The 61,363-nt window shown below is 49.6% G+C and overlaps 4 protein-coding genes across 7 annotated transcripts in view; 2 read left to right on the forward strand and 2 right to left on the reverse strand.

The window, feature by feature from the left end:
- LOC143693291 (uncharacterized) overlaps positions 1–6,081 on the forward strand; it is a 6,496-nt gene extending 415 nt beyond the window's left edge. Inside the window, exons 1-4 of one of the 2 annotated variants that reach the window (XM_077173285.1) lie at positions 272–425; positions 1,971–2,087; positions 3,166–3,240; positions 4,159–6,081. In XM_077173285.1, coding sequence (XP_077029400.1) covers positions 2,054–2,087; positions 3,166–3,240; positions 4,159–6,053 — 2,004 coding nt within the window. In that variant the 5' untranslated portion in view covers positions 272–425; positions 1,971–2,053 and the 3' untranslated portion in view covers positions 6,054–6,081. Of the gene's footprint in view, positions 1–271; positions 426–1,970; positions 2,088–3,165; positions 3,241–4,158 lie in introns of those variants that run through there. The other variant, XM_077173284.1, reaches the window with a different exon arrangement.
- A 4,365-nt stretch (positions 6,082–10,446) lies between these two features.
- On the reverse strand, positions 10,447–14,057 carry LOC143693289 (uncharacterized). The gene is made up of 2 exons (XM_077173280.1): positions 13,508–14,057; positions 10,447–13,002 (listed from the first exon to the last, which is right to left on the reverse strand). The coding sequence occupies exons 1-2, from the start codon at positions 14,055–14,057 to the stop codon at positions 12,110–12,112; spliced, it is 1,443 nt and encodes a 480-aa protein (XP_077029395.1). The 3' UTR covers positions 10,447–12,109.
- Positions 14,058–14,728: 671 nt separating this feature from the next.
- SH3BP5L (SH3 binding domain protein 5 like) lies at positions 14,729–34,803 on the reverse strand. 3 transcript variants are annotated; one of them, XM_077173283.1, is made up of 7 exons: positions 33,333–33,536; positions 32,165–32,227; positions 23,221–23,349; positions 19,947–20,108; positions 18,560–18,733; positions 15,796–15,983; positions 14,729–14,939 (listed from the first exon to the last, which is right to left on the reverse strand). In XM_077173283.1, the coding sequence occupies exons 1-7, from the start codon at positions 33,441–33,443 to the stop codon at positions 14,735–14,737; spliced, it is 1,032 nt and encodes a 343-aa protein (XP_077029398.1). In that variant the 5' UTR covers positions 33,444–33,536; the 3' UTR covers positions 14,729–14,734. The 3 variants fall into 3 exon arrangements, with proteins under 3 accessions (XP_077029398.1, XP_077029396.1, XP_077029397.1); XM_077173281.1 differs by adding an exon at positions 34,787–34,803 and having other exon boundaries at positions 14,930–15,983; XM_077173282.1 differs by having other exon boundaries at positions 14,930–15,983; positions 33,333–33,531.
- A 3,760-nt stretch (positions 34,804–38,563) lies between these two features.
- LOC143693292 (uncharacterized) lies at positions 38,564–60,533 on the forward strand (the record flags this gene model as incomplete). Its single annotated transcript, XM_077173287.1, has 5 exons — positions 38,564–38,628; positions 43,490–43,595; positions 47,298–47,501; positions 56,364–56,551; positions 60,398–60,533. Coding segments are annotated over exons 2-5 (634 nt in total), but the record flags the coding sequence as incomplete, so codon positions are not given.
- Between the last annotated feature and the right edge of the window lie 830 nt (positions 60,534–61,363).

The following is a 61,363-nucleotide window of genomic DNA, read 5'->3' on the forward strand; positions in this document are numbered from 1 at the left end:
CCTCCTCGCATCCCGGCCGAGCCCCTCCTCCATTTTTCTTCTTTTTTTTCCCGTTTTTTCCCCTTTTTTCCCCATTTTTTGCCGCGGTTTTCCGGGATTTTCCTCCCGTTATTTTCCTTTGTTTTTATCCCCTCATTTTCCCGAGGTTTTTTCCCGTTTTTTTCCCGTTTTTATCCCGATTTTTCCCCATTTTCCCCCCTTTTTATCCCATTTTTTATCCCATTTTCTCCCCCCCCCCCATTTTCCCCCTTTTTTTCCCCATTTTTATTTTAAATTTCCCGAAATTCCAGCGCCCCCCCCCTTTTAAATTCCCATTTTTAACCCCTTCATTCCCTGCTTTTTATTTTTTCCCCATGAAAATCCCAAATCTTTCTTAAAAACCTTTCCCAAAATTTAAAAAAATCTGGATTTGGCTGGGAATTAAGGTGGGAATTTAAGGGGGGATCCATTCCCTAAAATTCCTTTTTTTTCCCCCAGCCCCAAACCCCAAAAATTCCCCAAAAATTCCCTAAAAAATCCCTAAAAAATCCCTTAAAATTCCCTAAAAATTCTCCAAAAAATCCCCAAAAATTCACCCCAAAATTAAGAAAAAATCCCCCCCAATTTCCCAAAAAAATCCCCAATAATCCCCATGAAATTTCCCCCAAAATTAAGAAAAAAATCCCCAAAAATTCCCTTTAAAACCCCTAAAAAATCCCCCAAAAATCCCCCAAAATTCCCTAAAAAATCCCTAAAAATTCCCACAAATTCCCCAAAAAATTCCCTAAAAATTCCCTAAAAATTCCCCCCAAAATTCTCCAAAAAATCCCCCAAAAATTCACCCTAAAATTAAGAAAAAATCCCCCCCAATTTCCCAAAAAATCCCCAATAATCCCCTGGAAATTTCCCCCAAAATTAAAAAAAATCCCCAAAAATTCCCTTTAAAACCCCTAAAAAATCCCCCAAAAATCCCCCAAAATTCCCTAAAAAAATCCCTAAAATTTCCCACAAATTCCCCCCAAAAATTCCCTAAAAATTCCCTAAAAAATCCCTAAAAATTCCCCCCAAAATTCTCCAAAAAATCCCCAAAAATTCACCCCAAAATTAAAAAAAAATCCCCCCCAATTTCCCAAAAAAATTCCCAATAATCCCCTGGAAATTTCCCCCCAAATCAAGAAAAAAATCCCCAAAAATTCCCTTTAAAACCCCTAAAAAATCCCCAAAAAATGCCCCAAAATTCCCTAAAAAAATCCCTAAAAATTCCCACAAATTCCCCCTAAAAATCCCCCAAAATTTCCCCCCCAAAAATTAAGAAAAAATCCCCAAAAATTCCCTTTAAAACCCCTAAAAAATCCCCCAAAAATCCCCCAAAATTCCCTAAAAAATCCCTAAAAATTCCCACAAATTCCCCAAAAAATTCCCTAAAAACTGCCCCAAAATTCTCCCAAATTTCTCCAAAAATCCCCCAAAATTTCCCCCCAAAAATTAAGAAAAAATCCCCCCAAAATTCCCTTTAAATTCCCCAAGCATGCCCTAAAAAATCCCTAAAAATTCCCACAAATCCCCAAAAAAATCCCCTAAAAACTCCCCCAAAATTTCCTAAAAATCCCCAAAAATTTCCCCCCCAAAAATTAAGAAAAAATCCCCCCAAAATTCCCTGAAAATTCCCCAAAAATTCCTTTAAAATTCCCCAAACGTGCCCTAAAAAATCCCTAAAAATCCCCAAAAAATCCCCCAAAAATCCCCAAATATTCCCCTAAAAATTATAAAAAAATCCCCAAAAAATCCTAAAAAAATTCCCTAAAGGAGCCCTAAAAATTCCCCCAAAATTTCCTTAAAAATCCTAAAAAATCCCCCCAAAATTCCCAAAAAAATCCCCTAAAAATTCCCCAAAATTCCCCAAAAATTCCCTAAAAAATTCCCTTTAAAATCCCTTTAAAACCCCCAAAATTCCCTAAAAAAACCCAAAATTTTTGGTTTTTTCTCCCCAGGATCCCAAAATCTGACCCGGAGCTGTTGGAATTTCGGGAATTTGGGATTTTTCCCCCAAAAAAATTCCCAAAAAAAATCCGGGATGCAGGAGAGCTACGAGAGCGTCATTTCCTTGGGTAAGAGCCCAAATTTCCTTAATTAACAATAAAATTCTTTAATTAATGACCCCCCAAATTAAAAATTAATTGGGTTTAATTAAAAAAATCAGAATTAAAACCCCAATTTTGGATGGATTTTCCTTGGGTAAAACCCCAATTATTTTTTTAATTTGGGATCAAATTAATTAATAATCCCAAAATTGAAATTAATTTGGTTTAATTTAAAAAATTCCTTAATTATTTACCCCCAAAATTGAAATTAATTGGGTTTAATTAAAAAAATCAGAATTAAAACTCAATTTCCTGTGGGATTTTCCTTGGGTAAGACCCCAGATTTATTTAATTATTTTTATTTAGTTTTTTATTTATTTTTATTTATTTTTATTTACTTTATTTATTTTTTATATATTATTATTTATATTTATTTATATTTATTTATAGTTTATTTATATTTATTTTTACTTTAATTCTTTTATAAAGAATTTTATAATAAAGAATATATAAAGAATTAAATTTAAATTTAAATTTAAATTTATATAAAGAATTTTATAAAATTCTTTTATAAATTTGGGGTTATTCTTTAATTAAGAACCCCAAAAATTAAAATTAATTTGATTTAATCAAAAAATCAGAATTAAAACCCCAATTCCGGCCCGGATTTTCCTCCATTTTCCGGAATTTTCCCCAAAAACCACCAAACATTTTTGGGGGTGGGAATTTTGGGAATTCCCTAAGCAACAAAATTGGGAATTTTTGGGAATTTTTTGGGAGCCCCTGGGGCAAAATTTTGGGAATTTTTTGGGAATATTTCAGAGCTCCCAAAGGCACAAATTTGCCAGAATTTTGGGGGGAATTCTTGAGGCAAAATCCTAAAATTTTAAATTTTTAGGAACGCCCAAAATTCCCGCTGGAATTCGGCTGCCTCAGTTTCCCTGCAACGATTTTTCCCCTAAAAAAAAAAAAACCCCAAAATTTGCCCAAAATTTGCCCAAAATTTGGGGATTTCACCCCAAAACGGAGCCGGGACGGGAAAACAAACTCTGAAAATTCCCAAAATTCCCAAAATTCCCAAAATTCCCGTTTTTCCCCCCAAAAGCCGAGGAGATCGCCATCAGTTGGCCGCGGATCACCGCCTTCGCCGAATCGCACCGGAGACGCGGCCTCGGCGCCGGTGAGTCCAGGGGGCGTGGCCAACGAGGGGTGGGCTCTTCCCATTGGCCAACGCGAGCCAGAGAGGGTTTGGAGGCTCTGATTGGTCGATGCAGCCATGAATGGGTTTGGAGGCTCTGATTGGTCGATGCAGCCATGAATGGGTTTGGAGGCTCTGATTGGTCGATCCAACCATGAATGGGGTTGGGCTCTTCCCATTGGCCAACCCAACCTAGGGCATGGTTGGGCTCTTCCCATTGGCCAACGCGACCCAAAGAGGGTTTGGAGGCTCTGATTGGTCGATCCAACCATGAATGGGGTTGGGCTCTTCCCATTGGCCAACCCAACCAAGACTTTGGTCGGTCAACCCAACCAAGAGAGGGTTTGGATGCTCTGATTGGTCGATCCAGCCATGAATGGGTTGGACTCTTCCAATTGGCCAACGCAACCATGAATGGGTTTGGAGGCTCTGATTGGTCAATACAGCCATGAATGGGTTTGGAGGCTCTGATTGGTCGATCCAACCATGAATGGGTTTGGAGGCTCTGATTGGTCGATGCAGCCATGAATGGGTTTGGAGGCTCTGATTGGTCAATCCAGCCATGAATGGGTTTGGGCTCTTCCAGTTGGCCAACCCAGCCAAAACGCCCCCAAGAGACCAAAATCCCCCCAAAAACCCCCAAAAACCCCAAAATCCCAAAGACACCCAAGAGTCCCCAAAACCCCCCAAAAACCCCAAAGATCTCTAAGGCCTCTCCAAGACCCCAAACTCCCAAAAACTCCCAAAAATCCCAAAACCCCCAAAATCCCCAAATCCCCCCCAAACCCCCAAAAACCACCAAACCCCCAAGACCCCCAAGGCCTCTCCAAGACCCCAAACCCCCAAAAAACCCCAAAAACGCCCCAAAAACCCCAATTCTTTTCTCCCCCCTCTCTCCAGACACCGCCCCGGCCTCTCCGAACGACAACAACGACGACGATGACGATGAAGATCCTCCACCCAACGCTCCGGCAAAACCCGAAACGCCGACACCGCCACCACCACCACCGAACCCCAAATCTCCCCCGCTCCCTCCGGAAACCCCAAAACCCCAACCCCAAAAATCGCCGGGCAAACGCCGGGGGAAACCGAGGCCGAAACTCCAAGCGCGTCAACAACTGCGGTGCCACGACTGCGGCAAAGCTTTGGGGGTTTTGCCGAAACGCCGGCGCGGGGCCGAGCGATGCCACAAATGCCCGGAATGCGGGAAGAGCTTTAGGTTGAGCACGAGTTTGGCGACGCATCGGCGACGCCACGGCGGCCAAAACCCCTACGGGTGCCCCGAGTGCGGGAAATCCTTCGGCGTGGGCTCGGCGTTCATCCAGCACCGGCGCGTCCACGCCGGCGCGGCGCCGTGCCGCTGCGGGGTTTGCGGGAAGAGCTTCCCGGCCAGCTCGGGTTTGGTGAAGCACCAGAAGGTTCACGGCGAGGAGAAACCCTACAAATGCGGCGACTGCGGCAAAGGGTTCAGCTGGAATTCCCACCTGGAGCGGCACCGGCGCATCCACACCGGCGAGAAACCCTACGAGTGCCCGGAATGCGGGAAGAGTTTTTCATGGAGTTCGCACTTGGATCGGCATCGCCGGACCCACGCCGCGGTCACGGAATCGGGCGGGCGGTGCGAGGAGTGCGGGGCGGAACCGGCGATGCCTAAAAACGCCAAAAACGCCCCAAAAACTCACGGGGAAGCGTTGGAGAAGCCTCACAAGTGCGGGGAATGCGGGAAGGGGTTCGGCGCGGCGGCGGCGTTGGCGCAGCATCGGCGCGGGCACGGCGGCGCTGCCGGCAAAGCCTACGAGTGCCGGGAATGCGGGAAAAGCTTTTCCTGGAGCTCCCACTTGGATCGGCACCGGCGCATCCACATGGGGGAGAAACCGTTCCGGTGCGGCAGCTGCGGCAAGAGCTTCTCCCAAAGCTCCCACCTGGAGCGGCACCGCAAAGTTCACCGGGAGCCGTGCCGGGAATGCGGCGGAAACGAGGGGAAAAGAGCCGGGAAAAGGCCGGAAAAATGGCGGGGCCGGATTTCGGGCGGGGAGAAAAATCCGGATTCGGGATCGGGGGCGGATTCGGGGTTGTTGAAGGATCAGGGCACCCAAACGGGCGAGAGGGGCCTGGAGTGCCCCGAGTGCGGCAAAAGCTTCGGGCAGAGCTCGGCGCTGGCCAAGCACCGGCGGACGCACACGGGCGAGAAACCCCACGAGTGCCCCGAGTGCGGCAAAAGCTTCGGCGTCCGCTCCAACCTGATCAAGCACCGGCGCACGCACCTGGGCGAGAAACCCTACAAGTGCCAGGATTGCGCCAAGGGCTTCATCCAAAAATCCGACCTGACCAAGCACCGGCGCATGCACACGGGCGAGAAACCCTACGAGTGCCGCGAGTGCGGGAAGCGTTTCAGCGTCTCCTCCAACCTCATCAAACACCAGCGGATCCATCTTGGCGAGAAACCCTTCCAGTGCTCCGAGTGCGGCAAGAGCTTCATCCAGCGCTCCGAGCTCACCATCCACCGGCGCGTCCACACCGGCGAGAAACCCTACGAGTGCGGCGAGTGCGGGAAGCGCTTCAGCCGCAGCTCGCACCTCAACCGGCACCGCCGCACCCACGGCAAAGCCGCCGCCGCCGCCTCTTCCTCATCATCCTCATCATCATCATCATCATCATCATCATCCTTCTCGTCTTCTTCCTCCTCCTCCTTCCCGGCGTTCCCGGGCTCCTCGGCCGTGCCGGCGCCGCTGGAGCTGCCCTGGGCGCTGGCGTTGCCGGGCCGGGCGTTCCCGGGGTTTCCGGTGGGTAATTAAAGGGAGGGCGTTAATGAGGGGGCGGGGATTAAAGGAGGGATGGGGGTGGGGGGGAGATGGGGGAGGCTCACGGGGCTGGGGGGGTCCCAGTGCTCCCAGTGCCCAACTGGGATTGGCCAAGGCAGGACCCAAGTTTGAGTTGGTCCCAACTCATTCCCATCCAATTTCAATGGGTAATTAACGATCTCTAATTAATTAGGGATGATTTCATTCATTAATTAAGTGGGGACATTGGGAGTTCCCATCATTCCATGGTTCCCAGCATTCCCAGTGCTCCCAGTGCCCAACTGGGATTGGCCAAGCCAAGATCCAACCTTGCCTTGGTCCCATTGAATTCCCATTCAAATTCGGTGACCAATTAACGATCTCTGATTAATTAGGGGCGATTTTATTCATTAATTAGGTGGGAAATGGGGAATTCCCATCATTCCATGGTTCTGGTTGGTTCCCATCATTCCCAGTGCTCCCAGTGCCCAACTGGGATTGGCCAAGCCAAGACCCAAGTTTGACTTGGTCCCATTGAATTCCCATTCAAATTCGGTGACCAATTAACGATCTCTGATTAATTAGGGATGATTTTATTCATTAATTAAGGGGGACATTGGGAGTTCCCATCATTCCATGGTTCCGGTCGATTCCCATCATTCCCAGTGCTCCCAGTGCCCAACTGGGATTGGCCAAGCCAAGACCCAAGTTTGAGTTGGTCCCATTGAATTCCCATGGCTAATTAACGATCTCTAATTAATTAGGGATGATTTCATTCATTAATTAGGTGGGAATATTGGGAATTCCCATCATTCCATGGTTCCCAGCATTCCCAGTTCTCCCATTGGCCAACCCAAGACCCAACCTTGGCTTGGTCCCATTGAATTCCCATGGCTAATTAACGATCTCTAATTAATTAGGGAATGATTAATTGGCTAATTAATGACTGGAGGGGGAATTCCCAGCATCCCCAGCGCTCCCAGTGCCCAACTGGGCTTGGCCAAGCCAAGAGTCAACGTTGGGGAAATTTATGCAAATTTATGGGAATTTATGCAAATTTATGGAAATTGATGAAAAATTGGAAATTGATGGGAATTTATGGAAAATGATGGGAATTTATGGGAAATGATGGGAATTTATGGAAAATGTTGGAAAAATGTTGGAAAATGATGGGGAAATAAAGGAAAATATTTGGGAAAATGATGGGAAAATATTGGGGAAAATGATGGAAAAATGTTGGAAAATGATGGAAAAAAATAAAGGAAAATTATGGAAAAATGTGGGAAAATGTTGGAAATTTTGGGAAATTTGGGAAATGTGGAAAATGTTGGGAAAATGTGGGAAAATGTTGGGAAAATGTTGGAAAAGAATGGAAAAAATAAAGGAAAATAAAGGAAAAAAAATGGAAAATGTGGAATAAATATGGAAAAATAAAGGGAAATTTGGGAAATGGGGAAAAAGAATGGAATTTTTGGGGTGGATATTCCCAATTTTTGGGGGGTTTTCCTCAATTTCTTTGGGGATTTTTTTTTTCAATTTTTTGGGGATTTTTTTTTCAATTTTTTGGTGAATTTTCCATTTTTTGGGGGTTTTTTTTCCGCCTTTTTTTTGGGAATTTTTCCCCATTTTTGGGAGGGAATTTTTTATTTTTTGGGGTTTTTTTTCCACCTTTTTTGGGGGATTTTTTCCCATTTTGGGAGGATTTTTTTCCATTTTTTAATGGGAATTTTCCAGGGTTTTTTCCACCTTTTTGGGGGGATTTTCCCCCATTTTTTGCGATTTTTCCCCATTTTTGGGGGGGAATTTGTTCCCATTTTGTGGGGATTTTTCCACCTTTTTTGTGGGATTTTTTCCCTCATTTTTGGGGGGAATTTTCCCTCATTTTTGGGGGTTTTTTTCCCACCTTTTTGGGGGGATTTTTTCCCATTTTGGGAGGATTTTTTCCAATTTTTTAGGGGAATTTTCCAGGGTTTTTTTCCACTTTTTTGGGGGATTTTTCCCCCATTTTTTGCGGTTTTTTCCCTATTTTTTGTGGGGGAAAATGTTCCCATTTTTGGGGGTTTTTTCCCTCATTTTTGGGGGGAATTTTTCCTTTTTTGGTTTTTTTTTTCCACCTTTTTTGGGGGGATTTTTTTCCCATTTTTAGGAGGATTTTTTCCAATTTTTTATGGGAATTTTCCAGGGGTTTTTTCCACCTTTTTTGGGGATTTTTTCCCTCATTTTTGGGGGATTTTTTTCCCTGATTTTTGGGGGATTTTTTCCCATTTTTGGGGGATTTTTCCACCTTTTTTTTGGAGATTTTTTCCCTCATTTTTGGGGGAATTTTTCCCCATTTTTTTGGGGGGAATTTTCCCTTTTTTGTTTTTTTTTTCCCTCATTTTTGGGGGATTTTTTTCCCATTTTAGGAGGATTTTTTCCAATTGTTATGGGAATTTTCCAGGGGTTTTTTCCACCTTTTTTGGGGTATTTTCCCCCCATTTTTTGCGTTTTTCCCCATTTTTGGGGTGGAAATTGTTCCTATTTTTGGGGGTTTTTTCCACCTTTTTTTGGGGGATTTTTTCCCTCATTTTTGGGGGAATTTTCCCTCATTTTTGGGGGGAATTTTCCATTTTTTGGGTTTTTTTTTTCCACCTTTTTTTGGGGGATTTTTTCCCATTTTAGGAGGATTTTTTCCAATTTTTTAGGGGAATTTTCCAGGGGTTTTTTCCACTTTTTTGGGGGATTTTTCCCCATTTTTCCCCCATTTTTGGGGGGGAAATTGTTCCCATTTTTGGGGGATTTTCCACCTTTTTGTGGGGATTTTTTCCCTCATTTTTGGGGGGAATTTTCCAATTTTTGGGTGGATTTTTTCCAATTTTTTCTGAGGGATTTTCCTGAATTTTCTGGGCTTTTTCCACCTTTTTTGGGGCGATTTTCCCCCAGTTTTTTGTGGAGAATTTTCCCTTTTTTGGGGTGGATTCCCAGATTTTTTGGGGTTTTTTCAACCTTTTTTTGGGGGATTTTTTCCCAATGTTTTGGGGAATTTTCCTGGTTTTTTTCCCAACCTTTTGGGGGGATTTTTCCCCCATTTTTTGGGTTTTTTCCCCCATTTTTGGGGAGAATTTTCTTCTTTTTTCGGGGATTTTTCCACCTTTTTTGGGGGAATTTCCCCCCATTTTTTGGGAAAAATTTTCCCTATTTTTTTGTCATTTTTCCTGATTTTTTTAGGGATTTTCCCCATTTTTATCAGAGACATTTCCTGGGGGTTTTTTTGGGGGATTTTTCCCTTTTTTTTGGGATAATTTCCCAGGGAAAAATATTTAGGATTGAGCAGAAAAAATTGAGATAAAACTCATCCCCCAAAAACGGGAAAATCCTCAAAAATAAAGGTGAAAAAAACCCTAAAAATTCCCAAAAAAAGGGGGGAACTAATCCCCAAAAAAAGGGAGAATAATCCCCAAAAAAAGGGGGGGAAAACCCCAAAAAAAGGGGGAAATAATCTCCAAAAAATGGGGAAAATAATCTCCAAAAAATGGGGAAAATAATCACAAAAAAAGGGGGGAAATCCCCAAAAAAAGGGGGGAAAATCCCAAAAAAAAAGGGGGAAAAATCCCCAAAAAAAAAAGGGGGGGGAAATACCAAAAACTGGGGGGAAAAATCCCAAAAAAAAAGGGGGAAAATCCCAAAAAATGGGGGAAAAATCCCAAAAAATGTGGGAAATAATCCCAAAAAAAAGGGGGAAATAATCCAAAAAAGGGGGGAAAATCCCAAAAAAAGGGGGAAAAAATCCCCCCAAAAAAGGGGGAAAAATCCCCAAAAAATGGGGGAAAATCCCAAAAAAAGGGGGAAAAATCCCCAAAAAATTGGGAAATTATTCCAAAAAAAGGGGGGAAAAATCCCCAAAAAATGGGGGGAAAATACCAAAAAAAGGGGGGGAAAATACCAAAAACTGGGGGGAAAAATCCCAAAAAAAGGGGGAAAAATCCCAAAAAAAAGGGGAAAAATCCCAAAAAAAGGGGGAAAAATCCCCAAAAAAAGGGAAAATTATTCCAAAAAAAGGGGGGAAATAATCCCAAAAAAGGGGGAAAAAATCCCAAAAAAAGGGAGAAAAATCCCAAAAAAAAGGGGGAAAAATCCCAAAGAAAAGGGGGAAAAATCCCCAAAAAAAAAAGGGGGGAAAATCCCAAAAAAAGGGGAAAAAATCCAAAAAAATGGGGGGAAAAATCCCAAAAAAAGGGGGAAATTATTCCAAAAAAAGGGGAAAAAATCCCAAAAAATGAGGAAAAAATCCCAAAAAAAAGGGGAAATAATCCCCCAAAAAAGAGGAAAAAATCCCAAATAAAAAAGGGGGGAAATAATCCCAAAAAAGGGGAAAAATCCCAAAAAAATTCCTGGATGAGGACACAAAACAAACTTGGAAAAGCAGAAATTACAACAAGAAGGAATTTTATTGATATCAACATTTTTTATCCAGGATTTTTTTCCCCCCTCCCTGAAATTCCCAAATTCCTGAATTTTCCTGGAATTCCTGGAGGAATTTTTGGGGATTTTTTGGGAATTTTTTGGGATTTTTTTGGGGATTTTTGGGATGGGAAATTCCCAGGGCTGCCTCGAACTGGGGGGGTTCTCATCACAGCCCCTCCCGAAAAATTCCCAAATTCCCAAAAATTCCAAAAAATTCCCAAAATTCCCAAAATTCCCAAAAATTCCCGACCCCCCCTTTAGTGCAATTGGGCTCCGGGCGCCGTTTTGGGTGGGAAAAGGGGAATTTTCCCAAAAAAAGTTGGGAATTCTGGGGGGAAATTTGGGATTTTGGGGCTGGGATTCGCAAAATCCTCAAATTTTGGGGTTTAGTCCCAAAAAAATCCCAAATTCCAGGGGTGAATTCCCAAAAAAATCCCAAATTTTGAGGGTTTAGTCCCAAAAAATCCCAAATTTTGAGGGTTTAATCCCAAAAAAATCCCAAATTTTGGTGATTTAGACCCAAAAAAATCCCAAATTTTGGTGATTTAGACCCAAAAAAATCCCAAATTTTGGGGCTTTAGACCCAAAAAAATCCCAAATTTTGAGGGTTTAGTCCCAAAAAATCCCAAATTTCAGGGATTTAAACCCAAAATTCCTGGGATTTAACCCCCAAAAATCTCAAATTTTGGGGATTTAGTCCCAAAAAAATCCCAAATTTCAGGGGTGAATTCCCAAAAAAATCCCAAATTTTGGTGATTTAGACCCAAAAAAATCCCAAATTTCAGGGGTGAATTCCCAAAAAAATCCCAAATTTTGAGGGTTTAGCCCCAAAAAAATCCCAAATTTCAGGGGCAAATTCCCAAAAAATCCCAAAGTTTGAGGGTTTAGTCCCAAAAAATCCCAAATTTCTGGGGTTAATTCCCAAAAAATCCCAAATTTCAGGGATTTAAACCCAAAATTCCTGGGATTTAACCCCTAAAAATCTCAACTTTTTAATGGGAATTTTATGGAATTTCCTTGGAATTTTGGGCGATTTCCTCGGGACTTTGGGGATTTCCTTGGAATTTCCTGAGATTCCCTTGGAATTTTTTAGGATTTCCACAGGATTTTTTGGGATTTTATGGAATTTCCTTGGGATTTCCTGGAATTTCCTTGGAATTTTATGCAATTTCCATTGGAAATTCATGGAATTTCCAGGGGATTTCTTGGAATTTCCACAGGGTTTTTTTGGGACTTTTATGCAATTTCCTTGGAATTTCTTTGGAATTTCATGGAATTTCCACAGGATTTTTGGGGATTTTATGGAATTTCCTTGGAATTTGATGGAATTTCCTTGGAATTTCATGGAATTTGATGGAATTTTATGCAATTTCCTTGGAATGTTTTAGGATTTCCACAGGATTTTTTGGGATTTCCTGGAATTTCCTTGGGATTTCATGGACTTTCCACAGGATTTCCTTGGAATTTCCTGGAATTTCCTTGGAATTTTTTAGGATTTCCACGGGATTTCCTTGGAATTTTATGCAATTTCCTTGGGATTTCTTGGAATTTCCACGGGATTTAATGGAATTTTCTTGGAATTTCCGGCAATTTCCCTGGAATTTCCCTGGAATTTCTGGGATCTCTCCTCACTTCCCCCATCCCCAATCCCCCAGAATTCCCTGCGCTCTCTCCCCTCTCAGGAAATCCCAACTTCTTTTCCCGGATATTTTTTCCCGGGATTTTTCCCGGATTTTTTCCCGGATTTTTTCACGTATTTTTTCCCGTATTTTTCCCGGATATTTTTTCCCGGATTTTTCCAGATTTTTCCTGGATTTTTCCCTGGATTTTTCCCGGATTTTTCCCCGGATTTTTCCCGGATTTTTTTTCCTGGATATTTCCCGTATTTTTCCAGATTTTCCCCGGATTTTTTCCCAGATTTTTCCCGGATTTTCCCCGGATTTTCCCTGGATATTTCCCGGATATTTCCTGTATTTTTTCCTGTATTTTTCCCGTATTTTCCCCGGATTTCCCCCGGATATTCCCCGGATTTTTCCCGTATTTTTTCCCGGAATTTTCCCCGGATTTTTCCCCGGATTTTCCCCGGATATTTCCCAGATATTTCCCGTATTTTTTCCCGTATTTTTCCTGGATTTTTTCCCGGATTTTTCCCTGGATTTTTCCCGGATATTTTTTCCTGGATATTTTTCCCCGGATTTTTCCCGGATATTTCCCAGATTTTTCCCGGATATTTCCCAGATTTTTCCCGTATTTTTCCCCGTATTTTCCCCGGATTTTTCCAGATATTTCCCGCATATTTCCCGAATTTTTCCCAGATTTTTTTCCCAGATTTTCCCCGTATTTTTCCCGCATATTTCCCGGATTTTTCCCAGATATTTTTTCCCAGATATTTCCCAGATTTTTCCCCAGATATTTCCCGGATTTTTTCCCGTATTTTCCCTGGATTTTCCCCCGGATTTTCCCGGATATTTCCCAGATTTTTCCCGGATTTTTTCCCAGATTTTTCCCTGGATTTTTTCCCGTATTTTTCCCAGATATTTCCGGATTTTTCCGGATTTTTTCCTAGATATTTCCCAGATTTTTTCCCCGTATTTTTTCCCGTATTTTCCCGGATTTCTCCCCGATTTTTCCCGGATATTTCCCAGATATTTCCCATATTTTTCCCCGGATTTTTCCCGCATATTTCCCGGATTTTTCCCAGATATTTTTTCCCAGATATTTCCCAGATTTTCCCGGATTTTCCCAGATTTTTTTCCCAGATATTTCCCGGATTTTCCCCGGATATTTCCCGTATTTTTTCCTGGATTTTCCCTGGATATTTCCCAGATTTTTCCCCGGATTTTCCCCGGATTTTTTCCTGGATATTTCCGGATTTTTTCCAGATTTTCCGTATTTTTCCACGGATTTTCCCCGTATTTTTTCCCAGATATTCCCCGGATTTTTCCCCGGATATTTCCCGTATTTTTTCCCGGATTTTTCCCAGATATTCCCTGGATATTTCCCGGATTTTCCCCGGATTTTCCCAGATATTTTTCCCAGATATTTCCCAGATTTTCCCCGTATTTTTCCAGATTTTTCCCGGATTTTTTTCCCAGATTTTCCCCGTATTTTTCCCGCATATTTCCCGGATTTTTCCCAGATATTTTTTCCCAGATATTTCCCGGATTTTTCCCCAGATTTTTCCCCGGATTTTTTCCCGGATATTTCCCAGATATTCCCCGGATTTTCCCCGTATTTTTCCCGTATTTTTCCCAGATTTTCCCTGGATATTTCCCGGATTTTTCCCGTATTTTTTCCCGGATATTTCCAGATTTTTCCCGTATTTTTTCCCGTATTTTTTCCCAGATATTTCCCGGGATTTTTCCCGAATTTTTCCCGGATATTTCCCGTATTTTCCCCGTATTTTTCCCCGTATTTTCCCTGGATATTTCCTGGATTTTTCCAGATTTTTCCCGTATTTTTCCCGAATTTTTCCCAGATTTTCCCAGATATTTCCCGTATTTTTTCCCAGACTTTTTCCCAGATATTTCCCAGATTTTTCCCGGACTTCTTCCAGATTTTCCCAGATATTTCCATATTTTTTCCCGTATTTTCCCCGGACTTTTTCCTGGATTTTTCCCAGATTTTTTCCCGCATATTTCCCAGATATTTCCCAGATTTTCCCCGGATATTTCCTGTATTTTTTCCCAGATTTTTCCCGGATTTTTTCCAGATATTTCCCGGATATTTCCCAGATTTTTTCCCGTATTTTTCCCAGATATTTCCCGGGATTTTCCCGAATTTTTCCCAGATATTTCCCAGATTTTTCCCGCATATTTCCCGGATTTTCCCCCGTATTTTTCCCGGATTTTTTCCCGTATTTTTCCCAGATATTTCCCAGATTTTTGTCGTATTTTTCCCAGATTTTTCCCGGATTTTTCCCGTATTTTTCCCTGATTTTCCCAGATATTTCCCAGATTTTCCCCCGGATTTTTCCAGATTTTTCCCGAATTTTTCCCAGCTATTTCCCAGATTTTCCCTGGATATTTCCCGTATTTTTTCCCGTATTTTCCCTGGATTTTTCCCCGTATTTTCCCCGGATATTTCCTGTATTTTTTCCTGGATATTTCCCAGATTTTTCCCCAGATTTTTCCCAGATATTTCCCAGATTTTCCCGGATTTTTTCCTGGACTTTTTCCTGTATTTTTTCCCGAATTTTTCCCGCATTTTCCCAGATTTTCCCGCATTTTCCCAGATTTTTCCCCCCTCCCGTATCAGAGGCTGAGGCTGCGCTGGTGCCTGGAGCCGCCCCCGGGCTCGGCCCCCAGCTCCTCGCTGTGCAGGCTCAGCGCGTCCGGCGTTCCCGAAATTCCCGGAATTCCCGACAAATGTTCCACGGAATCGAATTTCTGCAGGTCCGAGGCGATCGTCCGCAGGCTCAGCAGCGACAGCGAATCCCCGGACGCCGACAATTCCCGAGGAATCCCGGGAATTTCCTGCGGAATTCCGGAATTCTGAACGGTCCCGACGGGATTGAGGTGAAATTTCCGGATTTTCTGTGGAATTTCAGGATTTTCCATGGAATTTTCAGGATTTTCCTGTGGGATTCCGGGAATTCTGAACGGTCCCGATGGGATTGAGCTGAAATTTCCGGATTTTCCGGATTTTCTCTTGGAATTCTGGATGAAATTCCAGGAATTCCGAAGGTTCCTGATGGGATTGAGCTGAAATTTCTGGGATTTTCCATGGAATTTTCAGGATTTTCTGGATTTTCTCTTGGAATTCCAGATGTTCCCGATGAGATTGAGCTGAAATTTCCAGGATTTTCTCTTGGAATTCCGAGGTTTTCCCTTGGAATTCCAGGAATTTCTCTTGGAATTCCGCCCATTCCAGCTGAGGTTTCGTTGGGAATTCCGAGATTTTCTCTGGGAATTCGGGGATTTCTCCAGGAATTCTGGGAATTTCTCTTGGAATTCCGGGGATTTCTCCAGGAATTCTGGGAATTCCAGGGTTTTCCCCAGGAATTCCAGAAATTCCTCCAGGAATTCTGTGGTTTTCTCTCGGAATTCCACGGATTTCTCCGGGAATTCCGGGAATTTCAGGAGTTTCTCTTGCGACTTCGCCGTTTCCTCCGGAATTTGGGGATTTTCTCTCGGAATCCCAGGAATTTCTCTGGGAATTCAGGGATTTCTCCGGGAATTCCGGAACTTTCAGGAGTTTCTCTTGGAATTCTGTGAATTTTTTGGGCCATTTCTCCGGGAATTTTGGGGATTTCTCCGGAATTTTGGGGTTTTCTCCGGGAATTCCGTGGATTTCTCCGGGAATTCCGTGGATTTCGGGGTTCCCGGCGCCGCCCTCGGCTCCCAGGGGGTTTTCCCGGAGGTTTTTTTTCCGCAGGATCCTCTGGAATCGCCGGGCGTGGATCTCCTCGCTGATCTGCTCCAGGTTCCTCAGGGCCACCGAGTAGCGCAGCTTGGCCTGGGCCACGGCCGCCTCCAGAGAGGTCACCCGGGACTTGTGCTCCTGGAAAAGAGGGGGATCCGTGAGAATCCCAAAAAATCTGAAAAAGGCCAAAAAATTCCGTGAAAATTTGATGAAAATCGGTGAAAATTTGAGGAAAATACGTCAAAAAATGGGGAAAATACGTTAAAAATTTGGATTTTTCTTCCCCCCAAAAAATTGGTAAGGATCCGTAAAAGTTCCTAAAAATTCCTGAAAATCCCAAAAATTCGGGTGGAAAAGGCCAAAAAATTCGGGGAAAATTGGAAAAAATTTGGTTAAAATACTTGGTTAAAATTCGGTTCAAAAACTGGTTAAAATCCCTAAAAAATTGGGTTTATCCCAGAAAATTCCAAGGAATTCCTGAGGAATTCAAAGAATTCCTAAAGATTCCAAGGAATTCCTAAAAAATCTGAGAAAATCCCAAAAATTTGGGGAAAATCAGTGAAAATTTGATGAAAATACGTAAAAAAATGGGGAAAATACGTTAAAAATTGGGGTTTTTTCCCCAAAAATTGGTAGGGATCCATAAAAGTTCCTTGGAATTCTGAGAAGTTCCTAAAAATTCCTGAAAATCCCAAAAATTTGGGTGGAAAAGGCCAAAAAATTTGGGGAACATTGGAAAAAATTTGGTGAAAATTTGGTTGAAATATGGGAAAAATTGGTTAAAATCCATAAAAATTTGGTTCAAATCCCGAAAAATTTTGGGGTTTATTAAAAAAATCCTTCAGGATCCATAAAAATTCCCAAAAATTCCCCAAATCCTGAAAATTTGGGTGGAAAACGCAAAAAATTTGGTGGAAATCGGTGAAAATTTGGTTAAAATACGTTTTTAAATGGTTCCAGTGCCTCTCAGTTCATCCCAGTCCCTCCCAGTCCATCCCAGTCCCTCCCAGTGCTCCCAGTTAAACCCAACTCCTCTCCCAGTGCTCCCAGTCCCTCCCAGTTTATCCCAGTCCATCCCAGTGCCCTCCAATCCTTCTCCCAGTGACCCAAACTGGTCCCAGCTCCTCTCCCAGTAACCCAGTATATCCCAGTTTATCCCAGTACCTCCAGCCTGAGGTTGAACTGGGCCTTGAGCTCCAAGTAGGGCCGGCTCCCAGTGCTCCCAGTCCCCCCCAGTATATCCCAGTATATCCCAGTTTATCCCAGTCCATCCCAGTGCCCTCCAATCCTTCTCCCAGTGCTCCAAACTGGTCCCAGTTCCCCTCCCAGTCCCTCCCAGTCCGTCCCAGTGCTCCCAGTACCTCCAGTCTGAGGTTGAACTGGGCCTTGAGCTCGAAGTAGGGCTGGCTGCGGGCGATGTCGCGCCTCCCAGTCCCTCCCAGTCCCTCCCAGTTTATCCCAGTTTATCCCAGTCCATCCCAGTACCTCGAGCCTGAGGTTGAACTGGGCCTTGAGCTCGAAGTAGGGCCGGCTCCCAGTGCTCCCAGTCCCTCCCAGTGCTCCCAGTTAAACCCAGCTCCTCTCCCAGTGCTCCCAGTCCCTCCCAGTCCCTCCCAGTCCCTCCCAGTATATCCCAGTATATCCCAGTCCATCCCAGTACCTCGAGCCTGAGGTTGAACTGGGCCTTGAGCTCGAAGTAGGGCCGGCTGCGGGCAATGTCGCGCCTCCCAGTGCTCCCAGTCCATCCAGTTTATCCCAGTCCCTCCCAGTTTATCCCAGTCCATCCCAGTCCCCCCCAGTATATCCCAGTCCCTCCCAGTCCATCCCAGTACCTCGAGCCTGAGGTTGAACTGGGCCTTGAGCTCCAAGTAGGGCCGGCTCCCAGTGCTCCCAGTATATCCCAGCTCCTCTCCCAGTCCCTCCCAGTGCTGCCAGTCCCTCCCAGTCCCTCCCAGTCCATCCCAGTTTATCCCAGTACCTCGAGCCTGAGGTTGAACTGGGCCTTGAGCTCGAAGTAGGGCCAGCTCCCAGTCCCTCCCAGTCTATCCCAGTCCCTCCCAGTGCCCTCTAATCCTTCTCCCAGTCCCTCCCAGTCCCTCCCAGTGCTCCCAGTCCATCCCAGTACCTCCAGCCTGAGGTTGAACTGGGCCTTGAGCTCGAAGTAGGGCCGGCTGCGGGCAATGTCGCGCCTCCCAGTCCCTCCCAGTATATCCCAGTACATCCCAGTTTATCCCAGTACCTCGAGTCTGAGGTTGAACTGGGCCTTGAGCTCGAAGTAGGGCCGGCTGCGGGCGATGTCGCGCCTCCCAGTGCTCCCAGTCCCTCCCAGTCCCTCCCAGTATATCCCAGTATATCCCAGTATATCCCAGTCTATCCCAGTACCTCCAGTCTGAGGTTGAACTGGGCCTTGAGCTCGAAGTAGGGCCGGCTGCGGGCGATGTTGCACCTCCCAGTCCCTCCCAGTGCTCCCAGTACCCACTCCAATCCTTCTCCCAGTGCTCCAAACTGGTCCCAGTTCCCCTCCCAGTGCTCCCAGTCCCTCCCAGTGCTCCCAGTCCCTCCCAGTGCTCCCAGTACCTCGAGCCTGAGGTTGAACTGGGCCTTGAGCTCGAAGTAGGGCTGGCTCCCAGTGCTCCCAGTTAAACCCAGCTCCTCTCCCAGCCCCTCCCAGTCCCTCCCAGTCCCCCCCAGTATATCCCAGTTTATCCCAGTACCTCGAGCCTGAGGTTGAACTGGGCCTTGAGCTCGAAGTAGGGCCGGCTGCGGGCGATGTCGCGCCTCAGGGATTTCTGCAGCCGCTGCACCTCGGCCTCGGCCTCGTGGCAGAGCCGCGTCACGCGCTGGTGCTCCCGCTCGCTGCAGAGCCGCTCCTGCTCCGCCTCGTTCACCTGCACGGAGCCGCCGTCGCCAAACCTTCTCCAAACTCCATCCCAAACCCCATCCCAGCATCTCCAAACCTTCTCCAAACCTTCTCCAAACCTTCTCCAAAACCCATCCCAAACCTTCTCCAAACCTTCTCCAAACCCCATCCCAAACCCCATCCCACCATCTCCAAACCTTCTCCAAACCCCATCCCACCATCCCAAACCTTCTCCAAACCCCATCCCAAACCTTCTCCAAACCTTCTCCAAACCTTCTCCAAACCCCATCCCACCATCTCCAAACCTTCTCCAAACCCCATCCCAAACCTTCTCCAAACTCCATCCCAAACCCCATCCCACCATCTCCAAACCTTCTCCAAACCTTCTCCAAACCCCATCCCAGCATCTCCAAACCTTCTCCAAACCCCATCCCACCTCTTCCAAACTCCATCCCACCTTCTCCAAACCCTCTCCACCATCCCCAAATCCCATCCCAGCATCTCCAAACCCCATCCCACCACCTCCAAACCTTCTCATAACCCATCCCAAACCCCATCCCAGCATCTCCAAACCATCCCAAACCTTCTCCAATCCATCCCAAACCTTCTTCAAACTCCATCCCACTTCTCCAAACTTTCTCCATCCATCCCAAACCCCATCCCACCATCTCCAAACCCCATCCCACCTCTTCCAACCCATCCCAAACCTTCTCCAAACCCCATCCCACCTTCTCCAAACCTTCTCCATCCATCCCAAACCCCATCCCAGCATCTCCAAACCCATCCCAACCTTCTCCAAACCCCATCCCACCTTCTCCAACCCACCCCAAACCTTCTCCAAACCTCATCCCACCTCTTCCAACCCATCCAAAACCTTCTCCAAACCCCATCCCACCTTCTCCAAACCATCCCAAACCTTCTCCAATCCATCCCAAACCTTCTCCAAACCATTCCAAACCTTCTCCAAACCCCATCCCACCATCTCATAACCCATTCCCACCTTCTCCAAACCCTCTCCACCCATCCCCAAATCCCATCCCAGCATCTCCAAACCCTCTCCAAACCCCATCCCACCACCCCAAACCCTCTCCAAACCCCATCCCACCTCCTCCAATCCATTCCAAACCTTCTCAAAACCTCATCCCACCTTCTCCAAACCCCCTCCCACCTCCTCCAACCCACCCCAGACCTTCTCCAACCCACCCCAGACCTTCTCCAACCCCCACTGCCGGGCTCCCCACCTTCCTGGTGGCGTGGTTGAGCATCTCCTGCCAGGTGGGGTCCAGGCGGTTCTTGCCGGTGCCCATGCCCTGCTCGGCCACGAAGACCATCTCGCGCGCCGCGTTGTGCATGCCCACCGCGCGCTCGTAGCGCAGCGCCGCCCGCTGCGTCTCCTGCTGCGCCTGGGACAACCCCAACGGGGCGGGTTGGGATCTGCTCCGAGGGGGGTCGGGGTGGGATGGGGTTTGGAGGTGGTGGGATGGGGTTTGGGATGGGTGGAGAAGGTTTGGAGAAGGTGGGATGGGGTTTGGAGATGGTGGGATGGGGTTTGGAGGTGGTGGGATGGAGTTTGAAGAAGGTTTGGGATGGGTTGGAAGAGGTGGGATGGGGTTTGGAGACGGTGGGATGGGGTTTGGAGATGGTGGGATGGGTTTGGAGAAGGTGGGACTGGGATTGGAGAAGGTGGGATGGGGTTTGGGATGGGTGGAGAAGGTTTGGAGAAGGTGGGATGGAGTTTGGGAAGGTGGGATGGGGTTTGGAGAAGGTGGAATGGTTATGAGAAGGTGGGATGGGGTTTGGAGAAGGTGGGATGGGATTTAGGATGGGTTGGAGAAGGTTTGGGATGGTGGGATGGGGTTTGGAGAAGGTTTGGAGAAGGTCTGGGATGGGGTTTGGGATGGATGGAGAAGGTTTGGAGAAGGTGGGATGGAGTTTGAAGAAGGTTTGGGATGGTTTGGAGAAGGTTTGGGATGGGTTGGAGAAGGTTTGGGATGGGTTGGAGAAGGTTTGGGATGGATTGGAGAAGGTTTGGGATGGATTGGAGAAGGTTTGGGATGGATTGGAGAAGGTTTGGGATGGATTGGAGAAGGTTTGGGATGAGGTTTGGAGAGGGTGGGACTGGGATTGGAGATGGTGGGATGGGGTTTGGGATGGGTTTGAGAAGGTTTGGAGATGGTGGGAATGGGTTATGAGAAGGTGGGATGGGGTTTGGGATGGATGGAGAAGGTTTGGAGAAGGTGGGATGAGGTTTGGAGAAGGTTTGGAGGTTTGGGATGGATGGAGAAGGTTGGGATGGGGTTTGGGGTGGTGGGATGGGGTTTGGGGTTTGGAGAAGGTTTGGGATGGGGGGATGGGATTTGGGTGGTGGGATGGGGTTTGGGGTTTGGGATGGGGTTTGGGGTGGTTTGGGATGGTTTGGGATGGGGTTTGGGGTGGTGGGATGGGGTTTGGAGAAGCTTTGGAGAAGGTTTGGGATGGGTTTGCAGAAGGTCTGGAATGCTTGGAGAAGCTCCGATGCCTTTGAGACCCAAATTCCCGTTTTTCCTCCAATTATTTTCCCTTTTCCTCCGTTTTTCCGCCCATTTTCCCCCAGATTTTCCCATTTCCCCCAGATTTTCCCCCAGATTTTCTCCATTTTTCCACCCATTTTCCCCATTTCCCCCCAGATTTTCCCTCATTTTTTCCCCATTTCCCCCCAATTTTTCCCTTTTTTTTTTCATTTCCCCCATTTCCCCCAGATTTTCCCCATTTTCCCCCCCGATTTTCCCCATTTTTTTTTAGATTTTCCCCATTTTTTTTTTCATTTTCCCCATTTTTTCCCAATTTTCTCCATTTTTTTTTCATTTTCCCCATTTTTCCACCAATTTTCCCTATTTTTTTTAATTTTTCCCCATTTTTCCCCCGATTTTTCCCCTGATTTTCCCCATTTTCCCCATTTTTTTTCCATTTTCCCCATTCCTCCCCATTTTCCCCAAATTTCCCCATTTGCCCCCTATTTTCCCCATTTCCCCCCCATTTTCCCCGTTTTTTTTTAGTTTTTCCCCATTTTTTTTCCATTTGCCCCAATTTTCCCCATTTTCCTTCATTTTTTCCCCATTTTCCCCCCAATTTTCCCCATTTTTTTTTCATTTCCCCCATTTTTCCCACCAATATTCCCCTTTTTTTTAAAATTTTTCCCCATTTTCCCCCCAATTTTCCCCATTTTTCCCCCGATTTTCTCCATTTTTTCCCCATTTTCCCCCCTATTTTCCCCAGATTTTCTCCATTTTTTCCCCAAATTTTCCCCATTTCTCCCCCGATTTTCCCCATTTTTTTTTAGATTTTCCCCATTTTTTTTCCATTTCCACCATTTTCCCCCCGATTTTCCCCATTTTTTTCATTTTCCCCCATTTTTCCCACCATTTTTCCCCATTTCCCCCCGATTTTCCCTCATTTTTTCCCCATTTCCCCCCAATTTTCCCCCCAATTTTTCCCATTTTTTTTTTCATTTCCCCATTTCCCCCCAGATTTTCCCCATTTTCCCCCCGATTTTCCCCATTTTTTTTAGATTTTCCCCATTTTTTTTTAGATTTTCCCCATTTTTTTAGTTTTTCCCCATTTTTTTCCATTTCCCCCATTTCCCCCCGATTTTCCCCATTTTATTTTCATTTTCCCCATTTTCCACCAATTTTCCCCTTTTTTTTTTTAATTTTTCCCCATTTCCCCCCCGATTTTCCCCATTTTCCCCCCGATTTTCCCCATTTTTTTTTCATTTCCCCCATTTCCCCCTATTTCCCCCCTATTTCCCCCCAGATTTTCTCCATTTTTTTCCCCATTTTCCTTCATTTTTTCCCCATTTTTCCCCTATTTTCCCCAGACTTTGTCCATTTTTTCCCCAAATTTTCCCCATTTTCCCCCCAGATTTTCCCCATTTTCCCCGTGAATTTTCCCCATTTTCCCCCAGATTTTCCCCATTTCCCCCCAGATTTTCCCCATTTTCCCCCCAATTTTCCCCATTTTTTTTTCCCCCCCAATTTTCCCCTTTTTTTTTAAATTTTCCCCCATTTTCCCCCTGATATTCCCCATTTTTTTTTTAGTTTTTCCCCATTTTTTTCCATTTCCCCCCAATTTTCCCCATTTTCCCCCCCAATTTCCCCCATTTTCCCCCGTATTTTCCCCATTTCCCCCCCGATTTTCCCCATTTTTCCCCCATTTTTCCCCCGATTTTCCCCATTTCCCCCCGATTTTCCCCATTTTTTTTTCTTTTTCCCCCCGATTTTCCCCATTTTTCCCCCATTTCCCCCGATTTTCCCCATTTCCCCCCCATTTTTCCCCATTTTTTTTCCATTCCCCCCGATTTTCCCCATTTTTATTCCCACCCCCCCATATTTTTGCCCGTTTTCCCCATTTTTTTTCCATTTCCCCCATTTCCCCCCGATTTTCCCCAATTTCCCCCATTTCCCCCCAATTTTCCCCATTTTTATTCCCCCCCCCCCTATTTTTGCCCGTTTTCCCCGTTTTCCTCCCCGTTCTCACCTCCTTGGCTCTCCTCCGGGCCTCGTAGTAGGGCCGGGCGCGCTCGATGCAGGCGCCGAGCTGGGAGCCCTGCGAGTTCAGCCGGCGAGCGGAGTCCGAGAGAACGCGGCGGTAACGGCAACGGGCGGCCTGGGAAAACCAGTGTGGGACTGGGAGGGACTGGGAGGGACTGGGAGGGACTGGGAGGGACTGGGATGGACTGGGATGGGACTGGGATGGACTGGATGGGACTGGGAGGGACTGGGAGGGACTGGGATGGACTGGGAGGGACTGGTTTGAACTGGTTTGGGATGGGTTTGAACTGGGAGGGACTGGTTTGGGACTGGGATGGGATTGGGATGGGACTGGGAGGGACTGGGAGGGGCTGGGAGGGACTGGGATGGACTGGGATGGACTGGTTGAACTGGGAGGGAGTGGGAGGGACTGGGATGGGACTGGGAGGGACTGGGATGGGACTGGGATGGGATGGGATGGGATTGGGAGGGACTGGAAAAACCAGTGTGGGACTGGGATGGGACTGGTTTGGACTGGTTTGAACTGGGAGGGAGTGGTTTGAACTGGTTTGGGATGGGAAACCAGTTTGGGATGGGTTTGGAATGGGAAAACCAGTTTGGGACTGGATGGACTGGGATGGGACTGGGATAGGACTGGGAGGGACTGGGATGGGACTGGGATGGGACTGGGAGGGACTGGGAGGGACTGGGATGGGACTGGGAACCAGTTTGGAATGGGAAAACCAGTTTGGGACTGGGAGGGACTGGGAGGGACTGGGAGGGACTGGGATGGGACTGGGAAGGAGTGGGAGGGATTGGGAGGACTGGGATGGGACTGGGATGGGATTGGGAGGGACTGGGATGGGACTGGGAGGGACTGGGAAAACCAGTTTGGGACTGGGAGGGGACTGGGAGGGACTGGGAGGGACTGGGATAGGACTGGGATGGGACTGGGATACGACTGGGATAGGACTGGGATAGGACTGGGATGGGACTGGGAGGGACTGGGAGGGACTGGGATGGGACTGGGAATGAACTGGGAGGGACTGGGAGGGACTGGGATGGGACTGGGATGGGACTGGGAGGGACTGGGAGGGAGTGGTTTGGAGTGGGAAAACCAGTTTGGGACTGGGATGGACTGGGATGGGACTGGGAGGGGCTGGGATGGGACTGGGAGAGACTGGGATGGACTGGGATGGACTGGGAGGGACTGGGAGGGAACTGGGAAAACCAGTGTGGGACTGGGATGGACTGGGAGGGACTGGGAGGGACTGGGAGGGACTGGGAGGGACTGGGAGGGACTGGGAGGGAACTGGGATGGGACTGGGAGGGAGTGGGATGGACTGGGATGGGACTGGGAGGGACTGGGATGGGACTGGGAGGGACTGGGATGGGACTGGGAGGGACTGGGAGGGGCTGGGAGGGACTGGGATGGACTGGGATGGACTGGTTTGAACTGGGAGGGAGTGGGAGGGACTGGGAGGGACTGGTTTGAACTGGTTTGAACTGGGAGGGAGTGGTTTGGGACTGGGAACCAGTTTGGGATGGGAAAACCAGTTTGGGACTGGGATGGGACTGGGAGGGACTGGGATGGGACTGGGATGGACTGGGAGGGACTGGTTTGGGACTGGGAGGGACTGGGAGGGACTGGGAGGGACTGGATGGGACTGGGAGGGACTGGGAGGGACTGGGAGGGACTGGGAGGGACTGGGATGGACTGGGATGGGATTGGGAGGGACTGGGATGGGACTGGGAGGGACTGGGAGGGACTGGGAGGGACTGGGAGGGACTGGGAGGGACTGGGATGGGACTGGGAGGGACTGGGAGGGACTGGGAGGGACTGGTTTGGGACTGGGAGGGACTGGGAGGGACTGGGAGGGACTGGGATGGACTGGGATGGGATTGGGAGGGACTGGGATGGACTGGGATGGGATGGGTTTGGGACTGGGAACCAGTTTGGAATGGGAAAACCAGTTTGGGACTGGGAGGGACTGGGAGGGACTGGGAGGGACTAGGAGGGACTGGGATGGGACTGGGATGGGACTGGGATGGGACTGGGAACCGGTTTGGGACTGGTTTGGGACTGGACGGGACTGGTTTGAACTGGGAGGGATTGGTTTGGGATGGGTTTGAACTGGTTTGGAGTGGGAAAACCAGTTTGGGACTGGGATGGGACTGGATGGACTGGGAGGGACTGGGATGGACTGGGATGGAACTGGGATGGGACTGGGATGGATGGATGGGATTGGATTGGGAGGACTGGGAGGGACTGGGAGGGACTGGAGGGACTGGGATGGGATTGGGATGGGACTGGGATGGGACTGGGATGGGAGGGAACTGGGAGGGACTGGGAGGGACTGGGATGGACTGGGAGGGACTGGGATGGACTGGGATGGACTGGGATGGACTGGGAGGGACTGGGAGGGACTGGGAGGAACTGGGATGGGACTGGATGGGATTGGGATGGGACTGGGATGGACTGGGATGGGACTGGGAATGAACTGGGAGGGACTGGGAGGGACTGGGATGGACTGGGATGGGACTGGGAGGGACTGGGAGGGAGTGGTTTGGAGTGGGAAAACCAGTTTGGGACTGGGATGGACTGGGATGGGACTGGGAGGGACTGGGAGGGGCTGGGATGGGACTGGGATGGACTGGGAGGGACTGGGAGGGAACTGGGAAAACCAGTGTGGGACTGGGAGGGGACTGGGAGGGACTGGGATGGACTGGGAGGGACTGGGAGGGACTGGGAGGGACTGGGATGGGACTGGGATGGGACTGGGAGGGACTGGGATGGACTGGGATGGACTGGGAGGGACTGGGATGGGACTGGGATGGGACTGGGATGGACTGGGATGGGATTGGGAGGGACTGGGATGGACTGGGATGGACTGGGAGGGACTGGGATGGGACTGGGATGGACTGGGATGGGATTGGGATGGGACTGGAGGGACTGGGAGGGACTGGGATGGGACTGGGAGGGACTGGGAAAACCAGTTTGGGACTGGGAGGGACTGGTTTGGGATGGGTTTGAACTGGTTTGGGATGGGTTTGAACTGGGATGGGACTGGTTTGAGACTGGGAACCAGTTTGGGATGGGTTTGAACTGGGATGGGACTGGTTTGAACTGGGAGGGACTGGTTTGGGATGGGTTTGGGACTGGGAACCAGTTTGGAATGGGAAAACCAGTTTGGGATGGGTTTGAACTGGTTTAGAGTGGGAAAACCAGTTTGGGATGGGAAAACCAGTTTGGGACTGGGAGGGATTGGGAGGGACTGGGATGGGACTGGGAGGGACTGGGAGGGACTGGGATGGGACTGGGAGGGACTGGGAGGGACTGGGATGGGACTGGGAGGGACTGGGATGGGACTGGGAGGGACTGGGAGGGAGTGGTTTGAACTGGGAGGGAGTGGTTTGAACTGGTTTGGAGTGGGAAACCAGTTTGGGATGGCTTTGAACTGGTTTGGGACTGGTTTGGGACTGGTTTGAACTGGTTTGGACTGGTTTGGGATGGGTTGGGACTGGTTTGGGACTGGTTTGAACTGGTTTGAACTGGGATGGGACTGGGAACCAGTTTGGGACTGGTTTGGGACTGGTTTGGGACTGGTTTGGGACTGGTTTGGGACTGGTTTGAACTGGTTTGGGATGGGTTTGGGACTGGGAAAACCAGTTTGGGACTGGGAGGGACTGGGATGGACTGGGATGGGACTGGGAGGGACTGGGATGGGATTGGAGGAGCTGGGAGGGACTGGGAGGGACTGGGATGGGATTGGGAGGGACTGGGATGGGACTGGGATGGACTGGGAGGGACTGGGATGGACTGGTTTGGGACTGGTTTGGAGTGGTTTGAACTGGTTTGGGATGGGTTTGGGATTGGGAACCAGTTTGGGACTGGTTTGAACTGGGATGGGACTGGTTTGGACTGGGAACCAGTTTGGGATGGGTTTGAACTGGGACGGGACTGGTTTGAACTGGGAGGGACTGGTTTGGGATGGGTTTGGGACTGGGAACCAGTTTGGAATGGGAAAACCAGTTTGGGATGGGTTTGAACTGGTTTAGAGTGGGAAAACCAGTTTGGGATGGGAAAACCAGTTTGGGACTGGGAGGGATTGGGAGGGACTGGGATGGGATTGGGAGGGACTGGGATGGGATGGGATGGGACTGGGATGGACTGGGATGGACTGGGAGGGACTGGGAGGGACTGGGAGGGACTGGGAGGGAGTGGGATGGGACTGGGAGGGACTGGGATGGACTGAGATGGGACTGGGGAGGGACTGGGAGGGACTGGGATGGGACTGGGAGGGACTGGGAGGGACTGGGATGGGACTGGGAGGGACTGGGATGGGACTGGGATGGGACTGGGATGGGACTGGGATGGGACTGGGATGGGATGGGATGGGATTGGGAGGGACTGGAAAAACCAGTGTGGGACTGGGATGGGACTGGTTTGGACTGGTTTGAACTGGGAGGGAGTGGTTTGAACTGGTTTGGGATGGGAAACCAGTTTGGGATGGGTTTGGAATGGGAAAACCAGTTTGGGACTGGGATGGACTGGGATGGGACTGGGATGGGACTGGGAGGGACTGGGAGGGACTGGGATGGGACTGGGAACCAGTTTGGAATGGGAAAACCAGTTTGGGACTGGGAGGGACTGGGAGGGACTGGGAGGGACTGGGATGGGACTGGGAAGGAGTGGGAGGGATTGGGAGGGACTGGGATGGGACTGGGATGGGATTGGGAGGGACTGGGATGGGACTGGGAGGGACTGGAAAACCAGTTTGGGACTGGGAGGGGACTGGGAGGGACTGGGAGGGACTGGGATAGGACTGGGATGGGACTGGGATACGACTGGGATAGGACTGGGATAGGACTGGGATGGGACTGGAGGGACTGGGAGGGACTGGGATGGGACTGGGAATGAACTGGGAGGGACTGGGAGGGACTGGGATGGGACTGGGATGGGACTGGGAGGGACTGGGAGGGAGTGGTTTGGAGTGGGAAAACCAGTTTGGGACTGGGATGGACTGGGATGGGACTGGGAGGGGCTGGGATGGGACTGGAGAGACTGGGATGGACTGGGATGGACTGGGAGGGACTGGGAGGGAACTGGGAAAACCAGTGTGGGACTGGGATGGACTGGGAGGGACTGGGAGGGACTGGGAGGGACTGGGAGGGACTGGGATGGGTTTGGATGGGACTGGGAGGGAACTGGGATGGGACTGGGAGGGACTGGGAGGGAACTGGGATGGGACTGGAGGGACTGGGAGGGAACTGGGATGGGACTGGGAGGGAGTGGGATGGACTGGGATGGGACTGGAGGGACTGGGATGGGACTGGGAGGGACTGGGATGGGACTGGGATGGACTGGTTTGGAGTGGGAGGGACTGGAGGGACTGGGAGGGACTGGGATGGGACTGGTTTGAACTGGTTTGAACTGGGAGGGAGTGGGATGGACTGGATGGGAGTGGGAAAACCAGTTTGGGACTGGGAGGGACTGGAGGGACTGGATGGGATTGGGAGGGACTGGGAGGGGACTGGGAGGGACTGGGAGGGACTGGGATGGGATTGGGAGGGACTGGGAAAACCAGTTTGGGACTGGGAGGGACTGGGATGGAGTGGGAGGGACTGGGATGGGACTGGGATGGAGTGGGATGGACTGGGAGGGACTGGTTTGGGACTGGGAACCAGTTTGGGACTGGTTTGAACTGGGATGGGACTGGTTTGGGACTGGGAACCAGTTTGGGATGGGTTTGAACTGGGATGGGACTGGTTTGAACTGGGAGGGACTGGTTTGGGATGGGTTTGGGACTGGGAACCAGTTTGGAATGGGAAAACCAGTTTGGGATGGGTTTGAACTGGTTTAGAGTGGGAAAACCAGTTTGGGATGGGAAAACCAGTTTGGGACTGGGAGGGATTGGGAGGGACTGGGATGGACTGGTTTTAACTGGTTTGGGATGGGTTTGGGACTGGGAACCAGTTTGGGACTGGTTTGAACTGGGAGGGATTGGTTTAGGATGGGTTTGGGACTGGGATGGGATTGGGAACCAGTTTGGGACTGGGATGGACTGGGAGGGACTGGGATGGGACTGGGAGGGACTGGTTTGGACTGGGAGGGACTGGGAGGGACTGGGATGGGACTGGGATGGGACTGGGATAGGACTGGGAGGGACTGGGATGGGACTGGGATGGACTGGGTAAACCAGTTTGGGACTGGGAGGAACTGGGAGGGACTGGGATGGGATTGGGAGGGACTGGGAGGGGCTGGAGGGACTGGGATGGGACTGGGATGGGACTGGGAACCAGTTTGGGACTGGGAGGGACTGGGAGGGACTGGGAGTGATCGGGGAGGGAGTGGGAGGGACTGGGATGGGACTGGGATGGGATTGGGAGGGACTGGGAGGGACTGGGAGGGACTGGGATGGGACTGGGAACCAGTCTGGGACTGGTTTGAACTGGGATGGGACTGGGAGGGACTGGGATGGACTGGGAGGGAGTGGAGGGACTGGGAGGGACTGGGAGGGACTGGGAGGGACTGGGAGGGACTGGGATGGGACTGGGATGGGATTGGAGGGACTGGGATGGACTGGGAGGGACTGGAGGGAGTGGTTTGAACTGGGAGGGACTGGTTTGAACTGGTTTGGGATGGGAAAATCAGTTTGGGATGGGTTTGAACTGGTTTGGGACTGGTTTGAACTGGTTTGGACTGGTTTGGGATGGGTTGGGACTGGTTTGGGACTGGTTTGAACTGGTTTGAACTGGGATGGGACTGGGAACCAGTTTGGGACTGGTTTGAACTGGTTTGGGATGGGTTTGAACTGGGATGGGACTGGTTTGAGACTGGGAACCAGTTTGGGATGGGTTTGAACTGGGATGGACTGGTTTGAACTGGGAGGGACTGGTTTGGGATGGGTTTGGGACTGGGAACCAGTTTGGAATGGGAAAACCAGTTTGGGACTGGGAGGGGACTGGGAGGGACTGGTTTGAACTGGGAGGGAGTGGGATGGGATTGGGAGGGAGTGGGATGGGACTGGGAGGACTGGTTTGAACTGGTTTGAACTGTTTGGGATGGGTTTGGACTGGGAACCAGTTTGGAATGGGAAAACCAGTTTGGGACTGGGAGGGACTGGGATGGGACTGGGATGGACTGGGAGGGACTGGGATGGGACTGGGATGGACTGGGATGGGACTGGGATGGGACTGGGAGGGACTGGGATGGACTGGGATGGGATGGGTTTGGGACTGGGAACCAGTTTGGAATGGGAAAACCAGTTTGGGACTGGGAGGGACTGGGATGGGACTGGGAGGGACTAGGAGGGACTGGGAACCAGTTTGGGATGGGTTTGGAATGGGAAAACCAGTTTGGGACTGGGAGGGACTGGGAGGACTGGGATAGGACTGGGAGGGACTGGGATGGGACTGGGATGGGACTGGGAGGGACTGGAGGGACTGGGAGGGACTGGGATGGGATTGGGAGGGACTGGGATGGGACTGGGAACCAGTTTGGGATTGGTTTGGAATGGGAAAACCAGTTTGGACTGGGATGGACTGGGAGGGACTGGGATGGGACTGGGAACCAGTTTGGGACTGGTTTGAACTGGTTTGGGATGGGAAACCAGTTTGGGATGGGTTTGGAATGGGAAAACCAGTTTGGGACTGGATGGACTGGGATGGACTGGGATGGACTGGGATGGGATTGGGAACCAGTTTGGGACTGGGAGGGACTGGGATGGAGTGGGAGGGACTGGGAGGGACTGGGATGGAGTGGGAGGGACTGGGAGGGACTGGGAACCAGTTTGGGACTGGTTGAACTGGGATAGGACTGGAAACCAGTTTGGAATGGGAAAACCAGTTTGGGACTGGTTTGAACTGGATGGACTGGGATGGGATTGGGAACCAGTTTGGGAGTGGTTTGAACTGGTTTGAACTGGGACAGGACTGGGATGGACTGGGACAAACTGGGACAAACTGGGATTGAACTGGGATGGACTGGGATGAACTGGGAGGGACTGGGACAAACTGGGATGGACTGGGATGAACTGGGCGGGACTGGGATGCACTGGGATTGACTGGGACAAACTGGGATGAACTGGGATTGACTGGGACAAACTGGGATGAACTGGGATGAACTGGGATGAACTGGGATGGACTGGGATTGAACTGGGATGAACTGAACTGGGATGAACTGGGATGGACTGGGATTGAACTGGGATGAACTGGGCCAAACTGGGATGAACTGGGATGGACTGGGCCAAACTGGGATTGAACTGGGCCAAACTGGGATGAACTGGGATGGACTGGGATTGAACTGGGACAAACTGGGACAAACTGGGATGAACTGGGATGGACTGGGATGGACTGGGATTGAACTGGGATGAACTGGGATGGACTGGGATGGACTGGGATGGACTGGGATGAACTGGGATTGAACTGGGCCAAACTGGGATGGACTGGGATGGACTGGGATGGACTGGGATGGACTGGGATGAACTGGGAGGGACTGGGATGAACTGGGATGAACTGGGCCAAACTGGGATGAACTGGGAGGGACTGGGATGAACTGGGATGAACTGGGATGAACTGGGACAAACTGGGATGAACTGGGATGAACTGGGATTAACTGGGCCAAACTGGGATGAACTGGGAGGGACTGGGATGAACTGGGATTGAACTGGGCCAAACTGGGCCAAACTGGGCCAAACTGGGATGAACTGGGATGAACTGGGATGAACTGGGATGGACTGGGATGGACTGGGATTGAACTGGGATGAACTGGGCCAAACTGGGATGAACTGGGATGGACTGGGATGGACTGGGATTAACTGGGATGGACTGGGACAAACTGGGATTGAACTGGGATGAACTGGGCCAAACTGGGATGAACTGGGATTAACTGGGATGGACTGGGATGGACTGGGACAAACTGGGCCAAACTGGGATTGACTGGGACTCACGTCCAGCTCCAGCTCCCCCCGATTGATTTCAGCGTTGGCCTCGTTCAGGTGCTCCAGCTCCTCCTGCAACCCAAAAATTTGGGCTAAAAACCCAAAAATTGGGAAAAAAAAACCCCCAAAAATCCCTAAAATTTGGGGGATCCTGAAAAGTGGGGAAAAACCCAAAAATTTGGGGGAAAATCCCAAAATTTGGGAAAATCCGCAAAAAATCCGCAAAAATTTGCCCCAAAATTCCAAATTTTTGGGGATTTTTTCCCCAAAAATTCCCCCCAAAAATTCCCCAAATTTCCCAAAAATTCCAGAATTTTGGGGTTTTACCTCAAAATTATCCCCAAAATTTCCCTCAAGAGTCCCCAAAATTGCAAAAAAATCCCAAAATTTGGCCCAAAAATCCCCAAATTTCTGGGTTTCAATCAAAATCATCAAATTTGAACCAAAATTCCCAAATTTCCAGGTTTACCCCCAAAAAAATCTCAAATTTCTGGGATTTCACCCAAAATCATCAAATTTGGACCCAAATCCCCCAAATTTCCAGGATTACCCCCAAAAAATTCCAAAATTTGGCCCAAAAATCCCAAAATTTCAGGGATTTCACCCAAAATCATCAAATTTGGACCCAAAATTTCCAAATTTTTGGGATTTACCCTAAAAATTCCAAACTTCCGATCCCAAATCCCTGAAATTCCAAAATTTAAATCCAAGACCCCAAAATTTGGGATAAAACACCAAAAATTGGGAAAATGGATTAAAAAATCACCAAAAATCACCAAAAAATCTCCCCCAAATCCAAATTTTTTGGGCATTTTACCCAAAATCTCCTCGAAAGCCCCAAAAAATTCCCCCCAAATTCCAAAATTTGGGGATTTTCCTGCAAAATTCCCCCAAATCCCAAAATATCCCTCAAGAACCCCCAAAACTACCCTAAAATCACCCCAAAATCCAAATTTCTGGGATTTTTTGCTCCAAAACCCCAAAATTTTCACCCCAAACAACAAAAAAATCCCCAAAATTTCATGGATTTTCCAAAAAAAAAAAATTAAAATTTCCACCCAAATCCCCCCCAAAAATCCAATTTTTTTTTTAAATTTTCCCTTCAAAAAATCAAAATTTTCGCCTGAAAATCCCCCCAAAAATCCCCAAATTTGGGGTTTTTCCCCCAAATTCCCACCTGGATCCGGGGGTCCAGCTCTTCTCCTCCTCTTCCTCCTCCTCCTCCTTTGGGGGATTCCCGGGATTTTCGAATCCCCCATTTTGGGATCCCCCAAATTCCAAGGGCCATCCAAGGCAGGGGAGGGGCCTCAATCCATTTTTTTGGGAATTTTTTTTGGGAATTTTTCGGGAATTTTTGGAGTTTTGGGATGGGGGGGGGGAGCTGAAAGAAAAAAAAGGAAAAAAATTAAAATTTTCCAGGATTTTTTTTTTTTTGGTGGAAAAGTCTGAATTTCCCCAAAAATTTGGGTAAATTTGGGCAAAATCTTTAAAACTTTGAAGTAAATTCCTGAGGATTTTTACCAAAATTGTGAAATTGCAGCCAAATTCCCAAAAATTCGACAAAGTTTTCCACAAAAAATCCCAAATTAGCACAAAATTTATGGCCAAATGCTCCCAAAATATTCCCTAAATTCCTCAAATTCCTCAGGGACCCAAAAAATCAAAAATTCCTCAATTCTCACAAAATTCCCTCATAAATCCCAATTTTCCCACACAATTCCCTCATAAATCCCCAATTTTCCCACAAAATTCCCTCAAAATCCCCTTAAAAATCCCCAAATCAACTCAGACCCCAAAATCCCCTCAAAGACCCCCAAAATGACCCAGAACTCCCAAAATTCCCAAAATAATTCTAAATTTCACAAAATTCCCACACAATTCCCTCATAAATCCCCAATTTTCCCACAAAATTCCCTCAATTCCCTCATAAATCCGCAAAATTCCCAAAAAAAATCCTCAAATTTCCTCGAAATCCCCTTTAAAAATCCCCAAAATTCCCCAAAACACCCAAAATTCCCAATATAATTCTAAATTTCACAAAATTCCCCCAAAATTCCCTCATAAATCCACAAAATTCCACAAAATTCCCTCATAACTCCCCAATTTTCCCACAAAATCCCTCCAAAATTCCCACAAAATCCCCTTTAAAAATCCCCTCAAAGACCCCAAAACTCCACAAAAATCCCCAAATCCCCCAATAATCCCAAAATTCCACAAAATTCCACCAAAATTCCCTCAGAAATCCAAAATTTCCACAAAATTTCCCTCAGAAATCCCCATTTGCCCCAGCAAAAATCTCCTCAAAGACCCCAAAATGCCCTCAAAGACCCCAGACCCCCAAAAATCCCCAAATCTCCCCAAGAATCCAAAATTCCTCAAAATTCCCCCCAAATTCCCTCAAATTCCCACAAAACCCCCTCAGAAATCCCTGAAATTCCCACAAATTCCCTCAAAATTCCACAAAAATCCCACAAAACTCCCCTCAGACCCCCCCAAACCCCCCCACGGCCACGACCCCACAAACCCTTTAATCCCCCCGACCTCGAACCCAAAAATCCCAAATTTTCCTCAGAATTTCCCAAAAATTCCCAATTTTCCCTCAAATCCCGCCCCCCCCGGGCCTGTGTTTACCCCCCGCTCCGCCACCGCTGAGGGGCCGCTCCCCCACGGAACCGGAAGTCGCCCTCAGCCGCCTCCTCCGTACAAAATGGCGGCGCCCATAATGTATAATAAAACCCCACCTTTCCGCCGTTCTCCCGGTTCCCGGTGGGTTTAAACCGGTGGTGAGAGTTAAACAGGGATGTCGGATTCCTTTCGCCGGTTTGGCTGCGATTTGCGGTAAAAACCCCTTCAAATAGCACCGGCGATGATGCAGAGGTGCCGCCATCTTGTTGAACGGCGGCGCCGCGCCTCAAGATGGCGGTGAAGCCACGGGAGGGGAGGGTGGAATTGGACGGAACCATTAAAAATTAGAGGGGAGAAGCGCCCTAGAGCTCCCCCAAACCTCACTAAGCCCCCACAAACATCTCCAAACCCCCCCGCACTCATTTCAAACTTGGGCTCGCCCTCAGTTCCCAAACCGGAACAGGAAGAGCCGCCATTTTCTCTTGCCGTACAACATGGCGGCTCCCTCCTCCCTCCGTATTTCCGCCTCTCTCTCATTTCCCGGGAGCTCAAATCGGTTCCGAGGGTGGAATCTGTGCCGGTAGAGCCTCCGCGCTCGGTTAAATCCCGGTTTGGTTTTAAATTTGGCGAGAAACAACAGCCGGAACGGATCCGCGGGTGCCGCCATTTTGTTTACGTCACCGCCGCGCCTCAAGATGGAGGAGAAGCCCCGGGGAGGTTGGACGGAACCATTCAAAATTAGAGGGGGAAAAGCACCCTCGAGCTCCCCAAACCTCACTAAACCCCCTCAAACATTTCCATACCCCCCCGCACTCATTTCAAACTTGGGTTCGCCCTCAGCTCCTACACCGGAACAGGAAGAGCCGCCATTTTCCTCTTGCCGTACAACATGGCGGCTCCCTCCTCCCTCCGTATTTCCGCCTCCCTCTCGTTCCCCCGGAGCTCAAATCAGTCCCGGGGGTGGAATCGGTGCCGGGAGAGCTTCCGCGCACGGTTTAATCCCGGTTTGGTTCTAAATTCGGCGAGAAACAACAGCGGAAAACAGACCCGTGGGTGCCGCCATTTTGTTTTATGGCACCGCCGCCCTCAAGATGGCGGCCGGGGGCGTCGCCGCCATTTTGAATTATTTTGATTTATTTTTAATTTATTTAATTCCAATTATTTCAACTTTTTATTTACTCCGATTTATTTTTATTTTATTAATCTTGATTATTTCTTGGCGGAATCCCGGAATTTGGGGTCTCTCTCCCTTTTTTCCGAAATCCCGCCCTTTTTTTTCCAAATCCCGCCCTTTATTTCTCCAAATCCCTCCTTTTTTTCTCCAAATCCCACCTTTTTCTCCAAAATCCCTCCTTTTTGTCCTAAATCCGCCTTTTCCCGCTCCTGCTTTTCCAAAATCCCGCCCCAAAAAAAAAAAAAAATTGAATTTATCCCAAAATTCCCTCCTGGGATTCCCGGGAATTCCATGGGGCATTTTAGGGTGGGAATGACAAAAAAAGAAGTTGGAATTTTGGGGTTGGAATGAGAGAAAAAAGTGGGATTTGGGGCGGGATTTTGGGATCTCTCTCAAATGGACCAAATCTTCCAAGAAAAATCAAAAATCCCCCTTAAAATTCCTTGAATCCCCTCAAATCACCTCGAATTGCAAAGATTCCCCCAAATTCTCAAAATTTCCCCCAAAATCCCCCTCAAAATCCGTCCCAAGTCCCAATATTCCCCCCAAAATAAAAAAACTCCTCTCCAAAATCTCAATCCCAAAATATGCCCCGGAATCCCCCAAAATCCCAAATTTCCACCCAAAATTTCCCCAAATCACCCTGAAAATCCCAAATTTCCCTCAAAATCCCCCCCATTCCCACAATCCCCAAATTTCCCCCAAATTCCCCCCAAAATGCCCCCCAAAGTCCAAAATCCCATCAAATCCCACAAAATAAAAAAATCTCTCCCTCAAATCCCCAAAAAGCCCAAAATTCACCCCCAAACCCGGAAATTCTCCCCAAAACCCCAAATCGCCCAAAAATCAAAACAATTTCCCCCCGAAAATTCCCCAAAACCCCAAAATTCCCCTCAAATTCCCCAGAAACACCAAAAATTCACCCCAAAAATCCCTCAAAATCCCCCCAAACCCCCCCCAAAAAAATCCAAATTTTCCCCTTTAAAACCCCAAAATTCCCCCAAATCCCCCAATTTCTCCCAAAACCCCAAACCCACAAAATTCCCCCTAAAATCCACCCCAAAACCCCTAAACCACCCAAAAACTCCAAATCTCCCCCTGAAAAACCCAAAATTCCCCCCCAAAACCCAAAATACCCGAATTTCCCCCCAAAAACCCCCAAAATCCCAAATTTCCCCCCAAAACCCCAAATTTCCCCCAAAACCCCAAAGAATCCAAAATCTCCCCTTGAAAACCCAAAATTCCACCCCAAAACCCAAAATCCCCAAATTTCCCCCCAAAACCCCCAAATTTCCCCCCAAACCCCAAATCCCCAATTTTCCCCCCAAAACCCCCAAATTTCCCCCAAAACCCCAAAATCCCCCAAAAATCCCCAAATCCCCCCCAAAATCCCCAAAGAATCACAAAAATTCCCCCCCAAAAACCCAATAATTCAAAATTTTCCCCAAATTTCACCCCCAAAACCCCAAATTTCCCCCCAAACCCCCAAATTTCCCCCCAAAATCCCCAAAAATCACAAAAATTCCACCTCAAACCCCCAATAACTCAAAATTTTCCCCAAATTTCCCCCCAAAAACCCCAAATTTTCCCCCCAAAACCCCCAAATCCCCAAATTTCCCCCCAAAAAATCTCAAAAATTCCCCCCAAAACCCAATAATTCAAACTTTTCCCCAAAATTCATCCCCAAAACCCCCAAATTTCCCCCCAAAATCCCCCAAAAAATCACAAAAATTCCCCCCCAAAAACCCCAATAATTCAAAATTTTCCCCAAAATTCACCCCAAAAACCCCCAAATTTCCCCCAAAACCCCAAATCCCCAAATTTCCCCCAAAACCCCAAATTTCCCCCAAAATCCCCCCAAAAAATCCAAATCTCCCCCTGAAAACCCCCAAATTCCCCCCCCAAAACCCCCAAATCCCCAAAATTCCCCCCAAAATCCCCCAAAAAATCACAAAAATCCCCCCCCAAATATCACAAAAATTCCCCCCCAAAACCCCAATAATTCAAAATTTTCCCCAAAATTCACCCCAAAAACGCCAAATTTCCCTCCAAAATCCCCCAAAAAATCACAAAAATTCCACCTCAAACCCCCAATAATTCAAAATTTTCCCCAAAATTCACCCCAAAAATGCCAAAATTCCCCCAAATTTCCGCCCCCCCGCGGAGTCTCCGCCCCTCCCCCTCCCCCTCTCCCCTCCCCCCACCTTGGCCCCGCCCCCTTTTCCCCGCCCCTCCCCACCCACCCCGGGCCCCTCCCTCCGGTGATTCCCGAGCCCGAGGCCCCTCCCGAAAGCCTCCGAAACCCCCCCCAAAAAAACCCCAAAATCCCCCAAATTTTCGGCTGGAAAACCCAAAAATTTCCTCCCGGCCCTTCCCCCCACCCTCAAAAACCCCCAAATCCCCTCAAATTTTTAATTTAATTTTTATTTAATTTATTCCGGTTTATTTATTTCTCTGGGTTTTTTTTTTTTTTTTCCCGGCATTTTTTTTTTCGCATCTCGCCCCTCCCCCACCCGTGGGAATATCCCCCCCCCCCAAAAACAAACCCAAAAACCCCAAAATTTGGGAATTTTGAGGGGGATCCCTTCCCCCTCCCCCCCCCCCCCTCGTTTTGGGAATTTTTTTTCTTTTTTTTGGGGGATTTTTTGCCGGAATTTTGGGAAGATCGGGCAAGGTAAGGAAGGGCCCCTCCCCCACCCCCCGACGCCCCCTCCCCAAATTTTGGGGTGGATTTTGGGGGGGGGGAGGGGTCGCGAGTATTTGAGGGGGGGGTTTGGAGTGGGGGAGGGGTGGGAAAAATGGAAAGGGGGGGGTTGGGGTTGGGGGGAGGGGCGGAAATTGGGGGAGGGGTCCCAGAAATTGGGGGAGGGGTCCCTGAGTGGGGGGAGGGGCAAAATTTGGGGGAGGGGCTAAAATGGTGGGAGGGGTCTCAGAAATTGGGGCGTGGTCCCATAAATTGGGGGAGGGGTCTCAGAATTGGGGGAGGGGTCTCAGAAATTTGGGGAGGGGCTAAAATTGGGGGAGGGGCACAGATAAACTGGGGGAGGAGCTAAAATGGGGGGAGGGGGTCCCAGAAAATTTGGGGGAGGGGCTAAAATGGGGAGGGGTCTCAGAATTGGGGGAGGGGTCTCAGAAAAATTGGGGGAGGGGCTAAATTTGGGGGAGGGGTCTCAGAAATTGGGGGGAGGGGCAGAAAGTGGGGAGGGGTCTCAGAAATTGGGGAGGGGCTAAAATGGGGGGAGGGGTCTCAGAGTGGGGGGAGTGGTCCCAGAATGAGGGGAGTGGTCCCAGAAATTGGGGGAGGGGCAGAAATTGGGGAGGGGTCTCATAAAATTTGGGGGAGGGGCTAAAATGGTGGGAGGGGTCTCAGAAATTGGGGGAGGGGTCTAAGGGTGGGGGGGAGGGGCAGAAATTGGGGGGAGGGGTCTCAGAAATTGGGGGAGGGGTCCCAGAAATTGGGGGAGGGGTCTCATTATTGGGGGTGGGGTCTCATTATTGGGGGAGGGGCTAAAATAGGGGGAGGGGTCTCAGAAATTGGGGGAGGGGCAGAAAGTGGGGAGGGGTCTCAGAAATTGGGGGAGGGGTCTCGGAAATTGGGGGAGGGGTCTCAGAAATTGGGGGATGGGTCCCAGCGTGGGGGAGGGGCTAAAATGGTGGGAGGGTTCTCAGAAATTGGGGGAGGGTCTCAGAAAAATTGGGGGAGGGGTCTCTGAGTGGGGGGAGGGGCAAAATTTGGGGGAGGGGTCTCAGAACAAGGGGAGGGGTCCCAAAAATTGGGGGAGTGGCCGAGAAAAATTGGGGGAGGGGCTAAAATGGGGCAGTGGTCCCAGGAATTGGGGGAGGGGTCTCAGAATTGGGGGAGGGGTCTCAGAAAATTTGGGGGAGGGGCTAAAATTGTGGGAGGGGTCTCAGAAATTGGGGTCGGGTCTCATTATTGGGGGAGGGGCTAAAATTGGGGGAGGGGCCCAGAGAAATTGGGGGAGGGGTCTCAGAGTGGGGGAGGGGTCTCAGAAATTGGGGGAGGGGCAATTATTGGGGGGAGGGGTCTCAGAAAAATTGGGGGAGGAGTCACAGAGTGGGGGAGGGGCTAAAATTGGGGGAGGGGTCTCAAAATTTGGGGGAGGGGCTAAAATGGGGGGAGGGGTCTCAGAAAATGGGGGAGGGGTCTCCGAGTGGGGGGAGGGGCAAAATTTGGGGGAGGGGTCTCAGAACAAGGGGAGGGGTCCCAAAAATTGGGGGAGAGGCAGAGAAAAATTGGGGGAGGGGCAATTATTGGGGGGAGGGGTCTTAAAATTGGGGGAGGGGTCTCAGAAATTGGGGGAGGGGTCTTGGATGGGGGAGGGGTAGAAATTGGGGGTGGGGCCCAGAAAAATTGGGGGAGGAGTCTCAGAAATTGGGGGCGGGGTCTCAGAAATTGCGGGATGGGTCCCAAATTTGTGGGGGGAGGGGCCAAGTTTGGGGGACCCCTCCCCCAATTTTTTGAGGCCCCTCCCCCAATTTTTTGAGACCCCCCCTCCCCCCATTTTTGAGGCCCCGCCCACATTTTTGAAGCCCCTCCCCCTTTTTGAGACCCCCCACATTTGAGGCCCCTCCCCCAATTTTTTGAGGCCCCTCCCACATTTTCAGGCCCCACCCCCAATTCCTGCCCTCAAATCTTGGCCCCGCCCCCTCAATTCCAGGCCCCGCCCCCTCCGTTTTGAGCCCCGCCCCAAATTTCTCCAGGGTTTTTTCCCCTTTTGGGGGCGTGGCCGATAAAGGGGGCGTGGCCTAATGGCTTCCCCTCCCCCAGCGGGGGTTAATCAGGATTATGCAAATGAGGATTAATTAGGGAAGGGTTGCAGAGGTGGGGGAGGGGAAATTCCAATCGGAAAAATTGAATTTTATTTAATAATTATTAATTAATTAAGCTACAATTACTAATTAGTTGCCTAATTATTATTAATTATTCCCATATAGGATTTCACCCATATTTGGGGTGTCCCTTATAGGATCTGTGTCCCATATTTGGGGTGTCCCCAATGGGATTTGTGTCACTTTTGGGGTGTCCCCTGTAGGATTTTTATAGGATTTAGTCCTTATAGGATTTCACCCATTTTTGGGGTGTCCCCTATAGGATTTGTGTCACATTTGGGGTGTCCCCTATAGGGTTTCACCCATATTTAGGGTGTCCCCTATAGGATTTATCCCATTTTTGGGGTGTCCCCAATAGCATTTGTGCCACTTTTGGGGTTTGCCCCATTTTTGGGGTGTCCCCTATAGGATCAGTCCCATATTTGGGGTGTCTCTTATAGGATCTGTGTCACTTTTGGGGTGTCCCCAATGGGATTTTTATAGGATTTGTCCCCATTTTTGGGGTGTCTCCTATAGGATCTGTGTCCCATATTTGAGGTGTCCCCAGTGGGATTTGTGTCACTTTTGGGGTGTCCCTTATAGGATCAGTGTCACTTTTGGGGTGTCCCCAATGGGATTTTTATAGGATTTAATCCTTATAGGATTTCACCCATTTTTGGGGTGTCCCCTATAGGATTTGTGTCACTTTTGGGGTTTGTCCATATTTGGGGTGTCCCCTATAGGATCAGTGTCCCCATTTTTGGGGTTTCCCTTATAGGATTTCACCCATTTTTGGGGTGTCCCTTATAGGATCTGTGTCACTTTTGGGGTGTCCCTAATGGGATTTTTATAGGATTTGTCCCCATTTTTGGGGTGTCCCCTATAGGATCTGTGTCACTTTTGGGGTGTCCCCTATAGGATCAGTCCCCTTTAGGATCTGTCCCCATTTTTGGGGTGTCCCCTATGGGATTTGTGTCACTTTTGGGGTGTCCCCTATAGGATTTATCCCATTTTTGGGGTTTGCCCCATTTTTGGGGTGTCCCCAATGGGGTTTTTATAGGATTTGTCCCCATTTTTGGGGTGTCCCCTATGGGATTTTTATAGGATTTGTCCCCTATTGGATTTGTCCCCATTTTTGGGGTGTCCCCTTATAGGATCAGTGTCACTTTTGGGGTGTCCCCTATAGGATTTTTATAGGATTTAGTCCTTATAGGATTTCACCCATTTTTGGGGTGTCCCCTATAGGATTTGTGTCACATTTGGGGTGTCCCCTATAGGGTTTCACCCATATTTAGGGTGTCCCCTATAGGATTTATCCCATTTTTGGGGTGTCCCCAATAGCATTTGTGCCACTTTTGGGGTTTGCCCCATTTTTGGGGTGTCCCCTATAGGATCAGTCCCATATTTGGGGTGTCTCTTATAGGATCTGTGTCACTTTTGGGGTGTCCCCAATGGGATTTGTGTCACTTTTGGGGTGTCCCCTTATAGGATTTGTCCCCGTTTTTGGGGTGTCCCCTATAGGATTTTTATAGGATTTAATCCTTATAGGATTTCACCCATTTTTGGGGTGTCCCCTATAGGATTTGTGTCACTTTTGGGGTTTGTCCATATTTGGGGTGTCCCTCAATGGGATTTTTATAGGATTTGTCACTTTTGGGGTGTCCCCTATAGGAATTTTATAGGATCAGTGTCCCCATTTTTGGGGTGTCCCTTATAGGATCTGTGTCACTTTTGGGGTGTCCCTAATGGGATTTTTATAGGATTTGTCCCCATTTTTGGGGTGTCCCCTATAGGATCTGTGTCATTTTTGGGGTGTCCCCTATGGGATTTTTATAGGATTTAATCCTTATAGGATTTCACCCATTTTTGGGGTGTCCCCTATAGGATCTGTGTCACTTTTGGGGGTTGTCCATTTTTGGGGTGTCCCCTATAGGATCAGTCCCATATTTGGGGTGTCTCTTATAGGATCTGTGTCACTTTTGGGGTGTCCCCTATAGGATTTATCCCATATTTGGGGTGTCCCCCTATAGGTTCTGTGTCACTTTTGGGGTTTGTCCATTTTTGGGGTGTCCCCAATGGGATTTTTATAGGATTTGTCCCCATTTTTGGGTTTTTTCCTCATAGGATTTCACCCATTTTTGGGGTTTCCCTTATAGGATTTGTCCCCATTTTTGGGGTGTCCCCAATGGGATTTTTATAGGATTTGTCCCCGTTTTTGGGGTGTCCCCTATAGGATCAGTGTCCCCATTTTTGGGGTTTCCCTTATAGGATCTGTCCCCATTTTTGGGGTGTACCCAATGGGATTTTTATTGGATTTGTCCCCTATTGGATTTGTCCCCATATTTGGGGTGTCCCCTATAGGATCTGTGTCACTTTTGGGGTGTCCCCAATGGGATTTTTATAGGATTTGTCCCCATTTTTGGGGTGTCCCCTATAGGATCAGTGTCACTTTTGGGGTGTCCCCAATGGGATTTTTATAGGATTTAATCCTTATAGGATTTCACCCATTTTTGGGGTGTCCCCTATAGGATTTGTGTCACTTTTGGGGTGTCCCCTATAGGATTTCACCCATATTTGTGGTTTTCCCTTATAGGATTTCACCCATTTTTGGAGTGTCCCTAATGGGATTTTTATAGGATTTGTCCCCATTTTTGGGGTTTTCCCTTATAGGATTTCTGTCACATTTGTCCCTTTCCTGTCCCCAGATGCCACCACCGCCGCTGTCCCCTGTGTCCCCTCTGTCCCCTCTGCTGCTGCTGCTGCTCCTCCCCAGCTCCGCCCGCGGCGCCGTCCACGTCAACCTCACCGAAGGTACCCAAAATCCCAAACTTTTGGGGCCAATCCCGACGTTTTGGGGCCAATCCCAACGTTTTGGGGCCAATCCCGATGTTTTGGGGCCAATCCCAACATTTTGGGGCCAATCCCACATTTTTTGGTGTCCTCAATCCCAAATCTTTCCGTGTCCCCAATCCCAAAGTTTTGGGGCCAATCTCAAAGTTTTGGGGCCAATCCCACTTTTTTGGGTGTCCCCAATCCCAAATCTTTCGGTGTCCCCAATCCCAAAGTTTTGGGGCCAATCCCAACATTTTTTGGTGTCCCCAGTCCCAAATCTTTCAGTGTCCCCAATCCCAAAGTTTTGGGGCCAATCCTGACGTTTTGGGGCCAATCCCAATGTTTTGGGGCCAATCCAACATTTTTTGGTGTCCCCAGTCCCAAATGTTTTGGTGTCCCCAATCCCAAAATTTCGGGGCCAACCCCAACGTTTTGGGGCCAATCCCAATGTTTTGGGGCCAATCCCAAAGTTTTGGGGCCAATCCCAACGTTTTGGGGCCAATCCCACATTTTTTGGGTGTCCCCAATCCCAAATCTTCCGGTGTCATCAGTCCCAAATTTTGGGGCCAATCCCAACGTTTTGGGGCCAATCCCAAAGTTTTGGGGCCAATCCCACATTTTTGGGTGTCCCCAAGTCCCAAATCTTTCCGTGTCCCCAATCCCAAAGTTTTGGGGCCAATCCCAACGTTTTGGGGCCAATCCCAAAGTTTTCAGGCCAATCCCAAAGTTTTCAGGCCAATCCCACATTTTTTGGTGTCCCCAATCCCAAATCTTTCCGTGTCCCCAATCCCAAAGTTTTGGGGCCAATCCCAACATTTTGGGGCCAATCCCAACGTTTTGGGGCCAATCCCAAAGTTTTGGGGCCAATCCCATGTTTTTTGGTGTCCCCAATCCCAAATCTTTCCATGTCCCCAATCCCAAAGTTTTGGGGTCAATCCCACGTTTTTTGGTGTCCCCAGTCCCAAATCTTTCCATGTCCCCAATCCCAACGTTTTCGGGCCAATCCCAAAGTTTTTTGGTGTCCCCAATCCCAAATCTTTCCATGTCCCCAATCCCAACATTTTGGGGCCCATCCCAACATTTTGGGGCCAACCCCAACGTTTTCGGGCCAATCCCACATTTTTTGGTGTCCTCAATCCCAAATCTTTCCATGTCCCCAATCCCAAAGTTTTGGGGCCAATCCCAACGTTTTGGGGCCAATCCCACATTTTTTGGTGTCCCCAATCCCAAATCTTTCCATGTCCCCAATCCTGACATTTTGGGGCCAATCCCGACGTTTTGGGGCCAATCCCAAATTTTTGGGGCCAATCCCACATTTTTTGGTGTCCCCAGTCCCAAATCTTTCAGTGTCCCCAATCCCAAAGTTTTGGGGCCAATCCCGACGTTTTCGGGCCAATCCCAACGTTTTGGGGTCAATCCCACATTTTTGGTGTCCCCAATCCCAAATCTTTCCATGTCCCCAATCCCAAAGTTTTGGGGCCAATCCCAAAGTTTTGGGGCCAATCCCACATTTTGGGGCCAATCCCGACGTTTTGGGGCCAACCCCAACGTTTTGGGGCCAATCCCAAAGCTTTGGGGCCAATCCCAAAGTTTTGGGGCCAGTCCCAAAGTTTTGGGGCCAATCCCAAAGTTTTGGGGCCAATCCCAACGTTTTGGGGTCAATCCCACATTTTTTGGTGTCCCCAGTCCCAAATCTTTCCGTGTCCCCAATCCCAACGTTTTGGGGCCAATCCCAACGTTTTGGGGCCAATCCCGACGTTTTGAGGCCAATCCCACATTTTTTGGTGTCCCCAGTCCCAAACTTTTGGGGCCAATCCCAAATTTTTTGGTGTCCCCAACCCCAAATTTTTGGTGTCCCCCAACCCCAAATCCCACATTTTTATCCCCAATCCCACGTTTTATGGAGTCTCCAACCCCATAACTCCATCCCCAACCCCGAAATTTCCATCCCCAACCCCAAAATTTCCATCCTCAAACCCCATTTTTTGGTGTCCCCAACCCCACAGTTTTTTGGTGTCCTCCATCCCAATTCTTTTGACGTCCAGAACCCTAAATTTGGCGGTTTTGGGGCCAACCCCACATTTTATGGAGTCTCCAACCCCATAACTCCATCCTTAACCCCAAAATTTCCATCCCCAACCCCAAAATTTCCATCCCCAACCCCAAAATTTCCATCCCCAACCCCGAAATTTTCATCCCCAAACCCCATTCTTTGGTGTCCCCAACCCCACATTTTTTGGTGTCCCCCAACCCCAAATCCCACATTTTTATCCCCAATCCCACGTTTTATGGAGTCTCCAACCCCATAACTCCGTCCCCAACCCTGAAATTTCCATCCCCAACCCCAAAATTTCCATCCTCAAACCCCATTTTTTGGTGTCCCCAACCCCACATTTTTTGGTGTCCCCAACCCCAAATCCCACATTTTCATCCCCAACCCCACATTTTTTGGAGTCTCCAACCCCATAATTCCATCCCCAACCCCAAAATTTCCATCCCCAACCCCAAAATTTCCATCCCCAACCCCAAAATTTCCATCCCCAACCCCACATTTTTTGGTGTCCTCCATCCCAATTCTTTTGATGTCCAGAACCCTAATTTTAGCATTTTTGGGGCCAACCCCACGTTTTATGGAGCCTCCAACCCCATAACTCCATCCCCAACCCCAAAACTTTTGTGTCCCCCAACCCCAGAATTTTTTGGTGTCCTCCATCCCAATTCTTTCAATGTCCAGAACCCTAAATCTGTCGTTTTTGGGGCCAACCCCATGTTTTATGGAGCCTCCAACCCCATAACTCCGTCCCCAACCCCAAAATTTCCATCCCCAACCCCAAAATTTCCATCCCCAACCCCACATTTTTGTCATCCTCAACTCCATGTCCTCCATCCCAATTCTTTTGATGTCCAGAACCCTAAATCTGTCATTTTTGGGGCCAACCCCACGTTTTATGGAGTCTCCAACCCCAAAATTTCCATCCCCAACACCAATTTTTCATCCCCAACCCCACATTTTTTGGTGTCCTCCATCCCAATTCTTTTGACGTCCAGAACCCTAAATTTGTCATTTTTGGGGCCAACCCCACGTTTTATGGAGCCTCCAACCCCATAACTCCGTCCCCAACCCCAAAATTTCCATCCCCAACCCCACATTTCCATCCCCAACCCCACATTTTTGTCCCCCTCAACTCCGTGTCCTCCATCCCAATTCTTTCAATGTCCAGAACCCTAAATCTGTCATTTTTGGGGCCAACCCCACGTTTTATGGAGCCTCCAACCCCATAACTCCATTCCCAACCCCCATTTTCCATCCCCAACCCCACATTTTTGTCCCACTCAACTCCATGTCCTCTATGATGTCCTCCATCCCAATTCTTTTCATGTCCAGAACCCTAAACTTGGCATTTCTGGGGCCAACCCCACGTTTTATGGAGCCTCCAACCCCATAACTCCATTCCCAACCCCGATTTTCCATCCCCAACCCCACATTTTTGTCATCCTCAACTCCGTGTCCTCCATCCCAATTCTTTCGATGTCCAGAACCCTAAACTTGGCGTTTTTTGGGCCAACCCCACGTTTTATGGAGCCTCCAACCCCATAACTCCATTCCCAACCCCAAAATTTCCATCCCCAACCCCAGAATTTTTTTGTGTCCCCCAAACTCCAGTTTTTTGGTGTCCCCAGGCTGCCAGATCATCCACCCTCCGCGGGACGGGGGGATCCGCTACCGGGGGCTGACGCCGGACGAGGTCCAGAGCGTCCGGTTCCTGCCCTTCGACTACGAGATCGAGTACGTGTGCCGGCCCGAGCGCGAGATCGTGGGGCCCAAGGTGCGCAAGTGCCAGCGCGACGGCACCTGGACGGCCATGGGCCACCCCAGCCGCTGCCGTGAGTGCCACCGAGGTGTCACCTTCACCCTCGTGTCCCGTCTCACCTCGTAGCAGTTCCCATCCCGTCAGTGTCTCCATCATTGTCACCGTCCCATCAACGTCTCCATCCCATGGAAGGTTCTCGTCTCATCAATGTCTTCATCATTGTCACCATCTCATCAATGTCCCCATCTTGTCACTGTCCCATCAACGTCTCCATCATTGTCACCGTTCCATCAATGTCTCCATCTTGTCTCATTCTCATTAATGTCCCCATTTTGTCTTCATCCCATCACTGTCCCCATCTTGTCACCGTCCCATCATTGTCTCCATCCCATCAAGGTCCTCATCTCCTCCATGTCCCCATCTTGTCACCATCCCATCAATGTCTCCATCACTGTCCCCATCCCATCAAGGTCCTCATCTCCTCAATGTCCCCATCTCGTCTCCATCCCATCAATGTCTCCATCAATGTCACCATCCCACCAACGTCTCCATCCCATGAAGGTTCTCGTTCCATGAGCGTCTCCATCATTGTCACCATCCCATCAATGTCCCCATCTTGTCACCATCCCATCAACATCTCCATCCCATCAACATCTCCATCTTGTCTCCATCTCATTGATGTCACCATCCCGTCAATGTCCTCATCTCCTCAATGTCCCCATCCCATCAAGGTCCTCATCTCCTCAATGTCCCCATCCCATCAAGGTTCTCATCCCATCAACGTCACCATCCCCTCAACATCTCCATCATTGTCACCATCCCATCATTGTGCCCATCCCACCAACGTCTCCATCCCATGAAGGTTCTCATCCCCTCAATGTCCCCATCACCGTCCCCCTCCATCGTGGGGCCCAAGGTGCGCAAGTGCCAGCGCGACGGCACCTGGACGGCCATGGGCCACCCCAGCCGCTGCCGTGAGTGCCACCGAGGTGTCACCTTCACCCTCGTGTCCCATCTCACCAGTGATCCACCCCCATAGGAGTTCCCAGCCCATCAACGTCTCCATCTCATGAAGGTTCTGGTCTCAGCAATGTCTCCATCGTTGTCTCCATCCCATCAATGTCTCCATCATTGTCACCGTCCCATCACTGTCCCCATCCCATCAAGTTCCTCATCTCCTCGGTGTCCCCATCTTGTCACCATCCCATCAACATCTCCATCTTCTCTCCATCCCATCAATGTCCCCATATTGTCACCATCCCATCAATGTCCTCATCTTCTCAATGTCCCCACTCCATCAAGGTCCTCATCCCATCAATGTCTCCATCTTGTCTCCATCCCATCAAGGTTCTCATCCCATCAGTGTCACCATCCCATCAACGTCTCCATCATTGTCACCATCCCATCAATGTCCCCATCTTGTCACTGTCCCATCAACGTCCCCATCCCATGGAAGGTTCTCATCCCATCAATGTCTCCATCATTGTCACCATCCCATCACTGCCCCCATCCCATCAAGGTCCTCATCTCCTCAATGTCCCCACTCCATCAAGGTTCTCATCCCATCATTGTCACCATCCCATCAATGTCTCCATCTTGTCTCCATCCCATCAACGTCTCCATCTTGACACCATCCCATCATTGTCACCGTCTCACCAACGTCTCCATTCCATGGAAGGTTCTCATCCCCTCAATGTCCCCATCACCGTCCCCCTCCATCGTGGGGGCCCAAGGTGCGCAAGTGCCAGCGCGACGGCACCTGGACGGCCATGGGCCACCCCAGCCGCTGCCGTGAGTGCCACCGAGGTGTCACCTTCACCCTCGTGTCCCGTCTCACCTCGTAGCAGTTCCCATCCTGTCAGCGTCTCCATCATTGTCACCGTCCCACCAACGTCTCCATCCCATGGAAGGTTCTCATCTCATCAATGTCTCCATCGTTGTCACCATCCCATCAATGTCCCCATCTTGTGTCCATCCCATCAATGTCTCCATCATTGTCACCGTCCCATCACTGTCTCCATCCCATCAAGGTCCTCATCTCATCAATGTCCCCATCTTGTCACCATCCCATCACTGTCCCCATCCCACCAAAGTCTCCATCCCATGAAGGTTCTCATCTCCTCCATGTCCCCATCTTGTCTCCATCTCATCAACATCTCCATCGTTGTCACCATCCCATCAATGTCCCCCATCTTGTCATTGTCCCACCAACATCTCCATCCCATGAAGGTTCTCATGTCATCAATGTCTCCATCATTGTCACCATCCCATCATTGTCTCCATCCCATCAAGGTCCTCATCTCCTCAATGTCCCCATCTTGTCTCCATGTCATCGTCTCCATCCCATGAAGGTTCTCGTTCCATGAACGTCTCCATCATTGTCACCATCCCATCAATGTCCCCCATCTTGTCAACATCTCATCAATGTCACCATCTCATCAACATCTCCATCTTCTCTCCATCTCATCGATGTCACCATCCCATCAATGTCCTCATCTCCTCAATGTCCCCATCCCATCAAGGTTCTCAACCCATCAGTGTCTCCATCCCATCAATGTCTCCATTATTGTCACCATCCCGTCACTGTCCCCATCCCATCAAGGTCCTCATCTCCTCAATGTCCCCATCTTGTCTCCATCCCATCAATGTCTCCATCATTGTCACCATCCCACCATCTCCATCCCATCAATGTCCTCATCTCCTCAATGTCCCCATCCCATCAAGGTTCTCAACCCATCAGTGTCTCCATCCCATCAATGTCTCCATCATTGTCACCATCCCACCAACGTCTCCATCCCATCAAGGTCCTCATCTCATCAATGTCCCCATCTTGTCTCCATCCCACCAACGTCTCCATCCCATGGAAGGTTCTCATCTCCTCTATGTCCCCATCTTGTCTCCATCTCATCAACGTCTCCATCATTGTCACCATCCCATCAATGTCTCCACCTTGACATCGTCCCATCAACGTCTCCATCCCATTGAAGTTCCCATCCCATCAACGTCTCCATTTTGTCACCATCCCCACAACGTCTCCATCTTGACATCATCCCATCATTGTGCCCATCCCACCAACATCTCCATCCCATGAAGGTTCTCATCCCATCAATGTCCCCATCACTGTCCCCATCCCCTCAATGTCCCCATCTTGTCACCATCCCATCAATGTCTCCATCATTGTCACCGTCCCATCACTGTCCCCATCCCATCAAGGTCCTCATCTCCTCGATGTCCCCATCTTGTCTCCATTCCACCGTCTTCATCATTGTCACCATCCCATCAAGGTCCCCATAGTCACCATCCCATCAATGTTCCCATCTTGTCTCCATCCCGTCAATGTCTCCATCCCATGAAGGTTCTCGTTCCATGAACGTCTCCATCCCATAAAAGTTCCCATCCCATCAACGTCCCCATCATTGTCACCGTCCCATCACTGTCCCCATCCCATCAAGGTCCTCATCTCCTCGATGTCCCCATCTTGTCTCCATCCCATCATCTTCATCATTGTCACCATCCCACCACCATCTCCATCTTGTCTCCGTCCCATCAATGTCTCCATCCCATTGAAGTTCCCATCCCATCAACGTCCCCATTTTGTCACCATCCCACCATCTCCATCCCATCAAGGTTCTCATTCCATCATTGTCACCATCCCATCAACGTCTCCGTCATTGTCACCATCCCATCAACGTCTCCATCATTGTCACCATCCCATCATTGTCCCCATCCCATGAAGGTTCTCATGTCATCAATGTCTCCATCATTGTCACCATCCCATCACTGTCCCCATGCCATCAAGGTCCTCATCTCCTCGATGTCCCCATCTTGTCTCCATCCCATCAACTTCTCCATCAACGTCACCATCCCATCAACGTCTCCACCTTGACATCATCCCATCATTGTGCCCATCCCACCAACGTCTCCATCCCATGAAGGTTCTCATCCCCTCAATGTCCCCATCACCGTCCCCCTCCATCGTGGGGCCCAAGGTGCGCAAGTGCCAGCGCGACGGCACCTGGACGGCCATGGGCCACCCCAGCCGCTGCCGTGAGTGCCACCGAGGTGTCACCTTCACCCTCGTGTCCCCGTCTCACCTCGTAGCAGTTCCCATCCTGTCAGCGTCTCCATCGTTGTCACCGTCCCATCAACGTCTCCATCCCATGAAGGTTCTCATCAATGTCCCCATCGTTGTCACCATCCCATCAATGTCCCCATCTTGTCACCATTCCATCAATGTCTTCATCATTGTCACCATCCCATCAATGTCCCCCATCTTGTCAACATCTCATCAACGTCACCATCCCATCAACATCTCCATCCCATCAACATCTCCATCTTGGCATCATCCCATCAATGTCTCCATCCCATAAAACTTCTCATCCCATCAATGTTTCCATCTTCTCTCCATCCCATCATGGCACCATCCCATGAAAATCCCCATCCCATCAACATCTCCATCTTGTCCCCAGCCCACCAATGTCTCCATCCCATCATCACCCTGAGCTTGACCACCATCATCACCTTGGCCATCACCATCGCCTTGACCATCACCTTGACCTTGACCACCATGACCATCATGACCATCGCCATCACCTTGACCATGACCACCATGACCATCACCATCACCTTGGCCATCACCATTGCCTTGACCATCACCTTGACCATGACCACCATGACCACCATGACCATCGCCATCACCTTGACCATGACCACCATGACCATCGCCATCACCTTGACCATGACCACCATGACCATCACTTGACCATCACCGTGTCCATCACGGTGCCCATCACCGTGACCATGGCTAACACCATGATGACCATGCCTGGAGAACGGCCAGGTGACCACTGTGGGGTCCACCAATGTCCATTTTGGGGCCACCACCCAAGGTCCACTTTGGGCCACCACCCAACGTCCACTTTGGGGTTCACCAATGTCCATTTTGAAGCCACCACCCAACGTCCATTTTGGGTTCACCAATGGCCATTTTGGGGCAACCACCAATGTCCATTTTGAAGTTCACCAACGTAGATTTTGGGGCCACCACCCAACGCCCATTTTGGGGCCACCACCCAACGCCCATTTTGGGACCACCACCGACGTCCATTTTAGGGCCACCACCCAACGTCAGTTTTGGGGTTCGCTGATGTCCACATTTTGAGGGCACCACCCAATGTCCATTTTGAGGTTCACCAATGTCCATTTTGGGGCCACCACCCAACGTCCACTTTGAGGTTCACCAATGCCAATTTTGGGTTTCACCAACGTCGATTTTGGGGCCACCACCCAACGTCCACTTTGGGGTTCACCAATGCCTGTTTTGAAGCCACCACCCAACGCCCATTTTGGGGCCATCACCCACATCCACTTTGGGGTTCACCAACGTCCATTTTGGGTTCTCCAACGTCCATTTTGGGGCCACCACCCAATGTCCACTTTGGGTTCACCAATGCCCATTTTGGGGCCACCACCCCACATCCACCTTGGGGTTCACCAATGCCCATTTTGGTGCCACCACCCAACGTCCATTTTGGGGCCACCACCTCACATCCACTTTGAGCTTCACCAATGCCCACTTTGGGGCAACCACCCAACGTCCATTTTGGGGCCACCACCCAATGCCCATTTTGAAGTTTACCAACGTTGATTTTGGGGCCACCTCCCAACGTCCATTTTGGGGGCCACCATATCTCACTGTCCATTTTGGGGTCACCACCCAACGTCCATTTTGGGTTCACCAATGCCCATTTTGAAGCCACCACCCAATGTCCATTTTGGGGCCACCACCCAATGTCAATTTTGGGGTTCACCAATGTCCATTTTGGGTTCACCAATGTCCATTTTGGGGGCCACCACCCCCGTGACGCCCGCCCCCCGATGTCCCCGCAGTGCGGACGTGTCCCAAGTCCCGCCTGAGCCTGGAGAACGGGCAGGTGACCACTTTGGGGTTCACCAATGCCCATTTTGAAGCCACCACCCAACGTCCACTTTGGGGCCACCACCAACATCAATTTTGGGGGCCACCACCAATGCCCATTTTGGGTTCACCAGCGTCCATTTTGGGAGCCACCACCCAACGTCCATTTTGGGGCCACCACCCAACGTCCAACTTTGAGGTTCTCCAATGTCCATTTGAAGCCACCACCCAACGTCCATTTTGGGTTCACCAACGTCCATTTTGGGGCCACCACCCAATGCCCATTTTGGGGGCCACCAATGCCCATTTTGAAGTTCACCAACGTGGATTTTGGGGCCACCACCCAACGTCCATTTTGGGTTCTCCAATGTCCATTTTGAAGCCACCACCCAACGTCCATTTTGGGGGTCATCATATCTCAATGTCCACTTTGAGGCCACCACCCAACGTCCATTTTGGAGCCACCACCTCACATCCATTTTGGGGGTTCACCAATGCCCATTTTGAAGTTCAACGTGGATTTTGGGGCCACCACCCAACATCCATTTTGGGTTCACCAATGCCCATTTTGGGGCCACCACCCAACGTCCACTTTGACGCCACCACCAACATCAATTTTTAGGGCCACCACCCCACATCCACTTTGGGGTTCACCAATGCCCATTTTGAAGCCACCACCCAATGTCCACTTTGGGGTTCACCAACGTCCACTTTGGGTTCTCCAATGCCCATTTTGAAGTTCAACGTGGATTTTGGGGGCCACCACCCCACATCCACTTTGGGGTCACCACCCCCCTGACGTCCACCCCCGATGTCCCCGCAGTGCGGACGTGTCCCAAGTCCCACCTGAGCCTGGAGAACGGGCAGGTGACCACTTTGGGGCCACCACCCAATGACCACTTTGGGTTCACCAACGTCCATTTTGGGGGCCACCATATCTCAACATCCACTTTGGGGCCACCACCCAACGTCCATTTTGGGGCCACCACCCAACGTCCATTTTGGGGCCACCAATGCCCCATTTTGAAGTTCACCAACGTGGATTTTGGGGGCCACCACCCAACATCCATTTTGGGTTCTCCAATGTCCATTTTGAAGCCACCACCCAACGTCCATTTTGGGGTCACCAATGTCCATTTTGAGGCCACCACCCAATGTCCATTTTGGTGCCACCACCCAACGTCCATTTTGGGTTCTCCAATGCCCATTTCTGATGCCACCACCCAACGTCCATTTTGGGGCCACCACCCCACATCCATTTTGGGGTTCACCAATGCCCATTTTGAAGTTCACCAATGTTGATTTTGGGGCCACCACCCCACATCCACTTTGGGGTTCACCAATGCCCATTTTGAAGTTCAACGTGGATTTTGGGGGTCACCACCCCCCTGACGCCCACCCCCCGGTGTCCCCGCAGTGCGGACGTGTCCCAAGTCCCACCTGAGCCTGGAGAAACGGGCAGGTGACCACTTTGGGGCCACCACCCAACGTCCACTTTGGGGCCACCGTCCAACATCCACTTTGAGCTTCACCAATGCCATTTTGAAGTTGACCAATGTTGATTTTGGGGCCACCACCCAACGTCCATTTTAGGGCCACCACCCAATGCCCATTTTGGGTTCTCCAATGCCCATTTGAAGTTTACCAATGTTGATTTTGGGGCCACCTCCCAACGTCCATTTTGGGGCCACCACCCCACGTCCATTTTGGCTTCACCAATGGCCATTTTGGGGCCACCACCCAACGTCCATTTTGGGTTCTCCAATGCCCGTTTTGAAGTTCAATGTGGATTTTGGGGGCCACCACCCAACGTCCATTTTGGGGCCACCACCTCACATCCACTTTGGGTTCACCAACGTCCATTTTGGGGGCCACCATATCTCAACGTCCACTTTGGGGCCACCACCCAATGTCCATTTTGGGGCCACCACCCAACGTCCATTTTGGGTTCTCCAATGCCCATTTTGGAGCCACCACCCACATCCACTTTGGGGTTCACCAACGTTGATTTTGGGGCCACCACCCAACGTCCATTTTGGGGGCCACCATATCTCACCATCCATTTTGGGTTCACCACCCAACATCCATTTTGGGGCCATCACCCACATCCACTTTGGGGGCCACCACCAATGTCAATTTTGGGGACCACCACCCAACGTCCATTTTGGGGTCACCACCCCCCTGACGCCCGCCCCCCCCGGTGTCCCCGCAGTGCGGACGTGTCCCAAGTCCCACCTGAGCCTGGAGAACGGGCAGGTGACCACTTTGGGGCCACCACCCAACGTCCACTTTGGGGTTCACCAATGCCCATTTTGAAGCCACCACCCAACGTCCACTTTGGGGTTCACCAACGTTGATTTTGGGGGCCACCATATCTCACCATCCATTTTGGGGCCACCACCAACGTCCATTTTGGGGCCACCAATGTCCACTTTGGGGCCACCACCCAATGTCCACCTTGGGGTTCACCAATGCCCATTTTGAAGTTCACCAACGTGGATTTTGGGGGCCACCACCCAACGTCCATTTTGGGTTCTCCAATGCCCATTTTGAAGTTCACCACCCAACATCCATTTTGGGGGCCACCATATCTCAATGTCCACTTTGAGGCCACCACCCAACGTCCATTTTGGGGCCACCACCCCACATCCATTTTGGGTTCTCCAATGCCCATTTTTGATGCCACCACCCAACGTCCATTTTGGGGCCACCACCCAATGTCAATTTTGGGGTTCACCAACGTCCATTTTGGGGCCACCACCCAACGTCCATTTTGGGTTTCACCAACGTCCATTTTGGGGGCCACCATATGTCAACATCCACTTTGGGGCCACCACCCAATGTCCATTTTGGGTTCTCCAATGCCCATTTTGAAGTTTACCAATGTTGATTTTGGGGCCACCACCCAACGTCCATTTTGGGGCCACCATATCTCAATGTCCACTTTGAGGCCACCACCCCCACATCCACTTTGGGGGTCACCACCCCCCTGACGCCCGCCCCCCGGTGTCCCCGCAGTGCGGACGTGTCCCAAGTCCCACCTGAGCCTGGAGAACGGGCAGGTGGCCGCGGGGACATGGAGAGGGTCCCCGTGGAGGGCACCTGGGCCAGGTTCTCCTGCCAGCCCGGCTTCCGCCTGGCGGGCGCCGCCCGCAGCAACTGCACCAAGAGCGGCCGCTGGAGCCACCCCAAGCCCCAGTGCCTGCGTCAGTTCTGGGGGTTTTTAGGGGGTTTTGGGGTTTTTTGGGGGTTTTTGTGGGGTTTTGGGGTTTTTGGGGTTTTTTTCGGTTTTTTTTTGAGGGGTTTTTTGGGGGTTTTTTTGGGGGCGGTTTGAGGTTTTTTGAAGGTTTTTTGGGGGGTTTTTGGAGTGGAAGTTTTGGGAGTTTTGGGGTTTTGGAGTTTGGGGATTTTGAGGTTTCGGGGGTTTGGGGGCTTTTTATGGGGTTTTAGGGGGTTTTTTTGGATTTTTGGGTTTTTTTTGGGGGAGTTTTTAGGGGTTTTTTTGGGGATTTTTGGGGGTTTTGGAGTGGAAGTTTTGGAGTTTTTGGGGTTTGGGGTTTTTGGGGGTTTTTGAGGGTTTTGGGGATTTTGAGGTTTCGGGGATTTTGGGGTTTTTATGGGGTTTTTGGGGTTTTTGGGGGGTTTTGGGGGGGTTTTGGAGTGGAAGTTTTGGGAGTTTTGGGGTTTGGAATTTGGGGTTTTGGTGGTTTTATGGAGGTTTTTGGGGTTTAGGGGATTTGGGGTTTGGGGTTTTGGGATTGAGTGCCTGGAGGTCTTTTGGGGTTTTTTGGGGTTTTTTTTGGGGGTTTTTTGGGGGGTTTTGGAGTGGAAGTTTTGGGGTTTTTTGAGGTTTTTGGGGTTTGGGGCTCAGCCCGCAGCAACTGCACCAAGAGCGGCCCGCTGGAGCCACCCCAAGCCCCAGGGCCTGCGTCAGTTCTGGGGATTTTTAGGGGGTTTTGGGGTTTTTGGGGTTTTTATGGGATTTTGGGGTTTTTTTCGGTTTTTTTTGAGGGGTTTTTTGGGGGGTTTTTGGGGTTTTTTTGGGGGATTTTTGGGGGGTTTTTGGAGTGGAAGTTTTGGGAGTTTTGGGGTTTTGGAGTTTGGGGTTTTGGGTTTTTGGCTTTGGGAGTTTTGGGGTTTTGGGGTTTTGGGGCTTTTTATGGGTTTTGGGGTTTTTGGGGCTTTTTATGGGGTTTTGGGGTTTTGGGGGTTTTTTTTGGGGGGTTTTCTTGGGGGGTTTCTTGGGGGGATTTTGGGCTTTTTGGGGGGTTTTTGGGGTGGAAGTTTTGGGAGTTTTGGGGTTTTTGGGGTTTGGGGTTTTGGGGTTTTATGGAGGTTTTTGGGGTTTTGGGGATTTTGGGGCTTTTTATGGGGTTTTTTTGGGGTTTTTTGGGGATTTTTTGGGGGGTATTTGGGGTTTTTTTGGGGTTTTGAGACCTTCTGAGAAGGTTCTTGTGATGTTCCTGCAGTTGGGATTTGGGGTTTTGGGGTTTTTTGGGTTTTTGGGGATTTTGGGGTTCGGGGATTCGGGAGATTTGAGGTTCGGGATTGGGGAATTTGGATTTGGGATTTTTGGGGTTTGGGGTTTTTAGGAGTTTGGGGTTTTAGGGTTTGGGGTTTTTGGGCTTTTCTGGAAATTATTGGGGGGGGATTTTTTGGGGGAGATTTTGGGGGAATTTCTGGGATTTTTGGCTCTCTCTTTGTGTGACTCAGTTTCCCCTGGGGGAATTTTTTGGGGGAATTTCTGGGATTTGTTTTTTTGGGATTTCTGGCATTTTTAGGGGGAATTTTTGGGAAGATTCTGCGAATTTTTTGGGGGGGAATCTCTGGGATATTTTGGGGGGATTTCTGGAATTTTGGGGGGGGGAATTTCTGGATTTTTTTGGGGTGAATTTCTGGGAATTTTGGGGGGAATTTCTGGGATTTTTTGGGGGGGGGGATTTGGGTTTTTGGGGGTGAATTTCTGGGATTTTTTGGGGGGAATTTCTGGGAATTTTGGGGTGAATTTCTGGATTTTTTGGGATGAATTTCTGGATTTTTGGGGGGATTTTTTGGGTGAATTTCTAGGATTTTTTGGGGGGGGAATTTCTGGGATATTTTCGGGGATTTCTGGGATTTTCGGGGGGGATTTCTGGGAATTTTGGGGGGGATTTTTGGGGGGAAATTCTGGGATTTTTTGGGGTGATTTTTGGGGTGAATTTCTGGGATTTTTTTGGGGGGAATTTCTGGGAATTTTCAGGGGGGAATTTCTGGGATTTTTTGGGGGATTTTTGGGGGGAATTTCTGGATTTTTTTGGGGGAATTTCTGGGATTTTTTTGGGGGATTTTTGGGGGGAATTTCTGGATTTTTTGGGGGGGGAATTTCTGGGATTTTTTGGGGGGAATTTCTGGCATTTTGGGGTGAATGGGATTTTTTGGGGGATTTTTGGGGGGAATTTCTGGGATTTTTTTGGGGGGGAAATTTGGGGTTTTTGGGGGGATTTCTGGGATTTTTTGGGGGGGAATTTTTTTGAGATTTCTGAGATTTTTTTGGGGGTGAATTTCTGGGATTTTTGGGGGGAATTTCTGGGATTTTTTGGGGGGATTTTGGGGTGAATTTCTGGATTTTTGGGGTGAATTTCTGGGAATTTTGGAGGGAAATCTCTGGGATATTTTGGGGGGAATTTCTGGAATTTTGGGGGGGGAATTTCTGGGAATTTTGGGGTGAATTTCTGGGAATTTTGGAGGGGAATCTCTGGGATATTTTGGGGGGAATTTCTGGAATTTTGGGGGGGGAATTTCTGGGATTTTTTGGGGGGATTTTTGGGGTGAATTTCTGGGATTTTTGAGGGAATTTTGGGGTGAATTTCTGGGATTTTTTTGGGTGAATTTCTGGGATTTTTGGGAGGAATTTCTGGGAATTTCGGGTGAATTTCTGGGCATTTTTTGGGCAGAATTTCTGGCATTTTGGGGTGAATGGGATTTTTTGGGGGGATTTTTGGGATTTTTTTGGGGGGAATTTTTTTGAGATTTATGAGATTTTTTTGGGGTGAATTTCTGGGATTTTTTGGGGGGATTTTTGGGGTGATTTCTGGGATTTTTGGGGTGAATTTCTGGGATTTTTGGTGGGATTTTTGGGGTGAATTTCTGGGATTTTTTGGGGGGAATTTCTGGGATTTTTTGGGGGGAATTTCTGGGATTTTTTGGAGGGAATCTCTGGGATATTTTGGGGGATTTCTGGGATTTTTTGGGATGAATTTCTGGATTTTTTGGGGTGAATTTCTGGGATTTTTTGTGGGGAATTTCTGGCATTTTGGGGGTGAATGGGTTTTTTGGGGGGATTTTTGGGGGGAATTTCTGGGATTTTTTTGGGGGGGAAATTTGGGTTTTTTGGGGGGATTTCTGGGATTTTTTTGGGGGGAATTTTTTTGAGATTTCTGAGATTTTTTGGGGTGAATTTCTGGGATTTTTGGGGGGATTTTTGGGGGGAATTTCTGGGATTTTTGGGGTGAATTTCTGGGAATTTTGGAGGGAAATCTCTGGGATATTTTGGGGGGAATTTCTGGAATTTTGGGGGGGAATTTCTGGGATTTTTTGGGGGGATTTTTGGGGTGAATTTCTGGGATTTTTGAGGGAATTTTGGGGTGAATTTCTGGGGATTTTTTTGGTGTGAATTTCTGGGATTTTTGGGGGGATTTTTGGGGTGAATTTCTGGGATTTTTGGGGGGATTTTTGGGAGGAATTTCTGGGATTTTTGGGGGAATTTCCTGGGATTTTTGGGGGGATTTTTGGGGTGAATTTCTGGGATTTTTTGGGGGGAATTTCTGGGAATTTTGGGGGATTTCTGGGATTTTCGGGCGGGGATTTCTGGGAATTTTGGGTGGATTTTTGGGGTGAATTTCTGGATTTTTTGGGGATTTTTGGGGTGAATTTCTGGGATTTTCGGGGTGAATTTCTGGGATTTTTGGAGGAATTTCTGGGAATTTCGGGGTGAATTTCTGGGCATTTTTTTGGGGTGAATTTCCGGCATTTTGGGGTCTCTCTGTGTGACTCAGTTTCCCCTCCCCCCACAGCTCATCGCCCCCCCTCAGGTGAGTCCCCCGCCCCTCCCCCACCCCCCCCCAATTTCCCCTTCCCAACCCCCCCCCACCAGCGCCCCTCCCCCTCCTCTTCCTCCCCCTCCTCCTCCTCCATTTCCCAGCCTTCATCGCCCTCCTCTTCCTCCTCATCTCCCTCCTCTTCCTCCCCCTCCTCCTCTTCCTCCATTTCCCAGCCTTCATCGCCCTCCTCTTCCTTCATTCCTCATCTTCCTCCTCATCATCATCATCATCTCCCTCCTCTTCCTCCAAGCCTTCATCGCCCTCCTCCTCCTCTTCCTCCTCCTCCATTTCCCAGCCTTCATCTTCCCCCTCCTCTTCCTCTTCCTCCCTCTCCCCTCCTCCATTTCCCAGCCTTCATCGCCCTCCTCCTCCTCCTCTTCCCTCCCAGCCTTCCTCGCTCCTCTTCCTCCTCCTCCTCCTCCTCTTCCTCCCCCCATCTCCCTCCTCCTCCTCCCTTTTCTAAGCCTTCCTCGCTCCTCCTCTTCCTCCTCCTCTTCCTCCTCCTCCTCCTCCATTTCCCAGCCTTGTCCCTCCCCCTCCTCTTCCTCCTCCTCCATTTCCCAGCCTTCATCTCCCTCCTCCTCCTCCTCTTCCCTCCCAGCCTTCCTCGCTCCTCCTCCTCCTCCTCCTCCATTTCCCAGCCTTCCTCCTCCCCTCCCTTTTCCAAGCCTTCATCTCCCTCCCTCCTCCTCCTCCTTTCTTCCTCCTCTTCCTCCCCCCATCTCCTCCTCCTCCTCCTCCTCCCCTCTCCCTCCTCCTCCTCTTCCCTCCGGCCTTCCTCGCTCCTCCTCCTCCTCCTCCTCTTCCTCCCCCCATCTCCGTCCTCCTCCTCCTTTTCTAAGCCTTCCTCGCTCCTCCTCCTCCTCCTCTTTCTCCTCCCTTTCCCAGCCTTCCTCCTCCCCCTCCTCTTCCTCCCCTCTCCCTCCCAGCCTTCATCGT

Source organism: Agelaius phoeniceus, unplaced genomic scaffold (assembly GCF_051311805.1).
Source record: "Agelaius phoeniceus isolate bAgePho1 unplaced genomic scaffold, bAgePho1.hap1 Scaffold_729, whole genome shotgun sequence".
In the NCBI taxonomy this organism is placed as follows: domain Eukaryota; kingdom Metazoa; phylum Chordata; class Aves; order Passeriformes; family Icteridae; genus Agelaius; species Agelaius phoeniceus.

Bases quoted from the DNA above. Each gene is read 5' to 3' on its own strand.
- SH3BP5L (XM_077173281.1), bottom strand. From the start codon at position 33,443: ATGGCCCTTGGAATTTGGGGGATCCCAAAATGGGGGATTCGAAAATCC. The intron at 23,350-32,164 runs GTGAGTCCCAGT...TGGTTTTCCCAG, and splicing joins GGGGGGAGCTGGAGCTGGAC to GCCGCCCGTTGCCGTTACCG. The intron at 20,109-23,220 runs GTGAGAACGGGG...GGGTTGTCCCAG, and splicing joins CCCGGAGGAGAGCCAAGGAG to GCGCAGCAGGAGACGCAGCG.
- LOC143693289 (XM_077173280.1), bottom strand. From the start codon at position 14,057: ATGGAAATATCTGGGAAAATCTGGAAGAAGTCCGGGAAAAATCTGGGA. The intron at 13,003-13,507 runs CTGGGAAAATCC...TGGGAAAAATAC, and splicing joins GAAATATCTGGGAAAAATAT to GGGAAAAAATCCAGGGAAAA.